Source organism: Anopheles cruzii, chromosome 3, assembly GCF_943734635.1.
Source record: "Anopheles cruzii chromosome 3, idAnoCruzAS_RS32_06, whole genome shotgun sequence".
Lineage (NCBI taxonomy): Eukaryota > Metazoa > Arthropoda > Insecta > Diptera > Culicidae > Anopheles > Anopheles cruzii.
Window position 1 is genome coordinate 26,285,491 of NC_069145.1, and position 66,796 is coordinate 26,352,286.

Sequence of the window (66,796 nt, forward strand, 5' to 3'; positions counted from 1 at the left end):
GTTTTGATTTCTCTCGCTCTCTCGTTCCCGTCACGCTAGTTGTTTCTCGTGCTAGACCCGCGGTCGGTGTGCGCAACCTAAACTAAACTGTTCGGACAAAACATTTGCGACCACACCAACGATCGCCTGTGTTGCAGCAAAGGCTAAGCGTGCCCTAGTTGATCGTGGAAACCCGTGATAACGGCTCAATGCTAGAGAAAAGGATGCCAACACCACCAATGGGGCTGTAATAGTTAAGTCGATAATTTCAAACTAGTTTGGTAGAAATTTGTCCCACTTCTTCTTCTTCTTGTTCATCTTTGGAAACAACCGCTGAGCGGTCTTATCCTGCACCAGAGACAATGTTAATCTCTAGATGCTTTCTGTAACAGTTCGTTTTTACGGGCGGGGTTGTTGGTCCCGCGCCAACCCTCCTGTCACGCCGGTATCGGGAATCGAAACCATGGCCAGCTGCGTGACAACCGATCCAAGGGTTCAAGGGGGGTTTGTCCCACTGTATCCTTTTAAATGGTTTAATTAAAATGAGTTTATTCTAATCCACGTTTCGAAGCGTGCTCTGTAAAACTGGCTGATTGGTGAAAAAAAGATGCTTAATAAGAAGAAAAGGGGTATTTAAAATTCCAATTCTCTAAATAATTTATTCAAATTAATCAATATTCTGTAAAACAGTTTGCCTCAATTGATTATAACACAAACTGGAACTTAATCGCATAACAGAATATTAGACATCGTCGGGTCTTGTATTCCCCGCTATCGTGACAACTTCCGCCGCAGGTTTAGCCGTATTCTCCACTTTATGCATCTTATGGTAGTGTTTCGTCAGTTCCCAGCGTTGGACAAATTTCTTCTCACAGTACTCACACTCGAACGGCCGTTCGCCCGTGTGGTGTTTCCGCACATGGACTTGTAGCTTGTAGTTTCGCTGGTAAACTTTGCTGCAGAACTTGCACGCGAAACTGTCGATGTTCTCGTGCTTCAACTGATGTACCTTCCGGTCGCTGTACGTTTGGAAACCTTTGTCACAATACTTGCACTTGATCGGCCGACTTCCGGAATGCACGAGACAATGGTGCCGCAGATGAGCCTTCGTTTTGAAGCGTTTCGCGCAGGTGTCGCACGAAAACGGTCGCTCGTCGATATGCGTCGCCTGCAAGTGTGCAAGCATATCGATCTTACGGCCAAATTGTTTATCGCAAACCGAGCACTGGAACTGCTTTTCGCGATGCACTAGCTGGTGACAGAGCAGCGTCGATTGGGTGAAGAAGGCTTTCTGGCATACATTGCACTCGTACGAACGCGTTCTTATGTGAGTCGATTTTTCGTGGTTCAGCACGGCGCTTCGACTGTGAAATCGGGCCTCGCATAGTTTGCACGCGTACTTTTTCGCTCGGTACGGGTATTCTTGGTGTTTGAAAAGCGCAGCTTGGCTGAGGAAGCGCTTGTAGCATATGTCACATTCATACGGACGGATGTGTTTAGTGTAGCGTTCTTTTTTATGTACCTTTTCCGAATGCTGCAAAAGATCGTCCTTGCTGGCAAACATCACACCCGGACAAGTGCAACACATCACCTCTGAATGCCCAGAAAGCTTGCTTTCGATTGATGTTTTTGATTGGGCTATCGATTCAAACTCGGCATTTTCGATCGTATTAGTGCCTTCACATGATATGTCTTCATCGATCAAGTATTCTGCTTCTGATAGCACTTCTTCTTTAGTACAACTGCTTCCCAGCTTCTGCTGTTCTTTTACCGTACAACCCATCAGAGGTTCGATTTTAATTTCCTCCGTAAACCGTCGTTGTTCTGTGCCCATTTCGTCAGCAACACTGGTAGTGAAAGACTTCTCCTCGTCTTCTGTTAAGTAGTTTGATCCAATAGGTTCCTCCTCATCCTCTATCTCGTCTTCTTCCGGCGGGTGATCGGAATACTCTAGCACCTCCATTTCTTCACTGGCCTCTGAGGCGAAACTAATGCTGCAATAGACACAAGAAATTATTGCCGTCCCTGCACCAAACGAGTTGGCCAGCTAATTAAGAGCTTACAGTTGTGGGTCTTGCCTGAGCAGCGATCGAAGATGTTTGTCCGACAAAAGAAACTTCGAGCGAAGTTTGTACGATTCTGCTAGCCCATCGGCACACTGCTGGCAAATATAGCGCGGTAAGTCGCCTTCCCGCGAAACCCGGATTCCGGTTAGACATCGGAACATTTTCCCGAGGGGTATCTCCTCAATCGCAGCGTTCAAGGACAGCAAAAAGTCCGGATCCTGCTGCAAGCACCCTCGGCAGACACTCATTGTTCGGGAACAGATAAAAATCTTTAGCAAAATAGCGAAAATACTCAATCAACCATTTCGGTTACAAACTTCGCAGGACGGATTGCTTAGGTAAACATTGCCTTTTGACAGCTCTGATGTTTACCTTAAACAGAGAAATGTCAAAATACGGGTTTGAAAAAGACAACATCATTTTATTTCATTTTGAATTCCGAGTCCGAGGTTTCTTTCTGATATTTTGTTGTTCAAATTTATCCAATGCAAAGTTTAAAAAACGCTAAATTCAATTCAGTCATTATGAAATCGGTTATACGAATAATGAATGCACAGAAAACAGTTTATTATCAACTAAAGTTTTGCAGTTCTAATAGTATAATTCTAAGTTTTTCACTGCTGCCGAACCTTGTTTCGTTTAAAAATTGTTCTCTAAGTGTTGTTGTATCATGACGTCCACCATAATGCAGCAACCAAGTTAACATAACGACATTATTGTCGTATAGAATATTCTTCGATATCAATCGATCGTGGTATCGTTTAAGCACTGCCAAGTTTAGTTGATAGAACTGGTCGTTTTTCAAAGCTTCATTGTAGATCCGTAACTCATCCTTGTTGTGATGTAAGCTTCTTAAAACTTGGATTTGTATGTTTAGAAATGAATCATTTGAAAGGCGTTCCACTTTTTGTCGACACTGTTCTACATACTTTGAGAATTCAGATTTGCCGTGCCATTTTGCCAATGTTACAATATCGATTTCGCTGCCATTGTTTAATGCCACGTTGTTCTGCTGGAGAGGCAAGTTGCATTCAGCAGATGATTCAAATTCATTATATGAGGATCGTGCTGATATCGATAGAGCCGATTTTTGATACTTGTGCATTAGGTCTTTAAAGTCTTCCTTTGTGTAGTGAAGCCGATAAAACTCTTGGATGTTTGGTAAACCCAGTGCACCGTCCTTGGTGTTTAGAATCCTTAGGGCAATATAAGATACCGGATTTCCGTTCGTTAAGCCGACGAAAAAGTTCCACTTTTCGCTCATTGTTTCCTTCGTGTTCCAGATGCCTTTTAGATGCTCCTCCACAGATTCATGTTGTGAGTTTGTGCGACAAATATCGATGAGGGTTTTTAACACTTTGGCCACCATAAGTGTATTTTCTATATCCATCAGGTTAACTGGAGCCATTAGTTTATTCACAATAGCGTAGATGTCGTGGGCTAAAGGTTCCAGCAAAGGTAAAGGTTGAGATTCACAGTCCATTTTCCATCTGCAATTTTTATAAACTATCACTTCGTCCAAATGTTGTTTACCTTTCTATTTTGACAGCTGCTAGGCCGGTTCCGATGTAACGCATGTAACGCAAGTTATTCCGAGCTGAGTTCGCAGCCGACAGGTATCCAGAAACAAAACAAATTTTGTTTACGTGCAGTTTGTATAAAGGTGAGCCAGCTTTTCTGGGGGACCTTAGTATTTTAACTTATTTATAAATCGCATATCAAATTACAATATGGACCAGGAGTTGTGCCGTCTTTGCCTATGCACTGACGGTGTGGAGTACAGTTCAGTTTACGATGAACATGGTGCGGAAACGATCGCTAAAATCATTACTTGTTGCGTAGGAATTAAGGTGAGTAAGTTGTTCAATTCCCGCCTTTCGTCCACAACCACGTTGATCTTCCACGTTGTTCATTGTAGTTTCGCCGCAACGATGGCATTACGCAGGCTATTTGCGATGGCTGTCGAATGGAGATTTTGAATTTCCACAACGTTCGGAAACGATGCATTGCCTCAGATCAGATATTGCGAGACGATCGTCGGAGAAACCGAACAGCCATTGGTTTATCCGTCAAGTTTACTACTAACATAAACGTTAAATTGGACATACAAGATGATGCCGAGCGAGCTTTCGAACTGATTGGAGAACATGAAACCGATACGAACGACGTCGGTATGCCAATTGTAGAAATTATCAATGAACGAGTTGCGGATGGGACGCCTGAAATAAACGTAGAACAAGATGCTGTGCATGAAGCACAAGAAACTAAGACGATCGAGGAACTTGAGTCAATATCAGACTGTGCGAGGTCTCCCACCAGGCGAACCGGAAAAAAATGTAAAGTTCGAAGGACAACGAAGAAATACTTAAGTGTAACCGCAACCGAAAACACCGATGAACCTGGGTTTGTTTGCTGCGGATGTTCGGCAGTTCAGTTCAACAGCCAACAGGAGCTAGATGAACATCGATTCGAAAGCCACAGGAAATATCGCATCTTAGACAACTCCATACGACCTTTCGAGTGCGATATGTGCTTCAAACGGTTTTTGACGGAAAAGCTTCTGGTGCAGCACAAAACACGATCGTACCGAAAACGTCGTTTCGTGTGCAAATCGTGCGGCCTAGCTTACCTTACCAACAACGGATTGAAACGCCACGAGAAGGTGTGCAATGTGGAGGAGAAAAATTTCTCCTGCGAGGTGTGTGGCAAACGTTTTCTGCAAACGGTCACACTGGCGAGTCACCGGAAGCTGCACCAGCAGGAGAAAGCATTCTCGTGCTCCGTATGCGGGAAAACGTTTAGGAAAAAGTTCGAAATAACCATTCATATGGTAACGCACACGGAAGAGCAACCGTATCCGTGTGATCTTTGTCCGGCCAGATTCAAACGCCACCAAGCGTTGAAGAATCATCAGAAGCATCACGTGAACTCTCGGCCGTACAAGTGTGATCTGTGCGAAGAGTCGTTCAATAGTTTTGCTGCCCGAAAGTTCCACCGCCTAACGGTGCACGAAGGATTGGATCCGTTCCGGTGCGATCATTGCGGCGTTAGCTTTGGTCGCAGATTACGGTTAACCCAACATATGAAGCGCGTGCATGGCGTCACTGATTGAAAAGAAATCGTTATGACAAAAATTTAGTATTGATTAATAGTTAATATTAATATGGACCATAAAATGAAGATTAATAAAATGCTGTGAAAAGAGCATCTTGAAAAGGCTGTAAAAAAGAAGAATATTTTGTGGTATTTTGTAAGCATTCAAGCATTGTTTGAAATGTGTTTATAGTTCTGTGGCCATCCGACTCCGGTGACTTAAGAAATAAATTGTCTTCATCTACATTTTAAATGTTCACAATTTGTTCCACGGTAAAAATATTTTAATGACGGGCATAGGTATTTTACCATTCACTCATAATACTGCTTGTTAAAAGATCTAGAGACACAGGTCAGTTCAAATTGCAGATGAAAATCGTGAGTAAAATCTTGACTTAGGGGTTCGAACATGGTTTGCTACGAAGCGTCAACGTTGAAAATAATGAATAATGAATGAAAGGGGAACAAATGCATTATTTCGATTGATACAATCCGTCCGTTTTTCGTATGGGGAGGAATCACGGAGCATCTGGCATCTTGAAGTTGCATCACTTCAGAAGGACGGAACTGCCTGCTCTGGGCGATTTCGCCGATCGGATTCAAGAGGTCACGAGCATAAATATCGTACAGAGGCCGTATGAGGTAATCAATGAAGCAGCTACCGGATTGAGGAGCACCCATTCAGCACCCGGTGGCGAATCTTCCAAGGAAAGCTAGCTCCGGCTCCGACGTGGAGGATAAAACATTGCGAAAATCTGGCTCGTGCTTATATAAATACATAACATCGGGCCCGTCCAAGTCACGTTGTATGCGGTGTGTTTCGGCCGGGGCCATTTACTAGCCGTTAGCCGCCGCCTAGCGGCGACCATAATCCGACACCCACCGCCCGTTCGGCGCAGTCACAGGCATTTCACGCAGTAGCAGCCGGTGCTCTTTCTCGCTAGTTTGCTTAACGGTCACATTGCATCCGTCGTGTTTTCTGCGATGTCCCCCTGTACTTTCTGGCCCATATACCTACGCCACGGTGGAACGGATGGCCACCGAATCGCGTTACACTGTGCTCAGTTCGGTCGGGTACTTCGAATGGTTCGGACGGGAGTTGTTGCAGTCGCCACGTCTGGCGTCTGGTTAGAAGTGTAAGAATTAAGAGCAGTGTAGTGCAAAGGAAGAGTAAGAGATCTACCACATTCAATGACACAGTAACTGTAACTTTTTGTGATTTAATTATTGCACACGACGTTGCAAAAGGTGAGAACCATAACATCTCTAGAAAACCTGAAGCGTAGAATGCTTCAAACGGTTTAAAACATTTTTGGTTCTCTCACTTCAGAACACGTTATGATGTTTAACAGGACGCTCCAGCGTTGCATTTGGTGTAAAATCGCGCGTTTTATGTCATCCGTGAACCATTAGAAGCGTGCCCAAATTCGGTTGTGATATTATGCCACAAAACCTAGTCAAAGTCAATGTTTTAAGTACATAGTGCAGTTTTCACAGTTTCAGGTAATAGAGATGGCAGTAATTATTGTGGTTCTGAAATTATTATCATAAGAAAATCCACCCAGTAATAACGGAAAATCTATAAAACAGTGATTTAAAACGCTCTACACGCGAACACTCCCAGGGACATGTGCGTTGTTGTTGTATTATTATTATAGAGACTTTGAGCGCAGGGCATGTGGCCTGTACAGTTGGCAATTGTTCCTGAATGATTGTGGAAGGTTTCCACCATCGTGAACTGCTCTTCAATCCCTCCATCATCATCGGCCAGTGGCTCATAAATACGGCGAATGGTTGCGCAACACTAGAATCGTGTTGGTTGGGGGAGTGCCTACAACCAAGGTACCATCATCGGGCAGGGCGCCCCGGAACGCCAACAGCGAAGCCACAAAAGTAGTAACGTTTTGTGCGTTGGTGTACGGACGGCAGTTTCAGCTCTTCTCCCATTCAAGTGATTTATTGGAACAAGTCTTTCGTGTAGCGGACTGTTTAAAAACGGTTCACTTTCCTGACAGCCGGTAGCAACTTGAATTTTTACTTGACGAATCGGTGAGCTTCGTCACCGTACGCTTCTCTTTGAACAGCGATAACAGATCGCTCTGCTGCATCGATGAAAGGTGTTTGTGTCTCCGTAGTAGGGTTAAGTAATTGAAGGAAGTTTCTGTGGAGAGTGCAGTGCAACAAGCGGCTCATCGAACCACCACTAACTCAACCACGCCGCGTGGTGTACGCAGCGGGCGAACGTATAGTGACTGACGCGCGATTTAAGCGCTGCTATCCAGTGCAGTTGCAACGACCGCTGCTTCACACATAGAACGATCGTTTTGCAGTATCAGCAGTGAACGCATAGACTCAATCGTGCTTACGGCGTCGCAAATACAAATGCGTATCGTTTGGTGGCGGTGCCACCAACACAACGCCACCCATACTCGACGACTGCAGTTCTAGTCGGTTGCATCAACCTTTATTTGATTTTCCTATGATTCTATCCAGTGCTGAAACGTGTATCGGTATCGTAAAACGCAAGTGTACGAAGATTCGTAGTGTCGTGTCACGAAGAGGAGTGAAGTGGTCTAAACATTTCTAATTTGAAACAGTGTATTGTGCAACAGTGAAAAACAAGGCTATTAATCCGTAATTGAAACCACTGTACGCTCCCGCAATGGGAGCCTCTAGTAATACACACTGGTACGCTGCGATTTTCGCAGGGCTCATAAACTGAACCGTGAGGTTCTACGAATAGTATCGTAAGGTGAGTGTAAATTTGTTCCACATAATGACCTAGACCCGTTTAATAGTCTGGCATAATGAGAATGTTTCATCGTGTTTTACTTCATCCCGGCGTAGTGTGGTCATGGGCATGACGAAGCAAATGTCCGGCGTTGGCCACTATACACACGGGTCGTCCGGCGAACCCACCGAAATGAACACGTTGGCCACTGGCAGTGGAAATGCGGATAAGCAGCATCAGTCATCGTCTAATTCCACGCAGCACCAGCAGCAGCAAAACCGCTTTGTTCAAGGTAACGCAGACGGCAAAGGTCAGCGGTCACAGCATCTTCACCGGTACCGGAGTGTGGGACAGAGAGTTGTTGGTAAGGACAAACACACCGTGCACTGGTTCCGCAAGGGTCTCCGCCTGCACGACAACCCTGCATTGCGTGAAGGGGTCCGCGATGCCAGCAGCTTCCGGTGCGTCTTCGTCATTGATCCCTGGTTTGCCGGAAGCTCAAACGTGGGCATCAACAAGTGGAGGTAAGCCCTTTTTAACAAACATTTTCGATAGAAATTCTGTTGCGAAGATGCCGATAGACTGGCTATCATCGCTGTCACATCAATCAGCTCAGCGCGTAATAGACCTGCTAGTGGTCGCGGCGTTGCCATTTCCAATGCCACCCATTCACTGAGCGTTATGCAATATGCAGTCGGGTTCACGGAATTTTTTTCGCTTAGTCAACATCATCACTATCATAGCCACGTTACAAACACAACGGAACGGTGCCCGGTTTTCGTGCCCATCCGATCACCACATCCCACGCTGTCCGCCTAACGCAGTATTATCCGCCGATGCATCGCTAATTGCTACACCGATGACTTCGACATCAGATTTCCCGATTTCAGCGCCAGCATAATGTAACATTTTGCGACCTTCGGGATAGACGGAACCAGAAAACACAAACACTTTTATTGAAAAAAAAATGGCAACGTAGGCAACATCCCGGTTGGCAGTTGTTGGTATGGAGATACCAGTGGAAATACGAGTGGAGGAAGTTTAATCGCTGCACCTTACTGTAGTTTTTCTCTTTCGATTGGTGTTTGTTTTCCATTCAATAACCATGCCAATGTTATTCACCCGAGAAATCTCCCGAAATCTATATTGATGTTGATCGATTTACATTGAGATTCTGCAGGACTATTAACTAGTCGTTAAAAAAGGGATTTCTTGTCTATATATGTTTTTGCTCATTATTTCGTTACATCCAATATGGCCAGTCAATGCACGCCCTAGCCTTCGTTCTTAAGTTTCATTATAAGATGAAGTAATCGTATAATCAACCCGTTGTGGCCGTTCCTGTTCGACGTTGCATAAATGCGCAACTTGAGTTGTGTAAAACGAGTGGCTGTACAGAGAACTAACGCCCGTTATCAGCTGTTGGTAAAGTCCTCCGTACGCCACACACACACACACATTAAATCGTAGGATTGCACCATTGGGTGTGTTGGTAGCTCGAAATACATATTTTATTGTGCAAAGTGTCACGGTTAAGTGACGCGTTTTGCTAACGTATTGTAGTCGTGTGCGGTCACTTCCTGTGCCGAACTGAACTGTAAGTTAATTTACGTTTTAGTTTCAATTTAGGATTTTTTTTCTTTTGTTTGAGGACTCGTCGAGATATTTTTCACCATTTGGCTACATTATTCAGATCGAAAAATTTTCCCATCTGAATATGCAGTTCGGAAAAACTGACGATATTGTCCGGACAGTCGATTAATAGTGACAACTGTGGCGGTACGGTGCTTCCGTGCCGTTCTGATTGTAATCACGTGGCAGACAATGTGAGCACACAGGCACCCGTAGCACGAGGTTACGTATTCAGCACCCTTCCGCAACGTGCCACCCCGGGCTAGCCGTGAGCTCGGCTAGCATAGCGTTTGCTTCCCACCCACGGCACGGCTAGTCTGCGTGCGTCAGTGCCGCCATCTACCCCTCTATGATGCGGATCAGCCGTACAGCTTCCTCTGATTTGGTGCCGGCTCTGGTACGCAGCGAAACCATACTGAACCGCCATTAAAGTGGGACAAAAGTGCTTGGCCAACTAGTGCATAATGGGCTGCATCAGTTCAGCCGCGATTGGAGTTTTCTTCAAAAACTTCCGGTGCTCATACTGCTTAAAGAATCAGGTTACGTAAAGGTTTTTGACGCAAAACATGTCGGAGGTTCGTGAACTAGCTTTAAACGCTTCATGCTGTGTGAACAATCTGCAGTCTAAATTATGAATTCGATAGTTGTTATCTAAATAAAAATTAGGATGATTCGCTGTAATCCCTGATTGCTAGCACCGTAACACGATGTCTATGAAATAGAAACTGGTTGATCTCCGTATATAATCGTTATTGCAACTTGTTGACAAATTAATCGCATTAAGGTATACGATACGTTCAATTGCCAATGTCGCGTAGGACCACTGAACCCGCTAGGGCAGGACTCGAGGGCAACGTGTTGGAATGTTGTTAATAAACAGCGATGGCCTTCATGCGTATGCACGATAGGTGAATTTCGCTTCGCAGGTTACCTGATACCTAATTTTACCAACCGAAACCTCATTCTCCTCCGTATCACAGGTTCTTGCTGCAGTGTTTGGACGATTTGGATCGCAACCTTCGCAAGCTCAATTCGCGCCTCTTCGTCATACGTGGCCAGCCGGCGGACGCACTGCCGAAGCTGTTCAAGGAATGGGGCACAACGTGCTTGACGTTCGAGGAGGACCCCGAACCGTTTGGTCGGGTCCGCGATCACAATATATCCGCGATGTGCAAGGAGCTCGGAATCGAGGTGATCTCGGCTGCATCACACACACTGTACAATCTGGAAAGGTGGGTCTCAACCGAACCGTGCTCCAGGAGTGCAATTTTGTTGATTGCGTTAACATTGTTTTTCCTTTGCTCCTTAGAATCATCGAAAAGAATGGTGGTAAAGCGCCACTCACGTACCATCAGTTTCAGGCCATTATCGCGTCGATGGACGCACCGCCACAACCGGAAACGATGATCACACTGGACGCCATCGGTTCGGCCGGTACGCCCCTGTACGATGACCATGACGACAAGTACGGGGTGCCGACGCTCGAGGAGCTTGGCTTCGAAACGGAGGCGCTACGGCCACCGGTGTGGATCGGCGGCGAAACGGAAGCCCTGGCACGGCTCGAACGCCACCTCGAGCGGAAAGCGTGGGTCGCCTCGTTTGGGCGGCCAAAGATGACACCCCAATCGCTGCTGGCTAGCCAAACGGGCCTGTCACCGTACCTGCGCTTCGGGTGTCTCAGCACCCGGCTGTTCTACTATCAGCTGACCGATCTGTACAAGAAGATCAAGAAAGCTTGCCCGCCGCTCTCGCTGCACGGTCAGCTGCTGTGGCGCGAGTTTTTCTATTGCGCTGCCACCAAGAACCCCACCTTCGACAAAATGGCCGGAAATCCGATCTGCGTGCAGATACCGTGGGATCGTAACTCGGAAGCGCTGGCCAAGTGGGCCAGCGGGCAGACAGGGTTCCCGTGGATCGATGCGATCATGACGCAGCTACGCGAGGAAGGCTGGATCCACCACCTGGCGCGCCATGCCGTCGCCTGTTTCTTGACGCGGGGCGACCTGTGGATCTCGTGGGAGGAGGGAATGAAGGTGTTTGAGGAGCTGCTGCTCGATGCCGACTGGTCCGTCAATGCCGGGATGTGGATGTGGCTGTCGTGTTCGTCCTTTTTCCAGCAGTTCTTCCACTGCTACTGTCCGGTGAAGTTTGGGCGGAAGGCGGACCCAAATGGAGACTACATTCGTCGGTATCTTCCGGTGCTCAAGGTAGTGGAACGTCTGTGCAGCGCACGGCAAATAGTTACATCTAATCGAATCGCTCTATTCCGCAGAACTTCCCTACTCGCTTCATCCACGAACCGTGGAACGCACCGGAGAATGTGCAGCGGGCGGCCAAGTGTCTCATCGGCAAGGACTACCCGCTGCCAATGGTGAACCACGCGATCGCCAGTCGGGCCAACATGGAGCGCATTAAGCAGGTTTATCAACACCTGGCCAAGTACCGTAGCCCCGGTGCGTGTTACGAGGGCGAGGGCGTAGACAAGGGTGGCTCGGCGATTGCCGGCGTGATGACTGCGGCCAAGATGCAGCACATGAATGCGAGCAGCATGAACGATAGTCCCAGTCCGACCACCATACTGACGAGTGTCAACAGCTCGGGAAACTACATGTGCCGCAGCAATCCGTCCGCACAAAGTGACCCCCATGCGAGGGTGCTGAACTATCATCCGTCGGCAATCGGCGGCGGTCGCCTGCGAACGGATGGTCGCACGTGTTCTGCAGGAGGGGCTAGGGGTGGGTCTGGCCGAGAAGATGTAACGGACACCGGTGAAGCCGATGGCATAGAAAGCAAGGGTCGTTCACTGACGATACAAGAATCCGGCACACAACATCAACATCAGCAGCAGCAACAGCAGCAACAACAAGCGCCGCGTCAGTCACTACACGATGCCAGATCCGCGGATCCGGACCAGGAATCGTACGCTAATCTTGCCGAGTCCAATTACGCCGTGCTCAAATCAGACGCGCTCGGTACGATGATCAGAGAGGCCAACCTGGGTGGTGGTCGCTTCTCTAACCTGCAAGACCAGCTGAGTAATAGCCTAATGTCGCTCGAGTGTGACGTTATGGCCACGAAGCTCGAGCCGAACAATTACGAGTACGAGCGCAATCAGAACATGTACAACAGCCAGTTCAAGGTGGAGTACAGTGACAACTTCAACTCCGGGTACGGCCTGCGTAATGCCGTGTTTTACGGCCGCAAGCGAGAGGACGAACAGGAAAACGAGGCTCACGACGATGAAGGTACCGGCGGTCATGACGAGAACGACGAGGATCGGCCGTCGACGATTGCTCTGTCTGAACCACAGACCTCCGTACGCTCCCAAGCCCAGTTTGGGTCCGAAGAATCCAAAGTCAAGCAAGAAACTTCCTTACAGTCGGCGCTGTTTCGCGAACCAAAGCATCTTAAGGAGGCGCAGCGTCGGCGGGCAGAGCAGCAGAAACAGCCACAGGAACGTAAAACACACCAAGTGTCAGAGTGTACCGAGAAGGGACCATGTCCTGTAAAGCCTTCGCCACATTCCATGCACACCGATTCTAATTACGACACAGACAGCCATCCAATGATGACCGAGTTCCCGCAACAGCATCAGCAAAGAACGTCACTGCTCCAGAACGACCAGCCAATGCAGCAATCGCCAGGTGTGCAGGATAAGGACGAGAAGTTGTACTGTGCCGACTAGAGATGTTCCAGAGGCTATTCCGGAGTGAAGTTCACGCCGGTGTATTTATGGCGAATGAAGATGTCGCACCGAGTGTAGTTGAAGCGGTAAAACTTTCAGAGTTTTTAAATGAATTTCACATAAAATGTATTCTTGTTGTAAAACAATTCACCAAATAAATTTCAGTAGTATTCATTAGTCAGAGCTCGGGGGGTTATGGTTTGATTTATGATGATGATATCAATTATGGCAGATCGAGAGATGAGTCGGAGACAATCAAACTTCGGTACGACTAGGCTAGATTTAAGACGACAACGAAGCCTTTGGATGGACACACAATTCTTGATAGGTGAAGGCAGTTCCTTCTACTGCTCGAGTATCAGCATCCATCAAAATGCTTATTCTGTATGTAAACGGTGTAAATAATGTACGATCAGTTCTTCGTCCTGGAAGAGTGATGAAAGCAGGGTTCTGAATTACACTTTTCCCACCAAAGATACGAGAAAAAGCGCAGAGTAATCAAATAAGATTGGGAAATTGTCCTACAATGTGGAAAACATTACTTAATTGTCGAGTATGTTATATTTATACTGTTGTTCGATTGTACATGGAATAGATATAAATAAAGTCATTGTACATGGAACTTTACTGCAGCTCTATTGCAGTACTCTGATCAGTTTGCTTTGTAGTCAAAAATCCACCACCTTCTGCCGACTCACGACTGACATGTTCCGAGGCTCCACGAGCCGCGTGGGCTACGAGGATTGGGCTTCCTACGGCATGCATCAAGCATGAGTGATCCTCTCGATCACTGAAGAGCATTTGCCTGGGTCCAGCCCGACGATCAAGGTCACACCGTCGAAGGTCAGGCGAATTTCGATGTGTTTTCCCCACTCTACCGTACCTACTGAAGCAGTGGTCGGCTTAGCAAACACTTAACCGGGAAGAAGTTAAGCTTGATGGGTCAATAAATTATTCATTCGAACTCAAGCATTCCACCGAAATATCTAACATGAAGCGGGGTCTTCGTCAGCCGGAGTCGGAGAGGGCGAAACGTCACGAAACTCTATGACCCTTCGGTAAAACTTTTGCGTCAGCGCAGTAGATTGTTAGCCAAGCATGGTTTCTAAGCAAAGCTGGATGCTTTGGAAGTGTTCGAAATCGGTTAATAACCCGGCGCTCCGAATATTTGCTGCCAAAAGTGGTTGATGGTTCCGTGGTGTAACCAGCATGGCACCAGTGAAACAGCTCCAATTTTAGTGACGACCTTGTTGAACGGTCAAATGCAAACCGGAGCCTCCGTGTCCGTATCAATGTCAAGAACGATGGATTTTCTACCGTTCTCGGCAGGATGATAAATCACTTTTGTCGCAGCGTTTGTAACGTCGAGAACAGAGAAACTCGTTCTTAATGAGCTAGTTAGTTCCGCAATCCGCGGTCATCGTTCGGAGTTCAAGCTAACTTCGCCATCGCGCGGCCCCGGGTACGCGAATGCATGTGCATCGCATCTTTACACCTATTTGCTGCCAACATTTGAACCCGTCTCGCCAATCTAAGTGTCCTTGTAACAGGATGTGTTACCGAACGGAAAGGCTTTGCGCTAAACGGAACGTGCTATCCTTTAGGTCATACACGCGACAAGCGATCAAGATTACCTTCAAGTGCATGCGGCGCGGACCAACTGTACTTACATTTCCGCAAATGTTTTCACATCGTTATAGAGCGCTAATTGCCGTTACGGAATGAGGCTACTGTCCGCCCGAACGTGCAGGAAGCAACTGCTAGACGTCGGTTTCCCGCCAAACCTAGGATAGCGGAATGCCTATCAGCGATCGGTTTGCCTCGAGAGCAAACGTTTGGCGAAGCTCGGGGCAGAGAAGTAGACAGTAGTAGTGGTAGTAGTGGCCGTAGTACAGTAAGGTACAAGTTCAATGTCCAGCAGCCAATGGGTCAGTTTGTTCAATGGCTTGTAAATTCCGGTCTATTTGAATCTCGCTGAACGAATACAAGGTGTACCGGATGGGTTCTCCCCTCCACTTCAACCGGTGCCGGTGCTGACCAGTTTGGTAGCCGCGATCGTTACAGACACGCAGGGTGATCCACTCACCTCCGGTAGCACTTTGCCGCCCGAGATGACAACAACCGTGCGGGAGGGAGAAGGCCAAAACCTCTCAGAGCGGCTTACGGACCGGTCTGTTCCGTCCGGCACCGTCGAGCATGGTACCCTTTCGGTTCGTTTGTCGCATCTTGCGTGTGGTGCGCAAGCCACGGAGGCACGAAGTCAAATGTTGCTGTCTGCCAGCATGTAGTGGTAGCCACACGAAATGCGAAACCGTACATACTTTGAACACTGGCGGAGTGGCACAAGTGGCGGAGCAAAAACAACAATGTTGATGCCGTCCAGTCTGCCCAAGGAGCAGCTTCCGCCCGCTTTGGTGGTGGTAGTAGCCGTTTGTTTCGCGATACTTTTTCCCACCCCCGGGGCCACGGCGTTCTGACGAATCGGCTCCTATTTCAGAATCGACCACGTTCTGATATAAGACCGGCGCGCTCGTTGTTTCTGCGTTCCAGTTCGTGTCGTACGTTCGGTGTGCTCCATTGCCCTTCCCGCCGTTGCTCGGTCCGTGATTCCGTGGCTAAAGGATTAGTGTCGCCGCAGCTCTTCTGTGCGTTCCTGTGTTTGCGTGCTAGACGACCGCGGTTCCCCAGAAGCTTTCGTCATGAAAGCCCAAATTGCAGCGCTACTCATCGTGGCTGTCACCGTCGGCCAGGCTGCCAAGTTCCGTAGGTATCGAGTGGACAGGCACAGTAAAATGCAAACGCGTCGAATGCGTCAGCAACCGAGCAGAACGTTTCGTTCTCTAATATTTATGCCCAAAACGAACCGCGGCTCATGTGCAGCAGCAGAGTGTGTCTGTTGATGAAGCTAATTTGGAGCTCAATATTTGATCTCGTGGTGACGTACGCGTGCGCAATGTGTCCTCTCCCGATTTAGCGCCCACGGGGCGACCGGTGTTCGATGAGTAAGCGAATAATTTGCGTTTATTGTTTACATTTATTGCTACTTGAAGTTGAGATATTTGGCACCTGGAATTCGGCGCACCGGTTGTGTGTTTTTCTCATTTTCACGTTATTCGGCGTGCCGATCCGACGAGTATTGCGAGTGTGCCGGTAACCGACGAGTACTTCACAGCCGTCGAACGGGGTGTTCTATAAACTAATTTTCCTTTCGTTTGGATAAACAATGTTCAAACGTTTGTTGCGGCAAATGATGAAGGCACCGCTACTGCATTATTCGTTTATTATCCTTTTCTGAACATCTTTGTGAAGTTATAGTAATTTATTTCAACGGTATAGAGTTGTATTGGCTTATTTTTTTACATTCAACTGAATGCTTCCGCCAGGAGCCAGGAGCTGCCAGGTTTTGAACTTCCGTCGTTTGCATTGAGACATAAACGACTGAACTACACATTATTTTTTTTTTTGAGAAACTACGATTTAATGTAAGTGATCGATGGTAAATTAGATTACGTGGAAAACGTAAAAAAAATAATAATCAACCATGGTTAGCATAAAATTCTAAACGGCCACCATTTAAGTATTCAAACATTTACTCTGCGGTGGTTACATTTAGAGAAATGATGATCAGTAAAAAACATTCGGCTATAGTGAAGAGTAACAGTCTCATAGTGTCCAGCAGATCATTAGCCATTGCGTGTGGGAAACGAGATAATCTCTCTTTCTAAGCAACACCTACAGACCGACAGGATCCGTACACGCGCCACAGCCTTCAGGGCGGTGTTCTCGGGCAATTTGAATAATACAGTGCCCATTAGCGCTAACCGGTCATTGTTTTTCTGTTCCCCAACGATCATAACCTAACGTTCGAACTGGTACGTTCCCAGTACCATCACCTCCTCCGCAGCGGCTCAACATTAGGCTCGTTAGCGACGGTGACCGCTGGGGTATAAGATGCATGATTTAAATGCACCCGCCGATTGGACGGATACAGGAACAGTGTCATTAGTTGGAGTTTTTTTTCTCGCGTTTTTTTATTGCTGCATAAGCTCTACAGGTTTATTTCGTTGTTTGTGCTCAGCACTGAACAACTTTTATTGGGGCACTATCAACTATTAATGGCACCGTGCCGAGTCGCGCCGTCAACATTTAACACTTTAAATAATAATAATTTCAAATGTCCCGCTGCAGCCGATTCCTTTTCGCGCTGCAATCAAGAGGATGGCAAATGTCTGCTCGCTGCCATCACGGCCACGTTCCGGGGCTTTTACAAGGGACTGCCAGAGATCGGGCTTGTCCCGCTCGATCCGCTGCGCATCGACAAAATGGACATCGTTCAGGGCGACGGACCGATCAATATCGAGCTCAACTTCCGGAAAGTGGATCTTGTCGGATTCCGGGAGGCGCAGATCAAAAAAGCAAGGTAAGGGTGAAAACCATCGGCATTAAGGGATAGTATATTTCATTTGCCAAATGGTACCTTGCTTACAGTGGATTTACTGCCAATCCAACAAAGATGGAGCTGAATCTGCTTGTTCCGGTTGCTTCGCTAATCGGCGGCTACAAGATCAATGGCAAAGTGTTGATCCTTCCAATCCAAGGGCAAGGATCCAGCAACATGACGATGGGTAAGTTAAAACCATGGTGTTATGCTAACCAAGAGAAAGCTAGGTAGAGGGATAGAGAACTATAGACCAAGGCACACGCAAAGTTGTAAAAAGACGCATTTTACTAATTCACAAATTCGGTGTTCTCCGCAGTTAACTGTGACATTACCCTGAAATGGGTCGGCAAGCTAGTCGACAAGAATGGAAAACAATTCTTCCAGGTCGAGAAATCCAAGGCCAATTTTGACACGTCGCGGTTCTACATGGACTTCACGAACTTGTTCAACGGCGATAAGGCACTAGGCGACAACATGAACGTGTTCCTGAATGAAAACTGGCAGGACATCCTGAAGGAACTGAAGCCCGCCATCGCTGCCGCCTTCACCAAGATATTCGAAGCCGTCGTCTCGAACGTCTTCAACAAGGTGCCGTACAGCGAACTGTATCTCGCATAAAGCCACAGATGTGCCGTTGCCGAGTATTGTTTATTTTAATAAAACCAAACTGTTACAAATGTCGTTTTACGTCACATGTTTTCTCATCCCTAATGTTGATAAAAGTTACTCACTCTTCGCACCACCGAAATAACAAAATCATCCGGCAAAACCACACATTGTGACAAATTTTGAAGCATTCTTTCAATGGGTAATAACAGCCATCCTAAGAATATCTTTGTTGAAAGTCTGTGTGTGATTATGCCTCACTGCTGCTTTATTTCTCAAATACCCTGAAAGCATTAAACGCAAGATCAACCTTAAGCTTGCGTCTGGCGCACCTTTTATTGTTCGCTGGCTACGAGGTAAACGGTCGGAAATCGTCGATTTTTTATTTCGTCTTGGCACAAATGCAGGAAAAAATGCTAATAAAGGCTAATGACGCAAAGCAATGCCACAACTGTAATAAATTAACAAAGATAAGCCGCCTAATTGCTTCCTTTGGGGCTAGAGAGCAAATCTACCCGGCCATTGGGAAGCCTTGTGCGAAATAGCTTTTTACAAATTGCTGTGCTTTTGCTTACACATTTACAGATGTTGTTGTTTCATTTCAAATTCTGCTGATGGGTACGATTATTTGCGTCAAATGAAAGATGAATATTATTTTTTTGGCGGTTTTTTATCCATTCATTCGTTTTTTCTCTTACAATCAAATATTAATATATTCCACTTTGTATTTACGCTTCCACCAAGGTGTAAAATAACAAACTGTTAAATTAATTGCTTCTCTTTGCTTTGAACGCTATCCACGCGCAAGTTATTTCAAACAGCAGAAAATTCGCTACAAACTGCACACAGTACAACATGTGTGTGTTATTAAATGAAACTGAATGTTGATATATTTCTTTTAATGTTTCTAATGGCCGTGATAGTTTGTAAACATTAGGGACGAAATTAAGCTAGATTATTAAGCTCCTTTTTTCATTCCCTATCGCCGGGATCAATGGGGTTCGTAGAGAGGATATTCAGCAGAACCTGCTTCCAGAGAAGCAAACGATCATCACCAGACTCTTAACTGTAGGTTTTTTCAGAACGTGGCCGACATCCTATGATCGTGCCGCGGGCAAGCCGCATGACGTGTAAGTCACGCGCTCCGGCATGGGCGGTTTATTGCCTACCGCTGGAAGGGTTTTGCTTTTCCCTTACTACCGGCTTCTTCTCCCCGATAATCACTGTTATCCGAACGATGGGGGGAATCGGTTACGGATCAACCATTTAGTATCCATCACCGCCTCGCCTCGAACGTGTGCTTCTGGCCTTTTCCGACTGATCCAGTTCGATCACGTAGGCTATTTCCCATCTTGCCCGGGCAATGGAGAAGGAAAAACACACTACGCGCTCTGACTAAGCAACAGGTTGTGGACATCCAAGCATATTGTTATACAATTGTATAAACGCAAAGGTTGAGAAACATTAAAATTGGTTTGAATTTCGAAGGATGGCTTTTTTGAAGAACTTTGGAACTGTGTCATATTTGTTTTTTTTTGTTATTTTGCAATAATTTCTTCGTACACGGCGGTATTAGATTATTCCACTGACGGCGTAAACGTCCGCTAAAGCGGGTACAGGTCTACAGTATCAAATCCTTAAACCTCTATTCTTGCCAACAACTGCCCAATCATGCCTGCTTCGGGGTTAAATGTGCATCTATCGAGGTATTAGATTACCACCGAGTTCAACACTTATACGGGAGGTTGTAAAGGGGGTTTTGCGAATTTTTTTTTTATCATCTCTACAGAGATCGCCGTGATCCCCACAGAGAATGCTGAGAAAGGAGAGGGCGAAATGGTCGTCTGTGGCGCGTCACAAGCAGTAAAGATCACCGCAACCTGTTCCGCCGGCTATGACGTAGGAAGGTGGCTGCTGTTAATGGCAGTGTAAGAACCATTCCCTGGACTGAATGTGAAACGGTGACCCACCCCTACTGGCAAACCATATATAAGACTCCCGATTAGCAAGTTCTAGGTTCATTCTGCCTTTCGCACAGTTAGCGCTCACTGAAACCTATATTCAGTGCTTCTTCTACAGTTTGTGATATCGGCCAGTAACGTGCTCCTTTCCTATCTTGTTTAGTTCCGGATTTGATCGCAATAGTTCTATTTGCTTCCAAAATGAGTGCTGTGTTTCTAAGCGTTACTTTAATTGCCCTCGTTTCACTGGGAAACGCAGTAAAATTGCGTACGTATTCATCACAGTTGCTTTTAAAGAAATCATTTTGCAGTGCAGTAGTTAGAAAAAGTTTTTTAAACAAAAATTTATAGACTACGGCTGGTCAAGTTATTACACTCGTGTGAATGTTTGATAGTAGAGCATCCGTTCCAAATATCCGAATGAAAGTAAAAACCCTTTTCTTTTCCATCAGACGAACTCGGTCACAAAAATTTGCCAAATTGTAATCATAGAACCGTTAGCTGAAGTGAGCTTCAAAATAGAAACTCAACGTGGTTAGCAATAGTAAACTTAAAAAAAAATCTGCCAGGCCAATGACCGCTCTCGACCAATTATTAGGTTTATCACCTGCCCGTCAATCCACGCCTGAAAACGATAGTGGTTGTAATGCGGATGCTGATCTTGACCTTCTTTACGAAACCGGATTGGGGGATCCTCTTCCGGAACGCGAACTTGTGCTTGAGACGAAAAGTGTGTCAACGATAAAATTAACACCATAACCGAACAGTTCTTTTTCCATCGTCTTCACTTGTGCTTGCTCAGCCACTAAAGGCAGAAACAATGATTCTTTGAGAAAAAACCCAAACTACTCAGTATTAATATTTTAATCATTTACCTTTAAAGCTACTGCATTCACGAGATGCAATCCGGCTGATGAGCAGTGCATAATACAAGCCATAAGCAACACGTTCCAAAAGTATACAGCAGGGCTACCACAGTTGGGACTAGCTTCTCTGGATCCGCTGCGCATCGACGAAATGGACATAGTGCAGGGTGAAGGTCCTGTAAATATTGTGCTTAACTTCAAAAATGTTGATATCGTCGGATTTAAGGATGTTATCGTCAAAAAGGCTAAGTATGAAGCACCAGCTGGATAGAAGAATACTATCGATAGTTTAATGATACATTTTATTGCAGAGGGTTTACAGCAAATCCGAACATAATGGAGATCAGTTTAGAAGTGCCTCTAGCATCACTCGTAGGCGACTATAAAATAAAGGGCAAAGTGCTCATACTACCCATCCAGGGCGAAGGCGTTAGCAACTTGACCATGGGTAAATTTGCAGACCTGTGAATTCGGAAAATGGTTGAAAAACTAGGTTAACCGTTGTCGACTTTCTTTTCGTTGCTAGCAAATTGCAACTTTGTCATGAAGTGGAATGGAGGCCTCCAGAAACGATCCGATGGAAAAGAGTACTATCAAATGAACAAAATCAAGGCCACGCTTGATACTACACGCTTCTACACAGAACTCACGAATTTGTTCAACGGAGATAAGGCACTAGGCGACAATATGAACATGTTCCTGAATGAAAACTGGCAGGACATCCTGAAGGAACTGAAGCCCTCCATCATTGCCTCCTTTGCCAAAGTATTCCGAGCGATTATAACCAATGTTTTTGAAAATGTTCCTTACAATGAACTCTTTTTACCATGAATAAGTGAAACGTACTTACAGAGAACTAATCTTTTATAAACCAAAAAACTGTTAACTGTTTGTTGTTTGGTGGCACTAATCGTTCTAAAGCGTGTACATCCTGGGTAAGGCAGATTGAAACTAAATTTGGGACAAAATATTCCCATCTGCATGAACGACTGAGTGCCATGGTAACGTATTAATTAGATTGCAAATAAACTCTCGAAATAAGTAGGCAACATGTGTGTTTTTTGGGAAATTGTGAAACGAAATGAGAATAAAGGGTAAAAACGGAAAATGTATGAGAGTCACCCTGTAGCTACCCAACTAGCCGCCGATCGCCGCTCTCGTTAGTGAGCCGCCGCAGTGGGTCTGTCAAACGGGCCTGTCAGTTGGCGAGGTCTTTTGACAGCTCCCGATTTGCAGTGAACGGGTTGCTGTTGGTGCCGCTGTTGTTCTGCAATGCAACGTTTTGGGAAGCTATGAAGTGCAAGCAAAATCGTACATTAATGCGAATTTCTTTGGTCATTTTCATAGTTTCGCGCTTTGTATGCGCGTCGTCAACGCAAGAAAGCAACGAGGACGAAACCCTCATTGAAGGTAGGCAGCAGTTGTTGGAGCAATTCGAGCGACTCGCGAATGCGGCACGTCGTAGGTGCCCGAGAAGCAAACCGCAGCGACCGGCCGAAAACGGACCGAAATACCAAGAAATCTGACTGACGATGCCGTTTAACTTCTTGCAGACTTTTTCGTGTGCCGTACCTGTGGAAGTGATATTAGTGTAGCTAACCTGCTTTTCGACAAGTACAGCCCACTAGCCCTTAGCGCCACCAACCACACGCTAACGGAGGGCAGATCCGTTCTGATCCAAGAAGTCCAGAACTCACGCGGCTTTCGCTACACAATCTTTCTCGTCAAGCAAGCTTCCTGCCAAAAAATAACAGCGGTACGTTGCGCTTCGCTTACGTGTACCGTCCGGCACATCCGGTAATCAATCAGAGGTAGTTTTAATAGTATTTGTTAATCTCTCCCCATTCAGCAACGCTGGATTCTTAAATCAAGCTGGTTTCCCGGATATGCGTGGAAGTTTTGCATGTGCCCCAAGTGTCGGATGCTAGTCGGGTTTATGTTCGAACCAATCGACAGTGCCACCATTGAACAAAATTTCCCATCCGACGAAGGCTTTTACGTTCTCATCTATCACAGCATCATCACAGAAGGATGTGAGTTCTAATTGCACGATGCTTGCACAATGTTTGCACTGTAATTGATGTTTATTTATCTTTCTCCATTTGCTTAGACGTCAATTCTTTGCTTATGAAAGAAAAAGTATTACGGGAAAACTAAAAACGCCTACATTACTGCCCGCTAGCCTGAGCAACCATGGTGGATCCGAAACGGCACATCAATAAACTTTCCGCCGAGGAGCAAGCCTTCCTCGATGAGTGTGAGAATGAGTTTACGAACCGATTTACAGACCTAGATGAGACGTTCATGGATTACTGTAAGCGACCAACCGAACCTCCGCCAGTAGTTACTGAATGGAACAATCGTCGAGGCGGAGGCGGCCATTGGCGTCGCGGAGGCGGACGCGACCATAGAGGCGATCGGACGTTCAACGACAGGGGAAGAGGAAGATATGACTCTTATTCGCGCTATACAGATACGAGAGAAGGGTATCAAAGACATAGGTCGAAGCCCTACGATTATCCTTCGAACCATAGTCCTAACAATCGGTACGGTCGAGATTGCACTAAGACATCGTCTTCGAATTACAGATCCCATGACCGGACTGATGATCGCGGTAGCAACCGTTGATATTATCTATCAACTCGTTGCTCGTAATAGCGCCATTGATTTCCAAGGCAGCGGCGCGCGTGATCGGCGGAACGTATTCGTCTCATGTGTTCGTCCTTTTCAGCAGATTCTTTACAAAATGTAAATAAATATTTGTAAATAAACGCTGAACAAACAACAAACTGAGTTTTAAGTTACGATCTGTACCATGTTGATTATGTTTTTTTTATCATAGAGGAACGGACTGGATAAGTAAGCTCTTAACGCTCACTTCTACTGCACTAACCTTGGAGTGTGTATTCTTACTAAATACATTTCGAGCACCTATAATTCCTACCTAAGACTTAACTCGTCATGCTTTATCTCGTAGATTTAAATTACTAACTCGGCGTTGGCCTGATCGAGATCTAAGCGGTGTTAATTGCGAAGACGTTCGGTATTGCTTCTTGTTAAGCCCAGCCAAATCGTTACCAAGTCTTCGCGCGCAGAAATTCACTTGCCCCGGCGGCAATCGTGCGTTCTCACAGCTCACGATCACGCGTGTCCCACACATCGCACGGCGAGTGCCGTGCACAAATGCAAATGTGTGAGGGACACGGTTAAACAGAGGGCAATCACATATGTGACGAGTGAGTGCTGCCAAAGTGCACGGATGAATATTTCGTTAGTGTTGAGTACGATTCGTTCTGGATCGGTTGACTTATCGATACTTTTCGCCCCGCAGTGCCAGCAGTGAACGGTTGGCTTTGGTCCGGGTTTGATGATAATTGTCGGAAAGTCATCGGCAAAGCGCGTCGTTTGAATGTTTGAACGTACCGGAGTGGCGTTAGCTGGCTGGATAATCGCTTTATTGGGTTCGCAGAAATTGTGATGCATATTCGATAAGGTTTGGCATGCACGTGTGTGGGTAAGCAGAGCGCGTTGTGAAGGGTTTTCGGACTATGCGTTACACCAGAACGGTGAGAGTGAACCAGTTCAGAACGATGGAAGTTCTGCGCATGCCCGCAAAGATCTGCACTGCTTCAGTGGCTGCTTGTGGTGAGGATCTTAAGAACAATCGGTGCCGGATTGGGATGGTTCCTCAAAGCCTATAAGGTTGCCCGCCAAGACTGTGGCGATCAAGTGTGTGACGGGACGGGACCTGTAGTGAGTGAGTGTGAAGAAAATAATGGTCATTTCTGGGCTGGCGCTCTCACGGTGTTCACGATTCGTGACGATCGCTACACCATCTCATCGCGCACACACACAGCGTTACTTGATTCTACTCACACATTCCAGGGTGATCGGGGTTCGTTCGTCCCGTAAACGATGGACGGGATTCGAAGCGTTCAGTCTTTCCCGTATCCATTTTCCTGTTGGATTGCATTTAACGATGATGTATTTACTAGCCTAACGGATCGTACCACTACACGCGGTATTGGCAGTTGTATTTGGTAGTGGAGCGTGTGTGTGCGCCATGCGCCTATCGATCACTGGCCGTTTCATGTAACTCGATACACTGCTGGCTGCGGAAGTGTGTGTAAACGCTTTGCTGCTGGTAGTGTCAGGAGTGCGCTTGAAGCGTTCCGCAGTAGTGTAGTTTCTGGCTTCTGGTTCGGTAGTCGTGTTCGCATTGATTGGCACACGTTTCGGCAGTGATCGCTTGTGAGACTCGCTGGCGACCAAAGCGCCGGGCAATCCTTTGCCAGGCGCTTGCCTTCTGGTATTGTTGTAACTGAGTGAGAGCATTTTTTCACACAGTGTCGTTCTAGTGTTGTTGGGTGGACCAAAAACATCACACAATCGCAGACCCACTAAAGGATGCAACATGACGCTTACATCGGGAATCCTTTTGTTCCAGTTTCTGCAGCGAATCATAGCGAAGTGACCGTTACAAAATTCTTTGTTTGCTCTGTACGTCGTTACGTTTCCGGTTGTGGCTTTGGAAGCAGTCCGTTACCATTTGTATACTTTGTTTGCGATTTGCGAAGCGTTGCAAATGTTACAACCACGTTTAGCTTGTTGTGATCAGTACCATGTGCAGTGCCAGTGACGTATTGACTATTGGAGATGTTCCAGCAACGGATTTTATCAATCAGAAAGCGACCAATTGATCCATAACCCAGCTGACAATGTAGCGTGTGGGATAAGGTTTGCTCAGAGTAGCATGACAAAAAAAGATTTTATGAAAACTACGATAAAAATGAAAAAATTGAAACATCAAATGATTGAGTTTGATGATTGAAAGTGAAGATCAGTGTTATCGGAGACGTTCACGTGACAAACGTAAAATGTATCCAAATTCTACGATCTAGCCTTATCAGCTCGCCGAATGGCATTATCTCTGCGGGTGGCGGCCAAATTGTTACATTTTCAGGACTAATCGCCACGGGCCAGGTTGTGCCGGGTCTTCCCGCGCCCGGCGCACAGTTATGAGCAACCTATCTTCAAACGTATGTTTTGATGCATTATCGGTGCTGAATAATGTACATCTCGTGGAAAATGGTAAGCTGGGTTTGTTTATTTATTTTGTTTCTTTTCACCTTTTTGTATGCCTCTTCTGTTTTGGGGAGGTTATTTTGCATGGTCTGCCTTTGACTCGTGTTGGTTATCGCTTACACACATACCAGCCACATAGATAAGAATCTCTATTATTATCGCGTAACCTCGGGTAATCTCATAATCCACGGCAATTAATGCTAATTACTACACCGAGGCACTTACAGTAAATTGATATTCGTAATTTAAACCACTTCATAGGGAGCCGAAATGTTCAACAATTTCTTACGCAAAGAACGTTTAGTTCGTGAATTTACGGAATTATTCCGTAATTTTCTCACCATAACCTTGATTATTTTACCAATGTTTTGCCGTGGCCATTTCTCATTGAGCCTTTTACCTCAAAAATATATTCATTATTTGCCAGAATTTTTGTCCGCTGTTGAACGAACAATACACGATCGGCAATCACCATACGGCACTTCTTTTCATGGTAATTTTCATTAGTAAATGTTACTTCGCTCCTCTTCGACGATCCTACGGAATCCTACAACGGTGTCTACACGTATACGTGTTCACGTTCGGTCGCTTTTCTAATACCCCGTTCGAATGTGTTTGGGAAATTGGTTCCGATTTTTCCTCAGTCGATTGCGCAGCCTAAGCGTGTCACACACATTATGAAAGCGGTTAATGTTTTTCTTTCGTCATTCTTAACCCTTGAGTGAAGGGCATTAACAAATAAAAAATGGAAACACAAGTTTTACTAAATCACCTTACGATCGGGGAATTAGGGTACAACAAAGTTTGTTGTTTAGATTTGTTAAAAAAATGTTTTTAAAAATTTGAATAACATTTTATTCGAAATAAAATAAATCATCTGAACGCGAACACTTTATAACTACACTTTCTATGATCGACGATCAATGATCTAAACAACCAAAATTCTGAGGCACTGCTGCACTCTCTTGAATTGAAATACCACTCTATGATGGAATCGCGAGTCCTAAGGGTTCAATGACGGGGCTCGCGTTTGTATGCGTACACGAAGGAAACATGATTTTCGGGAACCCGGCCATGTCACGACGAATCACTGTAATTACGCCCTCCGCTGCCATCCCCCGCACAGCCCGTAAATCGCCAGTCCTAAATGTGGCATGCGACTGCAAACGGCGTGGTATGGGTTAAGTGTGCGCCGCGATGGGCGCACACTCCTCGTCCGTACACGATCTTTTGCACGAGATTTCACGCTCGCAGCATCAATCCGTGAGCAGTGTTCGTGCGATGCTGAGCTCCTTCGTTTCGGGGCCCGTGATCACCGACGTCGTCGTCGTCGTGGTGCCATCCGCATCATCACATCGCTCTCCTAGTCTAGTCACAGTCGCTGGCTGGCCTAGTAGTGGCTCTGCTGCTTAGCTGGCGATCCTCCCAAAAGCCTGGAACCGTGTTCCGGTGCTCCAAGCTCTGTCCCAAGTAGTGCTTCCAACCGCTGGGCGGTTGTTGTTGATTATAGTGTGGCTAGCGGAATCGTTTTAGTCGTTGTTGTTTCACCACGTTTTTTTACCAATTTGCTGATTGAAATCCCTCTTTGCTGCCCCTTTTTATCTGCCTTCTTGCGCCACTCACTGTTTGCCGGACATCAAATAACATCCCTGTGCACCTGTTTGGCACGTGCTCTCTTATTCGACCGATTTTCCGCTGCTCTTGATCCACGCTCCCGGGTGTCGCGTGCCTGCGGAGGAACTGCTACGGCCAACTAACGACGTGTGTTACTCGTCGTCATCCTGCGGTTCTACGCTGCCGAATACCACCGCTCGGATCGGCCCCACGATGATCCTAGTGTGCAGCATCTGCGGGGCCTCGCATTACACCCAGAACTGCCCGGAGAACGCCAAAGGAGACCATGTAAGTATCCCGGGTGTGTCAGTGAAGTGCCCAATGTTGTAGTTTGTACGCTGCGAGAAAACGAGCCAATACGGGGGCCACCTGACAACCACAGTTCTAGCCCAAAAGACAGGATCTTAATTCGGTACCCGCAAGTAACTCTCGATGTAAATCAGTAGAGAAATGTATCCAGCCGTCCCGAAACGTGGCGGTTCTCATCCTCGAATCTGGGCCGGGACATTAGTAACTCCATTTATGGAAGAAATTCGGATCACCATTGAGAACGGCCCACGTTGTCGTGTTTTGCAGAGGCGGCCACTCATTTTCATTCTGTTACCGTCCGGCGCAGTGACTGAACTTCCTCCACTCGGTTCGCGGCCAATGGGGGGTGACCTCCGCTCGGTCTGGAGTGCGTGAAACGGTGCACTTTCGACGGTAAAATTATATAATTTACGCATTTTATAATGTCCATGACAACATGTGCGCAATCCGGTCGCCAGTTGGGCCCCGTCTGCGCAGTGCGCTCTCGCGCTCGGCGCTCCGTCCACAGACAAACGGGGGGCAGCTGCTGTGCAGTCCTGGGTAGCCTAGGCCAAACGCGTAGATGCGGCTAACTGGGTAGGTGACGGGAGGGGGTTGGTTCGAGCACCACCGTTGTATCCGTCTCCCTTTTATGGCCGATTTTTCGTGCAGTCGTGAGCCTTGTGATGGAACCAACGCACAGGAAGTTGTCGGGTCGGTGGGTCGAGAAGGGTTGGACGCGGGGCTATAGTGGGAAGAAAAAAGTCAATATTTTTATCCTGACTATCACGAACACACTCACCACAGCGGACGCGCTACCGAAAGAGATCGAGCGAGAAAGAGAAAGATCGATCGTGCGCACTCGATCGTCGGGATCGTGAGTTGGTAGTAGTGTGATGGTGGAAAATCTTTCCCATACAAGAAGTTAAGAAAAAGGAGAGAAAGCAAGAGAGAGAGCACGATATGGGGAATAAGAAAGAAAGAGAGAGAGAGAGAGAGAGAGAGAGAGAGACAGAGAGACACAGAGAGGAATTTTTACATCTCGCCGAGGAAAACCCGCACATGGAGGAGGAAAACATATTGTTCTGTTTTCGGGCGCGACCACTTTGCAAAAGGTTGGATCGGCGATGGACGATGGGCGATGGGGGGAAGGTGTTTTGTGTGTTATTTTTCACACTCTTTGCGGCTGCCAACACCCACCCACCGGGCCGCCGGCAGCAGTTCCCTTCGCAATCAAGAGGCAACGCAGACTGCCCTTTTCCGTCAGTGTCTAACACGGTCGCTGCCCGTCCCGTTCTGGCGCATCGGTTTTTAATGGCTTCATTTTCCGGCCCGGGTTGTGGAAAATTTGTGTCAGCCAGCCGATGAATCACCGCACGCGCGCCACCACACATGCGGATGGCAGGCAGCTGCTGTTATTTTGTTTTTCATGCGGGCCTCTTTTAGTGCTTCGATCCAGCGAGAAAAGTTGTGAGGGGTGGGGCACAAACATAGATGGTCAAGGAACAGGGTTATTCTAATGCCAGGGGTCTGCCAGTGATCACGCTAATCGGGTTCGGGTCCACAAATTCCAGGTTAAGGATAAGCCGACGCTTAACCTTTCAAGGTCATCGGTGCCGAACGGGTTGCTGATAATGGACACACCGGAGGGCGGCAGCTGCGTAGTGACGTCACAAAAGTTTGCCAAAGGGACCCGCTTCGGGCCGCTGCTCGCGCAGCGCTCCTACGTGCCGGTGAAGAGTATTCCGTTTCCGCTCGTCCTGTTCGCGCCACCCTACTACCACGAGGGCGAGGACGATGAGTACAGTGCAGAGCTGCAGACGCTGTTCAGCAGCGGTCGGAACGTGTATCTGGACACGCGCAACGAAACCAAGTGCAACTGGATGATCCACGTTAGTCTGGCACGGTTTTCGAACGAACAGAACCTCATTTGCTATCAGGTAACCTTGAGGCCGGACAAACGGTTGGTTAAAACGGCTGCTCAACTCAATTTGTGTGTCCTGTGTCCAATTGGTGTTCCTCATCTTTTCTTTCGTCGGTTGTAGGAAAATGACGAAATCTACTACTCGGCAGTGAAGGACATCGAGCTGGGCGACATACTACGAGTGTGGTACTCGCGAAGCTATGCCGCCAAGATCGGAGTGTCGCTGCTCGAGCCGAGTCCGTACGACATTTGCAACAACATACTACGCTCCGTCAGCATGGACTATGGGTTTGCGCTAGAGAAAGCGTCCAGCAACGGTTGTGCGGCCGATGAGTATAACCGATCACCGCCAATGAACGTAACGACGATCGCTGGCGGGCTCTGTGCGGACAGTTGTAGTGCACTATCCTGTGGCACTGGCCGCGATAGAACTCCCAACGCCATTGCAGAGTCCATTATGATTCCACCTGCGTTCGATGATACCTTCTCGTCGATGCCGCACAGTGTTGGTAGTGGTAGTGAGCTTGCGGACATCGACAACAACAACAATAGTAGCAACTTCTGCTCGGCTACCTCCGATTTACTGGCAACCGGACAGCGGTGCAGCGGAGGATCACCGGCATCGACTTCGGGGTACGATAAGGTATCGCTACCGCCCATTGACAGTCTGATGAAAACGACTTCGCCGAAGTACAGCAACACGCCCCTGCACCACCAACAGAACCACATGTTCGATTTGGAGTTACTGGGAACAGGTGCGGCACTGACCGCAGCATCGTCTTCGAACGTGGCTGATTTGATGGACGTTTACTTCAACCATAGCTCCGCGGTTACCCATTCTAGTCAGCATGTGGGGCAACCGCAGCATCATCCCTTAAATCACCACCACCAGGAGCAGCAACATTTGGCGTCGTTCTCTCAACACAGTCAAAACCATAACGATCACCATCATCTTCAGCAACAACAGCAACAACACCTCGGAATGATCTCTATGGCGCCGGAGGATGATCTCCGCCTGGCAAGACAGCTTAGCTCCCATCTCGAACAGCAATCGCCGATCAGCCACATGCATCACCATCATCACCAGCATCATCCGCAGATGGTGGGTTCATCTGCGAACCTGCTCGATTATGCACCGTGTCTTCCGGACGACACGCTGAGTCCGGCTGATTTGATCAACATTTCGCTCGGTGCCAGTGACATCAACATAGCGTTCGAATCGTTCGACGAAGCTACCATCGGAGGAATGGGTGACAACGCGAATGGTCACATGATGTCCTATGATGCGGCTGGCGACGAGCCGGACGGTGTCGCTTTCTGTGACTCCAGCTTTACCCTCATGGCCGCTACCGGAACTAATTGCAGCGACAGTGGTGGCGATGGTGGTGGATTGGAAAAATTGCACAGTCGTTTCTCGTCCTCTTCCGACTCGTTGATCACACTCAATGATGCCGGTAGCGTTGGGGGAGTGACGGCCGTTACACCGACTCCCTCGCTAGTGCCTTCGACACCGGGTGGAAGCGTAGCAGCGGATACAGATACGGAGAAGAAGCACGTGTGCGAGGTTTGTCTGCGAAAGTATATGACCAAGTCGAATCTCGATAAGCACGTGCGCAAGCACAATCTCTTTCTGTGCGTATTCTGCATGAAGCTGTTCCAGCAGGCGGACGAACTAAAGGAGCATGAGTGCAGCGAACGGCGAACCAAAACCGCATACCTGCACTGTCCGAAGTGCTTAAAAGTGCTGTCGAACTCGTGGTCGCTGCAGCGGCACATGAAAATCCACAAGGAGCTTATTCACGATGAACCGTCTATGGTGACGCTGGCGATCGCTGGCGGCACGATAGAGGAGCGGTCAAACGCTGTAATCGAATCTCCGGCGTACGAAGATATTTCCATCACGTCAACAGCAACGGAAGAGGATGTAAAGCCCACGATCGAGCACCGATTAGAGGACCGAGTCGATGGAGTCAATACCATGAAGTTGATCGCCAGTAGCGAGATCAAGCAAGAGATTTTCGATCCCGAACCAGTGCCACCCCAGCAGCAGCAATCGCTGGTGGGTAAAATGTCCATAAAATCGGAACCAGGCGTCCGTAGGGCTGGCTCATCGCCCGGCTCCCCGTTAACACCAGTCGTTTCAGCTTTGCCTAATGCTACCACAGGAACAGCTGCGACAAATACAAGCTCGAGTCAGGATATGATCACCAACGTGCAGGCGCCGAACGGGAAGCAGCTCTACAAATGTATTGTGTGCTCGAAACTGTTTAAAAATCCGAATGCCCTCGAAAAGCATCTGCGCAAAGTGCACACCGTCTACACGGTATCGAACGACTACAAATCGGAGAAGAAGGTGATGAGCCAGCTGAATCAAAAGAAAACATCTCCGATAAAGCCGGCCATTGCGAAGGCGCTGGCTACGAAGTTGTCGCAAAAAAGCAAAAAACAGGAGGAACTAAATGCTGCCGCTGCGGCTGCCGCGGCCGCTGCTACCGCCGCAGCAGCAGCGGCAGGGGGCGCTTCCGGTGCTCCGTCGTCTGTTACTGAACCACAGTCACAACTCGGTAACGATAGTAACTCAAGAACGGTGGCCCAAGATTCGCTGCAACAAAACAAAACGGTCCAGCAAACGTTAAAAGAATCAACACATGCATCACGGTCGCAGAATCCTAAGAAAAAGCACGCCACAGCCAACGGTAGCGAGCTTGGCAGCAATAACTGTCCCGGTAGTGCCACAACTCTTGCAACCACCGAAGGTAACCAGAGGCAACATCCAAATTTGGGAAGCCGAGACAGGAGAGAGCTTCAGATCGCGTCCAATGCCAAAGATCTCACCACGGGTTGCATCACGCCGGCGTCGTCTGTGGCGGCTACTTCAGCCGCTGCCAAATCGCACAGCATCATTATCATCTCAAATCTGGAGCTGACGAACAACAATCTCATCGACACCAGTCACCTGTTCCACGGAGCCACCGGCACTGGAAGCGGGCCTAGCAATAGTGCGCTAGGAAACAAGCTCGATGTGAAAGTATTAAATTCGTCGGACAAATTGCCGAAACTGGTGCCTATTTCAAACCACCACCATCATCCACCAACCGTGGTCAGCATGGGTGGCCCAGCGGGTACGCTGCAGCTGCCTGCTGGAGCCATAATGGTTCCAACCACGGGGACGGTTACCATGGGAAATATGATGAACTCTAATGTACAGGCTGGAAGCGGACAAGGAAGTGGTGCGGCAAGTGCCGTTCCTACAGAGAGTGTGTTTGTATCGTCCGGTGGCAATGCTACTGTGGACGTCGAGGGATGTAGCCTCGTGGTTGAGGATATATCCAGTGCAGGAGCCGGAAGTGTGGGCTCAGTCCCAACGTTGCATGAATCGCAGCTTCTTACGCTATCCTCCATAAAACTGTCCGATTCCAACGATCCGGCGGCCGACGGTGCGGTGGCACTGGAAGATTTGAACTTCGGCTCGGGTCAGCAATCAATCGAAAAGTCGCGTTCGTTGCTTTCTCCGGACGATTTATCTGTAAGTAGCGACGACGATTTCCTATTTTGTATTTCACTAACCGCGGGCCGCTCAAGGACGAGGCTAATCTTACGCAAGAAACGCATCGTTTATGTCTCCCTTCGGCATCAACCGCTTTTCAGTTTGTCTCACACGCTTTTGCCACGCTAATCGCAGATTTATCTTTCTTACGGTTTTACTTTTTGCTCGCCTGTGGCCAACCGCAACAAACCGTGCGTCGGTTTTCCCATTTGCGCGCTCAACAACTGTGCCGCTTTGAAGAACGATCACGATTGCGCTTCGATGATCGCTGAATCTGACCACGCGCAGCTATCACAAACATTTCCATGTGACGAATGTGATCGAGTATTTGCAAAGGTAACGCTCATTAACGCTGTTTCATACTAACAACTATACATACTGTTCAGCTTTCAAACACTAATTATAGCAGAGAAAGGAATACCAATGTGGCTTGGAAATGCATGTCGGTAAATTATGTCGTTTTGTTTGTCAAGACGTTAAGACCCGCTGAAGTTTCTTTCTTTTAGTTCGTTTAGTTTAGCTTATCTTTTAGTTCGTTAACAGTTGCCCTTTTTGCTATGGCACAGTCGTTGCCGCCGTCGTTCGTTTGCTGACAAATTCTTGTATTATTTAATTGGAGTTATTTATTTTTTGGGACTGAAATGTTAATTGTTTCAACGTGTTCTAGAACTATCAACTGAAAAGGCATTTGGAAATTCACGACAGTGTTTACTACACGTGCCCGTATTGCGATCGCGGACCGTTGAAGGCGAAAGCATCACTGCGCAAGCATCTCTACAACGTGCACCCGGAGCGAGCTCCGCCCAAGGAGCAGATCAATAAATTCATCTCCACTCTGGTGGTGACGGATGAGAATGTTCTTCGGGAGCTGGCGATAAAAAATGAGCGAAAAATACGCAACAAAAGCGCCAAACAACAGGCAAAACAGTTACAGCAGCAGCTGCTGCAACAACGACAAAAGCAGGACCAGCAACAGCAAGATCATCACCAAAAGTTGGATACGCTTTGCAACAGTTCGACTTCTGCAAACTTTCTGGCAACCGCGAATGTTGCGGCAACTGGTAACGTTATTATGTACGAAAATGGTTTCCCAAGGTCAGCGTTGATCGGTGAGGAGGGTGAGGACATGCTTTCCTTTAAAACGATATTTCCCAGCGAAGGCAGTATTGGTGAGTCGTCGATCGATCCGATGGACCACACCTCGTTGGAAAACTGCGACCAGAGCAGCACGTGCAGTAGCAGCACCAACTACGTTTCTCTCGCTGGTGGCAGCACGGTCGTGCAGGAAGAGGATAAAAAACGGAAAGCCTCTAATAACCAGGCTCGTTTGGCTCAGTCGCATTATTTATCGTCGGCCCGGAGCGCCCACGCCTGTAGTGGACGAAGCAACAGCATTGATGGCGGGATCATCGTGAGCGAGGGTAAGCGTATGAGGATCGTAAATCCGTCAGTGCCCAGTAGCGCAATGATTCGATCCAACGACACTGGAACTATGGATGTGAGCGGTTCGCGGGAAAACGCCCAGCAACGTTATGGTAGCTGTAGCAGCAGCAGTAGCAGCAATGTAGCAGGAACTCCAGTTACAAACGGCACGGGTGCGCTTCGATATTTGCGCAAAATTCACTCAGTACCAGCACCACCCCCCACATCGGAATTGACTGGCGCTAGTTCGTCTTCTGTTTCGCTAATGCCTTTTAACGGCGGGAACCATAGTCATAATCAGTCATCGCATGGTGTTGGCGTTCCGCTGGTGGACGGAGGAGTTGGTAGTAGTAGCAGTGCACCACAACTTAATCTGGACAGCCTGTTTGGTAACATATCGATCGATAATTACGAGTTCGACGACAACGCTACGATTCAGTCGTTCAGCTTGATTGAGGAGAAATTTAAAACATCGTTCGATCAGATACAGGAGAAGCTCGATGCCGAGCTGCCCTTCGACGAGGAGCAAATCAAGTGGCAGAACAACCTCATGGCGAACGATTCGTCGAGTGAGATCGGTGACAAGATGCTGACCGGCGAAGAAAACATAATGCTTATTTAATGTTGATTACTTACCAGTCTCCCGACGCAGCGGATTTTCCTTACTTTACTTGTTAGATTTAGGAGTTAAATGGAACACTATTGCGTTAGGCGGTGCTCAGATTTTCATCTCTGTTATTAGTTTTACCACATCGATCGTCTGGACTCATTTATGAATAGTAGTAACATTCACCTATTTCACCTATTCCTTTACATTGAAACCCTACCATCGACAGAGTTGAACACAAAGAAATGTTCTCTCCATTTATTTAACTATAGTTTTTATTTATTAATATCAGCATATTTAATCCGACTACGTTTGTGCGGCGTTTGTCAAGGTGAACTGTTAGCTACGACTGCTACTGAACTGTATTTCAATTGCTACCCTTGCCAATCTGAAACGAAACAAATATGGAGCCATTTGAGCAGTTGTAGCCTTGTACGCACATTCATTATTAAACTAATTTATACACGTCGTTATTTATTGATTGCTTTAAAGAGCCATCAAGCTGCGCGAATAGGAATGAGTAGCAGCTATCAGATTGTGTCACTTGAAATGATTCATAATCAACACTCGACAACCCAGAAAGTACGCTAATTTATTTTTAAAACGCAGTGTTTGACCCCTATCGAATGATTCGACGGAAGCATACGAGGGAATTCTATTTGTCACATTTTAGTAAAGCAGTTGTTATCGCCAACGATCTTGTGATTTTCCTGTCTTTTTGTGCAATCGAAAATGGTTTGAACTTAGCGTACACACGCGTTTACGTTTATTTATTAATGGATATTATAGCCCAGTCTGGGATCTTTGAGCAAAAATTACTTCATTGTTTCCTTAAAGAAACCGGGCGCAGTTCAAGGTAAGGGAAGTTCACAGTTGCACTAACGGGCTTATCGGAATCGAAGAGAACTGATGTGTGGATTTGTAGAATCGTAGTCATTTCGATGTGGCGCCTGGGGAAAGTAAAGATGATCGTGGGATCGAGGCACGTCGAACGCTCGGGAGATGGGGCAGGAAATAACGTTAGGTACTCTTACTTTACTTGAATCGATTAAGGCTATGTGCGCTGAGGAAGAGGAACAATATCATGACTGAAACAAAACTTACATGAATAGAATGGACCACTGTGAGCATTCTTTTGAATAAGTTCTTAGCGAAAAGAAGGTAGCTGGCATTCAACGCGAAGTGGCGGTGGTAGTGCTAATGTGTTATAACTTATTATAATTACGTTCTCCCGTTTAACTGTTGTCAGCAGCGATCGGCCACGCTGTGGCGTTGGGTTTTGCTTTAGCAATTTATTTAAAGTTCACTACTAATACCATGGTGCCATTATTATATCGGACGAACTTTTTGCGCTCAAAAATGCCATGAAATATGTTGCCCGCGGAAACACAACTTGAATCTCAGTTTAAAACAAAAGGAATAAGCGAAGCTTTTACTATACACAAGAGTTTGTATGTCATAAGCAAAGTTCAAACCGCCATGGCATCAAGTAACTTGAAACCAAAGGCTCGAAGGAAAGGAAAGGAAAAAAAACCATTGCGCTTAATTTAATTATGTTTTGTGAGCTAAATAAACATGTAAAATATGTTTTTTTCTTTGAATCATCAATCTTTAATGGCATGCGCGTTTTTGGTGTCCTTGCCAAGGACGTTGGTTGGCTCAGACAGCAGCAGCAGTCGTTAATAAATTAATTCAAGATATTAAGTTTTGCATAAATGAAAAAATGGTCCGTTCGCGGTTTTCCGTTACAAATAAGGTAAGATTCTTTCTGAACCTCGGCAATGTGTGCCATAAAATTGCATCGCATTGTCTGACAGCTTGCCGTAGGGCTGCGTGCAACCCTGCCGTTTTCTTGTTATCGCAGAGTTCTTGTACCTGCGAGAGTGAGAAGGAAAGCCTGGTCGGTGTGTTGCCGCAGTAAAACGTCAAACGGGAAAAGATTTTCCAGCCACCATCACAGAATCGCATCGGAAAATCTGGAGTATTTTTAGATTCTCCAGCGATTGCAGCGACTGGCTGTTTGTCTTACAGTTACGGTACAAAGTTTACCTGTGCTTCGGTGGCCTCAAGTGCGGGTTCCAGCTACCTGTGCAAACACAACTCGAGCCGATTACCACTGGCCAGACAGTCAGTCGCGAGCATTGGAGTGATTGGTTGATCGTCCACCTTTCTCTCACTTCTCCGAAACGGCAGCAAAATGGATACACTGGGTACAGAGATTGGCCAGAAGATGAGGGTACGATAAGGAATGCCCCAAAGGCGCGTGTGTCCGTTTGTGACTAACGTTTTCATGTGCCTTTTTTTCAGAGCGCCGTGAAGGCAAAATTGATCGAGCTGGGTACCGGTTCCGGCAGCGGGTTCATCGACGACGAGCTGCCAGACTATGTCATGATAATGGTGGCCAACAAACGCTCACGCCAGCAGATGGTGGACGACTTGTCGCTTTTTCTCGGTGCGCAGACAGAGGTGTTCGTCAACTGGTTGCATCAAGTGCTGCAGAAGCTGCAAGAAGTGACACTGCCCGCCTCGGTGACGGCCAAGTCGGTTAAGGATGTGGCGAAAAAGAAATCCGGTGAACCCGACGACAAACGCAGGGAACGGAAGCGTAAGGATAAGAAGAACAAACGGCACGATGTTGGCGGCGAAGAAAGTGAACCCAAGAGTGCTGGGCCAGTGTTGAGTGGTGACGATGGTGACAAAACGCCTCCGCACCCAGCCACCGGCGGCCCACCGTTGGGCTCGATCACGGAAGTGTTCGCCCATCAGTACATCGAAAAGGCAAAAAAATCCATCGACGAAGACGCCGGAACTTCGGGTGACAAGAAGCCGTCTTCCACGGGATCCGCGGCACGGGAACAACAGAGCGGCAAAGCACCACAAGCTGGCCCGGCGAATATTTCTTCGATCGCGGACATAGCCAGTGCCACCGTCGTGCGGAAGCACCACAAAGAGCTGTGCGAGTTGGCGGAGATACAGCAGCGGATCTCCGAAGCGAAGCGGCACCTGAAATCGCTGGGGACCGATGTTTCGGATGATGATGATGAGGATTTGCTGAGCCTCAAACTGCCCGACGATAGTTTGCTGTTGTCGGACCGGCGATCAAAACCAACGACGGCACTCACCAACCAACCGTCCGCCACGGGAACGCCCAATCAGGTCACGACAGGCAAACAGCGACAGCGCATAACGATGGCAGCGCAGGAGCCCCCGAAGCCTGCACCGTCTTCGTCTCGCAGTACCACACCGCCGGCGCCTCTAGCCGTAAAAGAGAAAGCTCAGACCAGTGCCAGTAAACGCTCGGTTCTCGATCGTCTCGGAACGAGAGCCGTCACCGCTTCAGCCGAGTCTGTCGAAGTGGAAAGCTCTGGCGGAGGAGCTGCCAAGCAACCGGCGCGTGACACATCGGCCGTCGGTCACAGTGCAAACCCCTCGACCAGTAGTGAGGGTGCTATGAAAAGCACCATCATCAGCCTTTCGGCGCACCGGCGCGAAGAACGTGAAATCTACGTTCCACTGTTCCGTCGAAAGGAACATTCGAACGAGGGACCGAAAGGCCATCGGCCTGTGCGACATGAACGGGCACGGAGCCGCGAGCGGAACAATCGACCGAAGGCATCGTCACCGCCTGCGTTGCCACCCGGCCGTCGGTTGAGCCGCGATCGACGCGGGAATTTGGATCCTGGGCGACCGCGTGATCGGCGGTCTCGAAGTCGCGATCACGAATCCCGTTCCATCGACCGTGATCGCTCAAAAAACGGGACCGATTCGGCGCGCAATCGCATCGGTTCGCGCGTCATCGTCTTGCCCCCGAAACCGGAGTACAACGAGGACATCGTTGAGGTACCGGTAGCGAGCGTCATTAAGGTACAGCCGCGACCGATAATACCGAAGGCGAAGCAACCGAGCAAAAACCTGCTCCTGAAGGCGATGGCCGAAGCGCAGCGTTCCACCGTGGCCAATCTGCGCAAAACCATCGACAACACGGTGGCGATCGGGGAAAGTAAGGAGCCCTTTCTGCGGGTGGACGGCAAACGGAAGCTGCTGATCGAAATATCGGGCAACAGCCACTCGGAGGTGGAGGTGCAGTACGAGGACGACGAGGACGCTGTCGAAGAGGTACCGGACGTGATGGCCACGTACCACCGCAGCGTCGCAACCGACGAGGAGGTGCACGAAGTGGACATTGCCAACCAGGTGCTGATGGACGATTCCGATGAGGACGACGAGTTTAAAGAGATGCTCGAAGCTGGGGCGGACTACGGTCGAAGGGTGGACACGGGAGTGGGCATGAAGATACTAGCGGGTGGGAACGCAGACTACGACGCCGAACCCAGTCTGGTTCCCGGTGTGGTTCCGGAGCCGATGGACGATGATGATACGAAGTTTGTCGTAACGCTGGACGGTGGACGGTTCAACGAGAGTGATTCTCCCACTACACCCAGCCATACTCCTCCTCCCACGCCGGTCGCCCAGCCCGGTGCGGTCAAACTTCGACTCTCGGTCAAGGAGCGGATCGGCGTCAAGCAGCAGAAGGAACGGCGTGCGTCGCCAACGTCGAAGGACTCCAAAGAGTTTGAAGAGACGCTCAAGAAGCGGAAGGAGCGGTTCAGTGTGAAACCGGCAAAGACCCCTCCACCTCTACCACCACCACCTACGCTAACGCCTGAAGCGTTGAAACCACACAAATCCGGTTCCACTTCTCGCTCTCCATCTCGGGGCCAGCGGTCACCGAAACCCTTCCGGTCGCACTCGTCGTCGCAGGGTGGCACTCGCCACGCTCGGCGCACACCATCGCTCAGCCCCGAGAGGCCAGTGCGACGAAATGCGCTAGCCTCCCCGGAAAGGTCCCGATCCTCGCGGCAACGTTCGTCCCGGATGGTGCCAACCGGCAGCAGCAACTCGCCCAGCCACCTGAACGAGCTGTTGCTGCAGCGCACCAAGGAGCTGATGGATGACAGCGTGTCCTCGTCGCCGATCTACATGTCCAAGACGGATTACGACAAGATGGAGCCGGCTTCGCGCAAACGGAAGCGCGTTTCGCCGATCCAGTTCAACTTGACCGACGAGGACGACGTGCTGCAGGACAGTGACGACGAGTATCGCGATCGACGTCGTGAAGAGCGCAATCCGCGGCGCAGCCGACAGCGAGAGAGTGAAGAACGCGCGGAACGGAGCGGGCGAGAATCGCGCCGCGAGTGGGAACGGGACGGTGAACGGCGCGAAAGTGTCCGATCGTCGCCGGGTCGGAAGATTAAGAAGCTCGAATCTAGTCGCAAATTTGACGATATTCCTCCGTGTAAGTAGAATGGAGTGGCTGGTCCCGGGGATCACCTTTGTCACCTTAGTTTTTTTTTCTTCTTTTTCCAGTGCTGAGTGCCATCTCCGTCTCGGGAGCGGATGGAAAAGCTGGCAAACCCCTAGCTGGCGGTAGTGGCGCCATCAAGGAGCGTTGTAAGTACTTTCCGAGCTGTCGGCAGGGCGAAACGTGTGAGTTCCTGCATCCGACCACTCCCTGCAAGGCATTCCCGGGATGCAAGTTCGGCGACAAGTGCCTCTATCTGCACCCGATGTGCAAATACGATCTCACTTGCCACCGGCTGGATTGTAACTTTATGCACTCGAAGAGCACCGTCACCGGTGCCGGTGCCTCGGCGCCCCCGTTGGGTAAGTTCCTCGGGTGTTCCTCCTGTCTGACCGTGTAACAGCATGTTCGTTTTGTCCTTCGGCAGCTTCGTCGGTGGTTCCGGTGCAAAACTACAAAACGATCAGCGCGAAACCGTTGCCACCGCTGTGCAAGTACTATCCGAACTGTAGCAACACGCAGTGCACGTTCTACCACCCGAAGATGTGCCGCTTCGGGCGCCACTGCGTCAACAAGGTCGAGTGTAACTTCTACCACTACGAACTGCCACCGCAGGAGCTGCACGACTCAACGTCGAAGGACAAGTTCAAGTGGATCTCGCCGTTCTCGGCCTGAAACGGAGAGCGTGTGGCAGCGGGCGCTTAGAGTGTAGGTTCTTAGTTCTTATTCGTCTGCCCTCTTCATTGTAATTCAGTCTTATCACAAGCGCCACCGAACCGACCGGATTGGCCAGCTCCCGTTACTTGAAACTAATGATGGTTACTCATGCTTTTCACCCTTAGCTGAGGCGTGTATAGTTTAGGATTGCGTAGTTTAGTTGCAGATTTGCAAGTGTATCAGCTATTTATTCTGTGCCAACACCGCAACGGGCGTACGAGACCGGTACACGAGACCCTCAGGTGGTGGCAGAAACACGTTTTATTTTACGTTAAATATACGTATACGTAGCGTAGGAAGGCGTTTGTTTCGGGAATTTCGATATCCGGCTTTGGACGGGACGCAAGCGCTAGTGCAAAAATGCTAATACTCGGGTGGATCCAGTCCGGAAGGAGCAGTACCGGACACCAGGACGATAACTTACGGAACACGAATGCCGCGCAAATGCTGGTGTAGTTGTAGTTCTAGTTTGCGACAAACTGTGTACGGAAATTTCGATAAATCATGCCCAAAAGTTCACCCATCCCGCGATCGCCGATAGCAATTTAAATTAAGTGCGTTTTCGGCTTCCTTCATTTCGAAAGAACTAAATCTCATTCCAGGTATCTCTAACAGATTATATTACAAACAACACAACTCTATTCCGGCGGCACATTCTCACGAGCTGTCCCAAATGGTGAGCACGTTCGCCAGAACGGTCTCCTGATCGGACAATTTGTGCACCATAAAGTAGCCCTGAATCTGCGCCGGGCTAACTTTCCGACCGTCGGCGGACACTAGTTCCGCAAAGTGGCGTGCATTTACTTCCGCATCCGCCCCAGTATAGAAGCGGCGGAACATTTGCTCGAGCTGATGGGGTGTGCAGTGCCCAACGTACTCCTTGACATCGACCCGCCCGGGTCGGATGAGGGCCGGATCCAGTCGCTCGAGGTAGTTGGTGGTCATGAAGACGATCCGCGCCTCGGTTGACGCCACTCCGTCCAGGCAGTTCAGTAGCCCACTGAACGTGACCCGATTCAGCCCCTCGAAAGCCGACTTCTGCTGGGGCGTGTCCTGCCGTGACACAAACGCCGCATCGATGTCCTCCAGCAGTATGATCGATTGCTGCGGGGCCACGTTCATAAGATGGTTTAACCGATCGTCGGTTAGCCCTCGCTCGGACAGGTTAAGCAGGCAGATACCGAACTCGATTTCGCCCGCAAGGGCCGTGATGAAGCTAGATTTCCCGCAACCGGGCGGACCGTGGAGCAGGTAACCGCGTCGGTAGGGAATACCACGGTCGGCGTACCACGTCGGGTTTTTGATGAACTCACGGCAGTCGCGTAAAATGCGCTCGGAAACCCCATCGTCCAGCACGACGGAACTTATTGGTCGCCGTTTGCGCGGATGCCCGAACGGACGCCACTCGGAGCCCATTGCTGTGTACATGATGGTTTTGCCCTCGGTGTTTTTAAGCGCCAGCTGACGCGCCTCCTCCAGGATGCGAAAGTACAGCTGCTTATCCCGCCCGAACGCGGTCAATTGAACCGTCTCCCACGGTACGCCCATGTGCAGATCGAGCGTGTGCTGCTCGCGGGCTCGATCCACTTTGATCCACGTGCCGCCGTAGCGCATGATGTGCGTCCCGACCGACGGGATGAAATCGTAGCGTGTTTTCACGTGGCCCGTATCGCGCTGCTCGAACGACGTCTCCACGCTAAGATGCTGCGTTTTGCGAGCGCCTTTCTGCGTAATCCACTGCAGTAGCCACTGGTAGGACTTGTCCCGGCATGGCACCTCCAGTGTGATCATGTAGTGGCGCCGGAAGAGGACCATCGATCCCTGTATCCCTTTACGTAACATTGCGGCCCCGGCGCCGACCCCGAACAGACCGAATCCGGCGCCAAAGTACGGGTTTTCCGCCAGCGCGCCAATGTATTCCGTCAGCGTCATCCTCGGCAACTTCTGAGGTCCTCGGACCTCGGTTACAATCGGCCTTCAACGTTCGATGATAACAGCTAGTTCACTTAAAACAATTCGTGTCCATTCCGGGAAGCGCTGTAACATGTTTATTTTGTCTTTTCCACCCCCAAGTCAGCTGTCAGTGTCAGTATGCTGGTGCGATGGTGTGAGTGCACTGGCAATGGTAACCGTTAACGTCATCGTGAGAGTGTGGTGAGGAAGATTCAGGCGTGAGTAGTTTCGATCTCACAGTGCCAGGTGTTTTCAAATTTGAAATTTCGAAACTCCAGTTTCACGTTGCCGCAAACGCAAAAAAGCGAGAAGTAAAAGTGCTACTTTTGTTCTTATAGCCCGATTCACATTACAAGTGAAATCAAACGGCAACTTTAAGCTAAAGCTACCTAATTTTTGGACGAATGTGCGAAGACATTCTCAAATTTCTCTGCACCGATGCGGTTCAATGCTTCGTTTTGCGTTTAGAGCGCAAGTGGGTAATAAGCGCAAGATACTTCAACCATGTGATGCAGAAAAGAAAAACAAGCATCCGGTTGGACCGTGAAAACGGTGGGCAGTACCTGCGGAACGGTGGAATGCACTCTCAAACGGTAAGAACTCTGACGAGAGTAGGGTGCAAGAAAAATATTTGCATACCAGCCACCTTAGCCACGTACGTTAACAAACCTAAGAGTTAGTTAAAGCTCCCAGACATGTAAGTTACGCCAGTTTTTCATGGATTGTTTCCAAAGAATGATCAATCTGCTCCATTGTGGTTCGCTAACTTTTCTTTTCGCTTGAAAGCCAATACCTCCGGGCGGTGTTCAACTTGGCTGTGATGCGATTAAAATGGTTTGGCTCCGTATGACCAACCAAAAAATCCTTTTCAGGCACTGTGAAGTTCCCAATGAGCATGGTAACGCAGTGTCTGATGGGGCATAATTGGGGCACAGCATAATCGTATCAATCCTATTATTATCATCATTCAATTTCGTTTAGGCAAGTCTTTATAGCAAATATCAACTTCATCGTTCCACTAGCCCGTTTCCATCGTAAAAGGTGTAGACTGGATGCTTCCGCACGGCAGGATAACTTTTTGTAGTGCAGCAGATTCAGTAACATTCACCTTCGATTTTTCGCGTGAGTCTAATTCAGTTAACGAACCTCTTCACCTGCCTATCGATCACTTGGAACCGTCTTCAACAGAGGGCTCATTCCATTGTCCATTCAATTTTTTCCATCCCCGCCTTTCGGGGCAATTCAGGGGAAAAGTTTCCCACCTAACTTACCGTAAGAGGATCGCTTTTCGTCGGGTGGTGCTTCACCTTCACTGAAGCGTTGGTTTTCCTACTTTTTTCATACGCATTTTCTTTGTAAGACTTCGCAGACCGAAGCGAAGCCTTTAGTACGATCCGTCAGCGGCATTGAGATCAGATCGTGGGGGGAAAACAATTTATCAAAACCGAAAATCTGCACGGATCACGAAATTACGATATTAATTTCTTTCGCATTTTCCGAACACGAACCAGACATCGTCCGACAATCGCACGCTCTCGACTACGGTGGTTACGTTTTTTTGCAAATATGAGATGAACCAGGAAAAGGATGATGCTCTGTGGTGGCCTAAAATTATGTTGTTTTCGCAACTCCATAATTCAAGTGTTGAGATTTATTATATTCGAAAAAAATTATAATGATATGTTCACATCGATTTCAAATTACTTCGAGCTAAAGTTTGGTTAAGTTTTTTGCCTCAATAAAGCATAAGTTTTCCTTGGCGCTAGTGCGGTGTAGAAAAATGCGCTGGTTTCGAATGGATTGACCTTTTTGTGCAGCTCTCTTCTTTTATGAGCTTTTGGTTTCGCAGAAGTGTTTTTCTTTTGCTGCATTCATTAGGCTACCCGAAGCCTTTTTTCATATCTTCGACGGGGCAAAGCATTTTCTTAAGCGAAAGTCGCCGTTAGACCACCACCGGCAATCATCATCGTCAAGATTGGGTCATAATCGGGTCACGGTTGCCATCGTTTGCGCCGGCCGCAGGGCCGTGGTTTCTCGGTTCAAGAAGACATCGGAACAGCAGCAGCATCGGTAACCGGGCCGGAGGGTGGAATAATGGGACTAACCAGAAGGCTTAACCACAAACTTGGGTTTTCGGCGTTAGCGGCGTTTGGTGGCTTTGGTCAGAATTTGAAACTAATCCGTGGGGCGTGCACAGAACGGCATCCTTCTGAGCCGAGGATGGGCTACCCGGGTCGTGTTTTTGGAGCATTTCGATTCGATCAAATCACTCGTGAAGGTTTTTGTTGGTCTCCGAGCTGTTGGATAGTCAGTTTCGGATCACCATCTGTTACGCAAGACGTGCTTTGTAACGAGAAAGGTACGTCATTTATTGTTGTACGTTTTAAATTTAAATTTTTTTTTCCAAAAGTCAAAAATTTCATCAACATTTCATGCACAGTATCAGCATCATCACTGTCTTGCAATAATCATCACTGTATGGGTCCGTTTGGTGGGTATTTGTCAGTCAGACAACTCCGTTTCAATGTCATGCTTTGAGTAATTGAATTACCTTGTTCACGAGCGATGCTCAGTGGAACCGCTAGCCCATGTTAGCGACATGGGCTCAGTTTGAGTTTGATTTCAGTAAACAAGCGGCCAAGTAATTAACCCATGGTTAGGATACTCTGATTGATGCTAACATTGAACTCAAAGCATTCTCAAGTATTTTTCGAAACATCGGACTTATCTCCGAATTTTTTTAGTTTTTCCTCTTTGGATTTTGGACCTGAGAGCTCGGGACATCACGTTGGCTAAAGGCTGAAATCAACAGTGACCCACTTAGACCACCACTGGGATCACTCAACTCGGTTGGAACCACTTCAGATTTTATGCCTACGCCACTGGAAAACATGTCATCCTTCACACATTCTTAGCACATCGTTTACATCGTCTGGCGGTAACAAATACCCGAGAAGTTAAAGAAAACGACTGAATCATGTGAAAAGCGGTCGGACGACGGTGTTTGAAAGAGGACGACACCGTTTGGCGCTGGCCACACAAGGTCATATTGATCCTCTCCGTTACAATGTTGCGAGGATGTCACTGGAAACGATGAAAAATGTTGCAATATGCCGTCAGCGTAAGCTTTATTGGTCGCCATTTTCGGCCAACTCACCTCTACACACTCGACACTCGATGGGGGCACATGGTAGCCCGCTTCGGCTTCGAAGGCTACGAAGCTTCCGGGACGCCAATAAGCTCGTAATAACGGGGATATGGCTGCAGTTAATATGATACCACTCAACTCCCATTCGGCCGGATAGCTCCCATGAGAAAATATGATCTGCTCCGGTGGAAATTGTCGGCCATAGCAGAAAATGCTGAGGCCCGGAAAATACCTTCTCCGATGAACGTGCCGTATACCTTTTTGGGTAGCCAGACAAAAGCTTGCAGAGAAAATTGAAAAGTGGGACATCAAAACTCAATGTTGGTGAATAAATTCTAATAAATAAATAAGTAATTGGACATCAATTGTGTGAAGTTTCTTTGATGTTGCATCATGCGCTGGCCGATTTTTAGCTTTTTAAAAATTGAGCTTACAACACGTTAACTTGTCTGTTAAATTGTTTCAACCATAGCGATTTGTGTCGACACATTTTGTCTTTTCTCACAATTTATGGAAAAAGCTAATAACCTTTAAAGGGTTTGGAAGGGTCGGTCTTCGCGGTCATCTGTGTAAAATTCCAATGGGTGTTTTATCGCTCTCAGTACGGTCGAGCCAGAATGGTAAGCTTGCAACTGTCACTCGAGCATGCACTTAACCTTTCATCAATTAATATTTCCTCCGTGGGGGACCATTTGAAGTTTAAAACTCTTTAAACGTTTAATGGTAGCTATCAAGAGAGTAATGGTCCCACGAGTACATTTCGGAACAGATCGAAAGCCATCGAAAAAAGTATTAAAACGTTTCAACCTGTTGCGAAGGTGATACCAGCTACGGCCACCGCACAAAACCAACAGTATAAGCGATTCATTACGTTCTCATAACGATGGTATCGACGTTGCTTGGCTGGAATATCCGATTATCGACGGCTTAACCACTTACTGGAAAATCTTATCATTTAAAGATCAATTAAATTGATTGGTCTTCGGGCGACTAGCATTATAAAGAGCACTTCAGTTCATCAGTTTTTGCATAAGCTAGATAACTTAGAAAAGTTTTTCAATAAAATACTTCAATAAAGTATTATCTGCTCATAACCGGGCACATATCGCCGCCACCATTATGGGCAGACGATTTTGATACGAGCGGCTCGAGGAGCAATATTATTATTTTTATGGTGTTTTGCGTCTTTTTTAATGACTTCTTTTTAGTGCTGTTTACGGAATATTCAAGTTTGAATAATACATTTATATATTCAAACTTTTATCTTTCCTTCTTTATCCAGTCTACCGCTCAAACACAAGGGTTAACGTTGAAAAATTGTGACGGTTAAGTTATGTGAAACCATTTTTAATTCATATTCAATGTAAAATTATCAACTGCACCCAAACGACTGTACTATTTCGAAATACATTTTTAACACTCCCCGAAGTATGAGCTGGTGATTCCAGAAAGTTTATGGTGCGTTGAAAAAATCATTCGGATACCCCGGGACAGGCGCTGCAGTATTCTGCATCATCTGTCGTCGGGCACAAGTTTGCCCGCCTCCGATGACAGGCTGACTGGTTCCTTGAATCTGGAAGCAGCGAAAAGATTTCTTCCAAATCTCTTCAGATCATCTCCCGGGGGGTGGGCTTCCGTGTTTCCGTCCATGGCGCAAGCCGGACCGGAGGATGCGCCAATGCTGGTTGCGGACCGAAATCATATACGGCTGTCACCTGTTGGCAAAAGTTGTACTAACCCGTTTAGACCCTCGGTCGGAGTTTTGTGTATTAGGCAATGCTGACGGTGGATAAGTTCTGTGCGCGAATAACGCTGAGGCCATCCGTACTTCCATATAGCTCTTGTCAGTTTGTCAGGTCTAACTTTTAGGACCCGCACGGCTCGCTGGCATGATGACGGTGGTAAAATTTATTTATAAACTTTCCACTCGCACGCACTCTACTCGGTCGTCGCTGCCACCGGAACGTCTCCCGAATGTGTGTCTGGCGTGAAATGTTCCACTAAAGAAAGTTTGGATCTTTATACCGGCCTCAGCACGGAACGGCCCAGTTTTCTCGGCATGAGGCCGCAAGAGACAGAATTTCATTACACATTCGCTGCACTTCCAGTGTCAGTGTCGAACAGTTTTACAAGATTTATTCGATTCCTTGCGGAAAGTGAATTGAATTATGCCGGGTTCGGAAAATACGGACCTCGTTCGGTTCGGAAACAGGGACGCCGACTGGCAGGCTGACATTTTTTCGTGTTTTGGAGAATACGTCGATTTTTTCCTTTGCTTCACAGCGTATACAGAACGATGCGAGCCAAACACTGAATACAATTTTAAATCAGTGTATGAATAAATTTAGCTTTTGATCCACACGATTCTTTTGCCCGAAAAACTTTTAAGACTTTTTCTAAAAACGATGTGGAAATCCGTTCAGGATAGCGGCTATTGTTGTTCCATGTTTCAATTATAGCCGTGCAAAGAGCTGTGTTTGAGTAATTGATATGTTGAAAATGTATGAGATATCACAGTTAAGTATGAGATCTTATGTTACTTTTCCGTCAATGGTGTTTTAGAGTCGACGAGAAGGCTTTTCGTCATAAGGAGACAAAAACCCCAATCAATTGTACGACCCATAGTTCAACTCTCATACTCTCATAACATTGAAACTTCCCAATGACGAGAAGCCCTCGGTGCACGAATAAACAATAAAAATTGAATAGATTTTCCATTGAGACGAAGGAAAGCTTAGTTTGAGGTGTGTGGGCTGTTATTCACTAAACGTCTTCATTTGAGGCAATTATACCAATGGAGACGCCTGGTGATTGGTATAATTATTTAGGATTCTTAATCAGTTCAAATGGAACTAAGAACAACAAGGAACCAAACCGATCGTAAACAATCTCTAGCAATTGCAAGGTGACCAAGTAAATACGACACGCTTGGCCAGCCCCTTCGCGTTTCGTAACCCGTCAAAATTTCCAATCATTATTCCCACTGAATTTTGATTATTATTATCCGTGTATGTCACCCGCCTCCGTGTTGGTTAGACTTGAGTGCTTTACACACTATCGACTTTGTCTTTCGATCGTATCGTGAATGTTACACATACCATTTGTGGGTGTCTCCGAGCCTGCCCGGACGTCATAATTAACGTCATGTTTGCACATAAATTAGAACTATCGATGCCACTGCTGCTATTGTAAACATCGTACTCCGTTAGCCTCACAGCGCACGGGTTATTGCAGCCACTGAGGCATGGTACCGTCAACCGGCACCCCGTCTCAAAATAAATTAGCATCGGAATCGAACTGCTCGATACTGCCAATAAATCTCGGACACGAAAGCGCACGGAGCTCGTTGCGGCCTCGCTCCGGCACAGTCTGCCGGTCACAACTGTCTCACGAAACCGAAACCGGCTCGTGGTTAAAAGATTCCCTTCGAAGATATTGCACAATTAGCAATTAGGTAGTCAATCCTAGCATGCTCCAATGGTCGAGCTCCAGGGCCGTTATGTCCAAAGTTACGGAGCCAACGTATACATACGCCAGAGACATACACCTTGACCTTCGAGGAGGGCAATATTCCATGCTACAGTAACGACATGGGAAGCTAAATTACGCCCGTCTACTATTTCCAAGGGTTTGTAGCGACGTGCTGGCGCTACCAAGCCAGTCTCAGCCAGCACATCTTGAACCGGTCTTTCCAGGTTGTCTAAATTATCGCCTCTGTCAAGCTTTGAATAACTATGCCGAGGAAAGTGGCTAATCGGACAGGAAGTCATTCATTAATGCACTGTTGTAGCTCGTGCAAACGCAATCGTTTCACGATTGTTTCACGCATGCATCTAACGTGTTTGAGAAAAGAAATCATGATATTAGCTTTTAGTGTTGAAAATTTAATTAACACAAATTTCATTGCTAAATGATTTTTTCCTCAAACTTTAATTGATGTCCTTGTGAAACATTACCGTTTATGAAATTGACTACAACTATGCATATAACGGGCTGTCGGCCCTGAATTAATGGCCTGTTAACCTTACATCTTTTTATGCTAGAACAAACATGATTATGATCATGATAAAGCCGGTGAATACCTACACGCAGTGCCTGAAGCAACTGCTTTTGCTGTAACAAGTTAACACACGGATGTTACTGATGCCATCGCTGCACAGGTATCAAGTTAATTTAGCTGTAAGCCATCGGGGCATCGCTGCAAAATGTGTCGCTCTGTCCCGAGCATCATCGACAAAAAATCGCACCGTACCGAAGATCGCACGGAACCGACCCTTTGGGGGTCTCACGATGGGACGCTACAACGCGTCTCCTCAGCCGACAACCAGGTTTATCAGCGTGCATGTTTTATATCATTGTTACGAGAGCACGAAACAAGAAACCCGAAGCCACCCGAATCCACCACACTATGACCCAACCTTTGCTGATGCAGCCTTTGCAGCCCATGTTTTACTGCACCATTCTTTCGCCAACGGGCGGGAAAATCACATCCTGCCGTCGTGTGGCTTACGTTACGTTCCAGCTGCCACTGCCGCAGGCTAAAGTGCATCATCCTGACGATCGTCTACTCCTGCTGCTTCTAGCTCTAGCACAGGGGTCGGTTGCTCCATGGCCGGGTTGGATATTTCAATTTGGTTTCGCCTGCCTGACGTCATTAGTTTCTGTTTGTAACATCAGCCAGGGTCGTGACGTAGTGCGAACCCTTAGGGCCGTGAACCATACCTGGGTGAGTTTAAGTGATGAATAATGAACCATAATCAGGCCAATATTTTTCGGTAGGCCCCATGCTCGTATGGTGTATCGCTTTTATTATAATTCCAAAATGCCGACCCTTCAAAGTTGCTGTCTTTCACATAATTATACTAACACATTTTAAACGTAGCACGTGCTAGAACCTTAGTGAAACCAACATTTGAATTTAATATAAAAATATTTTAAAACTGGCGAAAAGTTCACAAACATGAAAAGAGCGATGATAGTTAAGCCGAAATAATAAAAAAAAACACAAACAAAATTTCCAAAATATTTTGGCAATGCTTACAAATAATATCCTTTTTTCGTAATATGTATGATTTCTTGAATTTGTTGTTTTTCTTTAATCTCAATGTGATCGATGATTTAACGTTCAGTGATGAGATGATGTACGACGTACGATGGTTCCTTCAAAGAATTCTAACAATCGAATGTCCCTCTGTTGATCCGCATTCAGTATCAGCATCGTGTGGAATTTGTGAAACAAAGTAAAGAAAGATAATACATATGAACAATAAACAGACAGAAACAGTACATTACAAGCTCTAAAGACGAACAGAATTAGCCGAAAACGGCAAAATCAATGCATCGATCTGGACCATCGATAAAGAGAAGTTTCACTCCTTCCGAGAAGGAAAATTCTCCATCAAGCTGGTCCAACTTTGAAGCGATCGAATCAAAAAGCCAAACTGTCATTTTGGTTCGAAAGAAAGACAAACTGGCCGAAGGCACCTGAATCATTCACATGTTTACAAGAAAGAATGATTCTCTTTGTTATCCTCGTTTTCCGAAAGCATGTAACGAAGGTTTCAGACAAATATGCTTAAAACAAAGAAAAAGTGTATAGTAACACCAAATTGCCAGCAACTTCGGGCTCCACACCGTGGTCTGGTGGACCATACAGTGCAATATATCGCCGCCTCACTATCGCTCCGGGGAAATTTCTCTAATTCAATTTGAAAAATATTTCCCATAAATTAATTACTAAAGCCTCGTGGCTTTCGCTCGCGGCATCGAGGTTTGGTTCGGTTCCGAGCCAATCCCTGGTGGTTCTGGTCGGTCGGGTTCTGCCACGCTGCCATGTTGCGCCGAGGAACATGCTGGGCCTCGTTTCACACTTTCCACCCTGCATAAGATGACCAACTGCGCTTGATTTGCATTTTATATCGTTCACGTGCTCTCTCTCTCTCTCATTCGCTCTCTTTGGCAGGGCTATACTTTCATTACGGAGACAGCTTCCAAATGCCAACCGCTTTCTTCGATGGCCATCCCCGGAGGTGGCCACCCCGGGGCTGATTGCGACATCGGACGGCGACCGGGAACCCGGTTCCTGGTAACACCTGACGAAGACCGGTCCCAGCTCGAACTTCGGCCCCTAACCGGCCCTGCCGGTCGCTGCATCTCGATCCGGACCGGTTCTCTCATTTTCCACTAACGATTTCCCGTTGGGATGCGGCACAGAAGAAATAAAATTCCGACACGTTTGGCTCTTAATGTAAAATATAACCACCAACGACACGACGCTGGGAGGAAAAATGTGGGCCTCGCCGCGCTCGAACTTTCCTTCCCGTTTTTGCACTGGCACCGTTGTGGCCCGGCCGTGGTTGGGACCGTGGAAATGCAGTAAAGTTTTATTAGTTCCCCACGAAAGACCCATTGGGAAACTCATTTACCACCTGCCGGGACGATGGAAGCCATGGTGGGAGCAGCGCATCGTTCTTTAAAGTGTCATGTTTTCTACTAGGGAAGTAATTGTTTGTGTTTGCGTGTAACAACACACGTTGGGTTTTGGTTCCATTCTACTGCATTGTTAAAAAAATGAAATTAAAGCGAACATCTGTTGCTCCAACACATCCGCATGGTGAACGAATCCGCTTTAAATGGTATTACCAAAACATTGTAGTATTTTATAAATCAAATTAAGCTTTATGCACCAAAATCCCAATAGCGGAACTTGGAAATTGCCGAGCAAAGATGAACAAAACCGGATTAGTCTGTGGTTCTTTTCACATTGCCATCTTTTTTTTCAGCTGTCCTGTCATGGCGTTGAACATGATACCTTTTCAGGAATGTTTCCTTTTGACATCTCTGGTTACTTGTCATTCCGTCCGACTTGACAGTGTCTGGTGAGAATTTCCCTGGGAAGTGCCGTGTCACAAATGGCCCCATCAGTTCAAAGGCTGTGTGTCCTGTAGCATGCTCATCTACGACATTCTGTGGATAAATTAACTGCTGAAACTGAAACGTTCCGAGAAAGCAAGCACTGTTCTACTTAGCATCATTGACTCTAATTGCGAATGTTCGTCCCTTTGAGCTCGCCTTCCCGAGCACACGGAAGACACAGAACGATGGCACCACTGGAGACACAGAAACGCCCGGGGGAAACTTCCGTTTGTTTTGTATTGAATACTGCTCACCATTCTGAGTTACGGATATTCGAAGACATTTATTGACAGTTGAAGGCATTTGAAACCACAGCCACGTGCGGGCAGCGAGGCGGCCCGTAAACTGGAATGGTGCCCATCAACTTATTTTATGAGTGTTGAAAACAGTTGTTTGAGTTTTTCTAGCACCAGCAACTTCCTCGGGTCCATCACGGGACGTAATTCTAGGTCAGTGACTGTGAAAACCTGATAATAGCTCGGGCAAACTGTTAACTACTTGTCGACGTTACCTTGGCACAACTGTTACAAGGGCTTTGCTTTGCTAACTGTGTGGTAATCTCACGGTCATTACTTAGCCTTTTTGAAACTTTGGCGAAACTTTAGTCCGAAACTTTAGTTCTGCGGCCGTTCTTAGATCTTCTCTTGCAGAAAAAATCACACTATGTTCGGAGAAATATCAAACACTTAATTACATTTCTTAATGTTAAATCAAAATTATTTACCAATCGCTTATTTATGCTGTCAAGAATGATATATTCGCTGGCAAAATTTAATTAATTTAGTCACACAACGTCAGTTGCGATCGCTATAGAAAATTAGTTACCTCCTCGACCAGTTTTCAATAGTCATTCTCGGAGCCAAGTTCCATGGAGTAGCTTGCCGTTCCCAAGTGGTCAGCCCAACATTCCGAACGTGTCCCATGCTGCCACATATGGTATGTTGTGTTAGCTACGCCTCACAATATCACACTTTACATCCCAGGCGTGATGGAGGGACGTTTTCCTATTCATGTCAGCAGATGGGCCTTTCTGACAAATGTTTCTGTGGCTGCGGATGAAATCTCGCTCCGTTGGAAAGGCTTGGGTCACGCTACCACGATGAAACTATACGACTGAACGAATCAGCATAAACCTCACGGAGCTCTATGTTTCCTTAAACGGTACGATAAATTTAAGTTTGGTTTGAATTGCGATAGAGAACAGCAGAAAGTTAATTATGGAAAATGATCACTATTGAACAATCTTGGAATACCTCTTGGAAGGGAGAATTAGAAACAACAGCAAACACAATGCTAGATTTATGATTTATTCATTATGATTTATGTGATTGATATATTTATTCAAATTGATAGATCTGAAACAAACAATGTTTGTTCACCGTTCCTCAGCATACCGACAGTAGTATTTGTCAGGATTTTCTAGCTAATTTATCACAGAATGTTTTGAAGGTCTCCATTTCTAATTGTAAATTGGAACAAAGGCTGTAGCTCCTGTTCAGGATGACTCTCATATTTTTCCAATAGTAAATGATGGCGACTCAAAATCTCTCCACCAACGTGGCGAAAGAAGTCTTCTCCTCCAGAAAGCCGAATTCGGATTCGCTGGCAAATCTGGCCGCGCACAGAGAGTTGTCCGGCCGAAACTGTACGATAAATCACCGTGCTCCGTCGAGTAGGCACGAGCAAACGCTATAATTGGTGAAACAATCGGCGAAGTGAAAGGAAAGTTTCTTTCTAATCCTTCATGGCCCAAGGTCCGGAACAGGGAGTCCGTTTTATTTACGGCGGGACACTCAAATGCATCATCACCCTGTCACCGTCAGCATTGGATCGTGTGTCTGCTGGCGGTGTATTGAACCGGCCGAGAAAGAATGGATTTTCTTTCACTGGGACCGTTCTGTCCCGGTTTGCTTGTTTTGTCCCTCGAGGGGCCAAGATTGCGATCGCACCGACCTCCGCTCGGAGGATGTGTACTCTTGGGTGTACTTCAGCAAGTGTGGCCACTTCTTGCAAGTTTGCAGGATTCCCGGAAGCGAGGCGACATCAAGCGTTGATTTATGGTTTCCACTCGAAACCGGGACAAAGGTGCAGAACCCTCGAGCAGTGCCATGTGACGCGGGGCAGACTCACTGTGAGGTATGAACGATGCGTTGAAGTTGTATGTTTCGCTAACCAATTGTAATCAATGAAGTTGACGTTTACATATGCAGTTTGTGACATTCGAATGTCTTTTCGGTGCGCTTGGGAATTTTTCGCGGAACAACTTAAAAGGAGAGTAACGTTCGACATTTTTAATGCCATCGAAATTGTGGTTATAAGGCACACATCAATAGGTTTGATAATAGCATTAAAAATAGAAAAAGATTCTAAACGATTTCAACATTAAAATACATGTTTAAATTAATACATCATTTTGATTTTTGTTCTTTCAATACCATTAGCGTTTAACAAACAAGTAAATGCAAAACTTTAGCTGAAGCTTTCAAAGTCCAAAAATCTCCCGATAGCGTAAAATGCATTGAGGCCGTTAAACCTGGCAAGTTTTCAAGTACCAACAAGCACAAAGTACTACTCGAATGCAGGGTCCTTCAGTGACGAGATGATGAAATGAAGTCGGCAAATTTTATACAATTTCAATAGCCTCTCATTGCTTCGTTTCCTTTTACAGCACCGGCTAATTGGATTATTATTGCTGCACCGATTGGATGGGTATATTTTGTAAATACTTTTTCCACGAAGATTATAAACGTTGTATCGCAAAAAATGTAACCGATTAATTGTAACCGAGTAATTGGCGATAATTTAAACTACTTTATTGCGTAATTGCCTTTACGGCAGTCTTCACCATTGCTATAGTTGGGCTTTGATTTTTATTTTGCAATATTTTAAGTTAAACAAGTTCAACTGATCATTGACGTAACGATGACTTTACGTTAGCCTTCGTTTTGTTTCTAGACGTGCTTTCAACAAAACAACTTTAAACGCAGATACAGCTAAACGACGTGGAATCCTTTTGCTTCCATTCAATTTCCAGAATAACGATGCTTGGTGTTGTTGTTGCTTATGTTGCTTGCCAAAACATGTTGCTTATATCCTTCGCGTCCTGCTTCGAAACTGCTTACTGCCACGCACGTATCCGGGAGCCATCTAACACGACCGGCAAGCGGTGATGCTTTAACAATTCCGACATGCATCAATGTCAGATTCCGTGTAAGGATGGCTCGTACGGAGCGCTCGTGATTGCGAATGATAGTTATTATCTTAAATATTTATCGTTCGTAGAAAAGGAAGTTCTGCCTGTGCCCCGCCGTCGAAACACCGTGGCTCGAGACACAGTGGTGTCAATAGCGCGCGTGTTTACATTCTGGTAAACCTGGTACGCCGGGCAACGTCGCACATCCCTTTTCGTGGCGAAGATAACCGGGATGAAATGAGAAATTTTGCCCGCAAATTGTTTACTTGTCGTCCTAGAATTGACTAATCTGAGGCCGCAAGCGCCCAAACATCAACCTTAGAGAGGCGAAGCGGGAGCCGAGTGAATGGAGATTTCCACGTATCCGGTATGTTAAAATTAGCGACTGGTAAATAAACCATCGGACGAAAGCAGCAGCTAGAAGGGAAGGCGTTTGCAGGCGTTTGACCTAAAGGTAAACCATTTCGAGCTTAAGGTATTTACTCAAACTTGAAATGGCCATGCTTAAGTGGTACATTATCGCGTTCACCGGCTCTTTGCCTTTTCGCCAGTTGGGCTTCTTCAGTTATCAGCCGATCCAACCATTTGATGTCTTGTGCATAATGCAGCCCTTTACGCTGCTATGTTATGCATGTTGAAAGTGTGTCTCATATTACTTGTGTGCTCTTACTTACTGCACGACAACTGTCTGACTTGGGATTGGCAACCGGCCAAGGATTTGTTATACAAAGGAAGAAAAACATTCGAAACAAATTGCAGTTGGTTCATAAGAACGAAATAAGGAAATCGTTTTCCGTCACAAAGCACAAAGAAACAAAAATAATTCAGTTTAATATTGCACCATCGTTCTTGAGCTGTTTTTCATTAATTATCGTTCAAACCAGCAGCTGCTCAAATTACTTTTGAAAGAGACTGGGGCCAGTCAAAACCACCGTTCATTGTACCGTTAACATTTTCTGATTCGTAGTTTTTCTTACTACAGCGTGTCCAACGAGAAGTGGTTTTCGAAACCGGAACAGGATAATTGCAGCAGCGCGAGCTTCCACCCGGAATGGACTCAGGGCAGGGCAGGGTATGAACACAGAAACATGAAAACATTACCCGCGTTTTCGCGTGTTTCGCCTCGAGGCGGTTACAGATTGTTCTACGCTCGTTAGCAAGTGGGTGAACGTGTTTAAGGTATCGTGTTTCTGGTGACAACTGAACCTTTTAATTTAACGAAAAAGCAAGACAGAAACACACACATTAGAAAACCAACAGCTGAGCAATGGAATCTCGTAGAGCAGTCTACAGAACGAGGTACTTAGATAGCAGAGTATTTATGTTGTCTCTCTTTGGAATGACTTTTGCAACAGATGCATTGCAGCTTGTAACATGTAGAAGCAGCGCCTAGTTTTGCCCAATAAAGCTTATGATTATTTTTTTTAAATACTTTCCTACTTGTCTGAGCTTGTTTTAGTAATTCATTTGGATTATCTCAGAGGATATTAGTAAAATGTTGTCTTTTGGCAGATAGATAGATACTCAAATTACATCGGAAACGTACATTTACAACGGAAAACGATTAAATCACAAATGCTTCCGATGTTTTACAATTAAAATATATCCTTTATTTCATGACAAGAAAACAAACTCTATATGCCTTTGTTTGAGTTGGGACAGAATTTTAAATAGCGTAAGCATTCCCATCCAGACACTACGCGAATGAAAAAGAACAAAGGAAAGCTGTGCGTTTGACCAGCCTCGTAGCATATTTACGCACGTTGGACCGATGCCACCTTTCAACGTATAATTTCCGAATTTGCATAATGCCACCAAGGGTACGTAGCGTCCGGCGGCTAATTACGTTTTCCAACCGGCCACTAAACGCAGCCTGCAACGCACAGGTGTTTCGGTGGAAAATTGGGCGTCCCAAATGTCGAAAGTCGAAACAACATTACGGCCGGGCTAAAAACTACGGTCAGTGAAATGGTCAAATTTAATTTGAAAGAGTTTTTGTACTTCACAAGTGCCATTTTTTTGTTGTCAGAATCTGAATTCCATTGTGTGTTGTGTGTGGTTCGGTTTTTGGTGAAAAACTCGCAGCCCTGCACGCCAGAAGAACACCATTTTCGTGGAAGATTCTGTTTGAATGGGGCAAAACGAAAACATCAACCCAAAAATGGTCTCCTGGCAGAAGTCTAAATGACAAAAGTTTTGATTGTTTTACGCTCTGCTTTGTGGGTCTTGGTTTTGTCATTTTTTTTCTGCCCCGTTTTCTCACGCCATGAACAGCCAAAAATGGCAAAAATGGCCCACAATTTATTTTGATAAATTACTCGAGGCGCGCTTAGCGTTTTCTTTAAACACTCCATACTAAAGAACGAAACTTGCACAAAAAATTGTCTCTCCGAGCGAGGCGTTATTTTGTACTCATATCTTTTTATGCAAAACGGTCGGGCATTCGTGCGTATCGTAAAGTCGGAACACATAAACCCACGCAGGAAGGCACAATTTGCAATTTGTACGTGTTTGCAGAAATCTAGATAATTTTATTTCAATTATACATTCCGAGCCAGCACTTCCGGCCAGCTTCGGACTCGAATAGCCGTCGGTTTTGAATGCGTTGTAAATTGCGGAGTGTGCAATAGTGATGGTGTACATGCCGATCCCAGCGACCAGTGTTCTACGCTGTTCTGTGGGAGTATTAACTAATTCAAAAATGAACATTTCCTGGAAATCGTGTCTGATTGCCCACTGGGTGATGGCGTTGCTGCCCGGCCTCCAGTTTCGAGTGTCTCGTTTTTGCTGCCGTGCGTTTTCCGAGCGGCTGACGATGGGCAGGATGTGCACACAGTTACAGTTACAGTCCGCGCCACTAAGCCACTTGCCAGGATGAGAGTAGTATTTTACTTGTACTTCGCGTCGAGTATCCGGTGCATCCTTTTAAGCTCCGGAAGCTTTCTTGTTCCTTTTTTTACATACTTCACCGACAGTGCCAACTCCTGATGAGGGCCGAGCACACCGAGCTCTATGGCGTTGTCTAAATTTAATAATAGTGGCCCTGGACTGGATTTTGTCGCTGAGTGCTCGGCAGTACTCAACGCTCGCTGAGTGGTACGGTACAAGAGTTTCAAATTGCCCGTGGGCTTCATTTTCGACATGCCGTTTGGCGTCTGCCACAATCGTGCAGAGATTCTGCATTCATTTTCCATTCTATGCCAACTGACTTCGTACGGGAGCAGCGATTGCCTGCATGGTTGGCTTGTTGATGGTAACAAAACATTACTTTTCAACTACAATGTTGTTTCTACTCCTTACAAAACACCCACATTTAATGTTTTGAAAGCACAATTTAATGATTTAACTAACAAGACCTGTGAACGGTGCACCTAATGGACACATACAGGGCTCTTCCGTTGCTTTTTTCATTTATTTAATCTCCGGCGATCGGTTCGGTGGTCGCTTGGGGTCAGGTATGCGTGACGGCACGCAGGTGTCTAGTAAAGTGAAGAATTCATTACTTCATCGGTCTCGATTAATCATTCGTGTCCAGCGTTGGCGTATATGTCCATGTCACTGCAGCATACCAACTTTTGGCGGTGACATAATTGGAAGCCACACGGAACTGGACGCTAGTGCTAAATGTCACGTCATGTCGGCGTATCCGAAACCATTGGCCCAGCACCCGGAAGCCGTCAGTATACGACGATTAATCTTACGCTGTGGGACAGTGTCTAAAATTGACTGCCACCAAATCGCCATCTGGTTGTTGGATTACTAAAACAACAACTAGAAGCTATGAGTGAAGCTTAAAATATCTTTAATGTGTTTCTCAACATGTAGTTTTGTTGAATGGTAAAATTACTACCCCGAAATAAGCAGAATAAATGTATTATTAAGGTCAATTTATTAAGTTACTAAATATTTGTTACGTACCAAGTTGTTGGATTAGCATCGCTGGCTTCATTCAGCTCAAATCGCCCGATTCATTGAAGTATGCGGAAAGTAATTTTATTCAGCTATAATTTGGCCTGTAAATGATACTGAGCATCGCTCGACAAACTTTGCACAATTCTGGGAACCCATCCCGGGCGGGTTGCATTAAATGCCCACTTTTAGGAACGCTCCAGTGGTTGGTACGTTAAGATTACTTCGCTTATGCTATGTTTTATTAGCCCAAAACCCGTTCCAGGAAACTAATTGATTTGATTGAGCACTTCGAACAAAGTTTTGCTGCGTAACAACGAGGGTTGTAAGTGTAATCTGATCGCCTGATATCGAATAGTCGATCCACGACAATCGGATTACACTTCTAGTTTGATAGCAACTCATCTCGGTGCGGTGTTCGATAATAGTTCCAACTCGAGAAGCCCTTCAAGATATTCTGTGTAGACACTAAACGGACTTACATCAGAATAATTTTGGCTCACATAAAGCTTTAAGGTACGTCGAATTTAAACAATATTCTACTTCCTGTTCCGGGGGTCTTGTACCGAGCCGTAACGAGCGTATTGATTGACACCTGCAGAAGGTTGTCGCAAGATGCCGTAGTGTTTGCTTGCTGACGAAGCCAGTCATCGAAGTGATGATGGAAGAAAAGAAATGCTTCCAATTGCCTGCCGCGACACTGTCCATCACAAGCCGGATAGGATATCCGTCGGCACACTGTCGAAGTGCTGCCGCTGAAAGTTAACCAGCACCACACTCAATTGAGATCGCTTCAGGGGGTCTGTTTTCATCACGGGCGTGGATATTATTTGCCGATCATCGACAGCCATTGCTTGGTTGACAACGCTCGAGCACACCGGAAATGGAAGTACTAATTTCGAGGTCTTTGAATTGAAACATTGAACGGCTCAATGACTTTTACGATTAGCAACGTGTTGGTGGTCAAAGTGTTGAATATTAGGAAGCGATATTTTTTTTTAAAGTATGTCAAGTGTTACGGTACCGATGCATCGAAGACATGTTCATCGAATTGATTCAGGTTCATTCAATTGGTTGATCAGGCCAATCAGTAGTAGCCATCTTTAATCAGTGGGTTCATCCACAGGGTTGGTCGGATCATGCTACTAACTGAGCAAAGTTCCGTTCAACACGTTTCGATGGCCATCTGTTTGGTTCAATCTTAAAACAAAATCTCCCATAAGTTAAGCAAACGGAGGGTTTAAAGGGACCGAAATTTCCTGTTCTAGTGGCGTTCATTTTGCAAGAAAACTCGGTCCGTTGGTCCCTGCGCTGGGGAGGTAGTGACGGCCGACACCACACACACCGTACGTTCCCGGGCAGCTCCACAGGCCTGGCTGGCGGAATGGCGTTGCAGGACTTTGTGGCACTTTGTGTCCGTGTCAAGCCACGAAATAAATCGATGCAACAGCTGGATGTACATGGGCGACGTCAGTTTCCTTTGAAATAAACTCCCGTCCAGCGACAGGACGCAAGACATCGTAGAACCTCGGCCGATCTCGCAGCACCACTAACACGAATTCTTTTGCAGCCGGATGACGCCAACTGCACGTGCTCGGGCGCAATCTCCGCTGGCTGATGGTTTTTGGATGACATTAAGTAGTTTCTGATTAAAACTGGCCCATTGTCCGGCAGTTTGGCAAAGTGTGCTCGCTTGCATTGGCGCAAATTATGCGAACAAGTCTCGATGGTGTCGTTCATCTAGTGGTACACTTACATTAACGGCTGAATTTTCTCAAACTCATTCGTATTCCGCTCAACTTTCTTCTGAGAAAATTGATTCAATGTTGATAAACTATGTTAACTTATGTTAATTATGTTATCATTACATTAACTTATTCGAACACGGATGAAAACGATTGGTTTGTTATCGGTTTGCATGGTTACCGACCAACACCGCTGTGTTACCGCTGTGTTTGTTAACCACCAGAAATCCGACGTTACAACGGTTTCCTTCCTTCCTAGCGGTGGGTCCAATTTCGTGCCTGCAGCTGACATTATTTGTCCATTATCGCACTCAGTGTGACGTGATACATCTAATAATCTCAGGTCCGTCATATGGCGGCACCGATTGTGGCACCGTAATTACTGCCCGGCTGCCTGATTGGGCGTCGGTGTAGGTTGGTCCGTTACAGACACAAACAGTGAAATGGGCTCGTACGGTCAAGGACAATCATTGGTTCGCAGCACGGCACCCTACCCGCACCTAAACAACACCATGTAGTGCTTTATTGTGTGCTATAGAAACTCATTAAAGCTTGTCGTGGGTAACCAGTATTTAAACAAACTTTCTTTGGTGTAATTCTTTTGGTTGCTGTGCAAACTCTTTCGTAAATATATACAAATGTATATGAAAAAGTTTGCAAATTGGAAATGGAAAAGAGTAGAATCTTTTGTTGATGATTTGTAAGCTGTGTAATCCGTTGACTGTGCGTTCATCTTGCTTCATAGATAGGCGACTGTTCCTACGGATGGAGGAAACCTTAGCTTAGTCACTTCTCCATCCGTCTACGGTGCAAGTTATTGCCTTTCTTTCGCTTCGCTTCTCCGTTTGCTGGAACATTTGATTCCGCGATGGCTGAAGTACCCCTATCCTAGAAGTATCCATCTTTCCAGTGCTTCGATTTTATGTCACATCCTTATACTTACACGCGCTTCAGCTTCACCGTCTACGATTGCCGACAAATGTGTGAAAACATCAGACGAAGGACGAATTTGCTGCGGCTGCGGTGGTACGTCGAAGACAGCAAACCACGGGTCCTCACGGTCGGGTACGACGGCATCGACCCGCCACCCGATCGTCCACAAAACTGTCAGGTCACTTGGTGCTCGTGTCAGGCCACGAAATGAATCGTTGCAACAGCTGGAAGAACATAAGTGGCTACGGCTTGAAATGAACGTCTCTTAACCCACATCATGAGACGTCGAAGCGCAACCACGAGCCAGACTTCTTTTACGGCACACTCCGGCTACAGACTGCACTTGCCAGCGACATCCCTGGGCCCTGATGGGCCTGACGTTAAGTGTTTTCTGATTAAAACGAGGAAATCGATCGGATCAAGTTCCCGTAGCAAATTGAACGTCAAAAGCGCCACAGACAGCGGCACGAGCTAGCCTATAAGTTGATGCGCATGAGGTTCCAAAGAGTTGTAGTTAATTTTTGTGCGTAATATGCGCAGTTTTATTCTATCTACCGACCGTCGATTTTTATGCTGCAGGTAAGCGTGGTGTATTGAGTCATTATATGATGATCATTCCACTGATTGCCTTACGGGCCGGAATTGTTCGTTTGAAGTCCGGTTTGCAGCGAAATTGATTTCCATTCAATTGTCTCGTAATCTTCATTTGATTGAATCAAGCTGCATGCAGTGTAAAATAAAAACCCGGGCTTGCTTGCGCCAAAAAGGAACGGAAATAAAACACAATTCTTCCGGCTGCTTGCAAAATGCTTGAATCGATTGGATCCGAACACCCGAGTCCCTGTGTGGGTGGGTTGCAACTGGAAGAAAAAAGAATAATAATTGATTTGGCAGACACTTCCGGCAGACGTGATCCGGACGTGGCCGGCACCGACGCAGGAGATGAGAACGAACATTCCACGGGCGAGCTTAGTGTAATGGCACTATTCTTGGTCCGCGTCGGACTGCGCGAACGATTGGCCACGACGTGGCGCTGTGAGATGGAAATCCGTTCAACCAAACGGAACGCGGCCCCCGAGCCAAGCGCCCCTGACCGTGGTGCAGTTCTTGACCCAGAGCACTCCGGAAGAGCACATTCCGAGTGCAAAAAATCACTCGGAACGATCCATAAAAAGCAATGGGCGTGAATGCACACTTAAGACAACGATTTCTCAGGACGCCCACACCGTGGGCGCGTGCATCCACGTCCGCACCGCGAAAGGGTCACTTGTTCCGGCGTCTGCTAATCCTGCGTGTACTGTCGGTTGTTGAGCAGCCACGGCACCGCGGGAGTCGGATACCGTTACGATCGGCGACTCAGCGAGAGCGACCCAACGAGCTTGCAACTGTAGCCCTGGACAACCGGGGTGTGGGGGAGGGGCAGTCGAAAGCAGAGCACAATCCGCGGTTTATGGGCCCGGAGGTTTAATTAAATAAATTCTTCCCGTAATTAGTTGCATTTCGATTCGATCCCGACCACACCTCCTCGTACCAGGCTTAGCTTTCGCTAGTCCTTTATGGCCGAGTTACACAAATTGAATCCAGGCCGGTGGATGGCGACCGTTCGTTTGAATAAGGAAGGTCCCTTGTTGGTCTCGGCTTGCCCGCAGTCCGCTCGGTTTCCGTGGCAAAGACTTCACCGGCCATATTGGATTTTATTACCGGAATTTGCGGTACGTGTTGAAAGCGGTTCCGAAGCGACCGCTCTGTGCACTTAAAGTGGCCGTTGGAGGGATCGTGGCCCTGGTTTTCGGTGTTTGCTAAATTGTTTTTAAAGTGTCATGAGAAGTAATTGATTCGTTCGATAGCAGCCAACGTTGACTGTGGTTTACCAAATTAACTTCAGTTGCTTTCTTAGCAGAATTAGATTCACTGGTGCTGCCCTATCGGGCGTTAAGATTGCTTTCCGGAGTGCTGGAACACGAAATTAGTCTCGAGCTTTTGTTTCTTGTAAACACTCTATTCCATAATCCGCATCGAAGTGTTTTCCTGTGGAGCATTCGGAGTACGAAGTAGGCGTTCATCAAGCGCTTCGAAACATGGCCATTCTTTTCGATTCTTTGAACTTTGGCAGGCTACTTCGTTTGACAGTTCGTAGATAGGCGTTTCCAGTTCCAAAAAGTAATTCAATTTGGACCATATGAACTTGCTGAATTCTTATGGGATGCCCAATTAATTGGTATTCAACCCTTTTCAACGAATTTTCTATTTGATAAAGGAAATATTTTGAAAGCTCCCCTAAGCAAATTTCAGCAAAGTAATCTGATCTCCTTTTTAGCTGTTTAGCCAAGGGGATTGAAGTGTTTAGATCGTTGCTGAAGCCGGTGCTTGTTTTCCTTCTGGTTGCAGACATTCCCCACAGATAATCAATGTTGCTGCTAATTAATGGTCAGCATGTGCCAGAAGCCGACTTGTTTCAGCGACCAAAAACACGACTCAACAAAACCTAACAAATTTTATGAGATTACCCTAACATTTACACATCTCGTTTGCTACCGTAACCTGCACCGTATGCCAGCGAATGATGACAGGCCGAAGTTTTGTATTGCCACTCCGAATTCCAAACTGAAAGTCCTTTTAGCAGCCACCTTTTAAGTTACCGTTCTAACCAAAGCCACATTGTAGCGGCCTGGCACCGTTACTTGAAGTGTAAAAAGTTCACTACTCCCGGAGATGCCGATACAGGTTTTTTTTTCACAGGAGGAGTTCTCGATTTTACCGAACTTTTGCCCATTTCGCTCGGTTTCTCAATAAGAGAGTTGTTCTTCATTGAAAATCACTCAGCGACGAATGACTTTAACTTACCGACCAACCGAAAACCGGGCGGTTCGGGAATTGACGGTGAAAAGTTTTTACACCTCACGACCACCACGCCGTGCACACGGCCACCAGTTACAGAGCATTAATGGCTTTCAACAGCTCTCAACACAGCCACACGGCGCACCGGAGAGCCCCGCCGGAATGTGCTATTTTATGAATGTTTTATGTTTTATCAAAAGCCCATTAAATCCGGCCACTGATTACGTGCACTGATCCCTAATGGTGAAGGTGGTCGGGTGCGATCGATACCGTGCGCAAGGCGTGAACGGTGAAAAATGACGCGACCGGTGCGGCGCATAAAAACATAAACGCCATTCCGTTGTCGGATGGACGGGCGGCCAATCCGTCAACCGGGCACCGGGCCGATCGACCGACTCAACATTGTTTTGACTAATTTTAATGAAAACGTCCAATGGCGCGGCGTGGGTGAAAAATTAACCTACCCCTCCCGGGCCGACATTTTCACGAGTGGCTTGTTTACATTTTTCGTGCCGCGGCGTCCAAAAGTGAAACACATTTTGCGCAGCGCCTCGGGACCATTCTGGCGACGGCGACGAGCCGTGCACGGGGCACGA

At 46.9% G+C, this 66,796-nt stretch overlaps 9 protein-coding genes across 9 annotated transcripts; 7 read left to right on the top strand and 2 right to left on the bottom strand.

Moving 5' to 3' along the window:
- Window positions 1-714: 714 nt before the first annotated feature.
- LOC128273267 (zinc finger and SCAN domain-containing protein 31-like) lies at window positions 715-2,293 on the bottom strand. Its single transcript, XM_053011203.1, has 2 exons — window positions 2,043-2,293; window positions 715-1,973 (listed from the first exon to the last, which is right to left on the bottom strand). Exons 1-2 carry the CDS (start codon window positions 2,291-2,293, stop codon window positions 722-724), a joined length of 1,503 nt encoding a protein of 500 aa, XP_052867163.1. The 3' UTR covers window positions 715-721.
- Window positions 2,294-4,218: 1,925 nt separating this feature from the next.
- LOC128270121 (gastrula zinc finger protein XlCGF7.1-like) lies at window positions 4,219-5,157 on the top strand. The gene has a single exon (XM_053007525.1). The coding sequence runs from the start codon at window positions 4,219-4,221 to the stop codon at window positions 5,155-5,157; it is 939 nt and encodes a 312-aa protein (XP_052863485.1).
- A 2,835-nt stretch (window positions 5,158-7,992) lies between these two features.
- On the top strand, window positions 7,993-13,647 carry LOC128272928 (cryptochrome-1-like). The gene is made up of 4 exons (XM_053010816.1): window positions 7,993-8,393; window positions 10,482-10,733; window positions 10,811-11,708; window positions 11,774-13,647. Exons 1-4 carry the CDS (start codon window positions 7,993-7,995, stop codon window positions 13,184-13,186), a joined length of 2,964 nt encoding a protein of 987 aa, XP_052866776.1. The 3' UTR covers window positions 13,187-13,647.
- A 2,094-nt stretch (window positions 13,648-15,741) lies between these two features.
- On the top strand, window positions 15,742-18,302 carry LOC128273081 (protein takeout-like). The gene is made up of 4 exons (XM_053010996.1): window positions 15,742-15,949; window positions 17,375-17,606; window positions 17,675-17,811; window positions 17,944-18,302. Exons 1-4 carry the CDS (start codon window positions 15,886-15,888, stop codon window positions 18,243-18,245), a joined length of 735 nt encoding a protein of 244 aa, XP_052866956.1. The 5' UTR covers window positions 15,742-15,885; the 3' UTR covers window positions 18,246-18,302.
- A 1,971-nt stretch (window positions 18,303-20,273) lies between these two features.
- On the top strand, window positions 20,274-22,102 carry LOC128273080 (protein takeout-like). Its single transcript, XM_053010994.1, has 4 exons — window positions 20,274-20,462; window positions 21,078-21,309; window positions 21,372-21,508; window positions 21,587-22,102. The coding sequence occupies exons 1-4, from the start codon at window positions 20,396-20,398 to the stop codon at window positions 21,889-21,891; spliced, it is 741 nt and encodes a 246-aa protein (XP_052866954.1). The 5' UTR covers window positions 20,274-20,395; the 3' UTR covers window positions 21,892-22,102.
- Window positions 22,103-22,301: 199 nt separating this feature from the next.
- LOC128272945 (uncharacterized) lies at window positions 22,302-23,352 on the top strand. The gene is made up of 4 exons (XM_053010833.1): window positions 22,302-22,470; window positions 22,614-22,816; window positions 22,910-23,093; window positions 23,171-23,352. Exons 1-4 carry the CDS (start codon window positions 22,353-22,355, stop codon window positions 23,215-23,217), a joined length of 552 nt encoding a protein of 183 aa, XP_052866793.1. The 5' UTR covers window positions 22,302-22,352; the 3' UTR covers window positions 23,218-23,352.
- A 2,726-nt stretch (window positions 23,353-26,078) lies between these two features.
- Window positions 26,079-35,562, top strand: LOC128273159 (uncharacterized). The gene is made up of 6 exons (XM_053011083.1): window positions 26,079-26,151; window positions 27,983-28,047; window positions 29,622-29,987; window positions 30,093-33,401; window positions 33,759-33,854; window positions 34,186-35,562. The coding sequence occupies exons 1-6, from the start codon at window positions 26,079-26,081 to the stop codon at window positions 35,560-35,562; spliced, it is 5,286 nt and encodes a 1,761-aa protein (XP_052867043.1).
- A 2,083-nt stretch (window positions 35,563-37,645) lies between these two features.
- LOC128270122 (serine/arginine repetitive matrix protein 1) lies at window positions 37,646-41,643 on the top strand. The gene is made up of 4 exons (XM_053007526.1): window positions 37,646-37,783; window positions 37,855-40,843; window positions 40,915-41,211; window positions 41,277-41,643. The coding sequence occupies exons 1-4, from the start codon at window positions 37,745-37,747 to the stop codon at window positions 41,522-41,524; spliced, it is 3,573 nt and encodes a 1,190-aa protein (XP_052863486.1). The 5' UTR covers window positions 37,646-37,744; the 3' UTR covers window positions 41,525-41,643.
- A 525-nt stretch (window positions 41,644-42,168) lies between these two features.
- On the bottom strand, window positions 42,169-43,590 carry LOC128271259 (mitochondrial chaperone BCS1). The gene has a single exon (XM_053008709.1). It carries the CDS (start codon window positions 43,496-43,498, stop codon window positions 42,224-42,226), a length of 1,275 nt encoding a protein of 424 aa, XP_052864669.1. The 5' UTR covers window positions 43,499-43,590; the 3' UTR covers window positions 42,169-42,223.
- Between the last annotated feature and the right edge of the window lie 23,206 nt (window positions 43,591-66,796).

Bases quoted from the DNA above. Each gene is read 5' to 3' on its own strand.
- LOC128273267 (XM_053011203.1), bottom strand. From the start codon at position 2,293: ATGAGTGTCTGCCGAGGGTGCTTGCAGCAGGATCCGGACTTTTTGCTG. The intron at 1,974-2,042 runs GTAAGCTCTTAA...TGTCTATTGCAG, and splicing joins CTCAGGCAAGACCCACAACT to CATTAGTTTCGCCTCAGAGG.
- LOC128270121 (XM_053007525.1), top strand. From the start codon at position 4,219: ATGCCAATTGTAGAAATTATCAATGAACGAGTTGCGGATGGGACGCCT.
- LOC128272928 (XM_053010816.1), top strand. From the start codon at position 7,993: ATGGGCATGACGAAGCAAATGTCCGGCGTTGGCCACTATACACACGGG. The intron at 8,394-10,481 runs GTAAGCCCTTTT...TCCGTATCACAG, and splicing joins GTGGGCATCAACAAGTGGAG to GTTCTTGCTGCAGTGTTTGG. The intron at 10,734-10,810 runs GTGGGTCTCAAC...TTTGCTCCTTAG, and splicing joins ACACTGTACAATCTGGAAAG to AATCATCGAAAAGAATGGTG.
- LOC128273081 (XM_053010996.1), top strand. From the start codon at position 15,886: ATGAAAGCCCAAATTGCAGCGCTACTCATCGTGGCTGTCACCGTCGGC. The intron at 15,950-17,374 runs GTAGGTATCGAG...GTCCCGCTGCAG, and splicing joins CGGCCAGGCTGCCAAGTTCC to CCGATTCCTTTTCGCGCTGC. The intron at 17,812-17,943 runs GTAAGTTAAAAC...TGTTCTCCGCAG, and splicing joins ATCCAGCAACATGACGATGG to TTAACTGTGACATTACCCTG.
- LOC128273080 (XM_053010994.1), top strand. From the start codon at position 20,396: ATGAGTGCTGTGTTTCTAAGCGTTACTTTAATTGCCCTCGTTTCACTG. The intron at 21,310-21,371 runs GTATGAAGCACC...ATTTTATTGCAG, and splicing joins GTTATCGTCAAAAAGGCTAA to AGGGTTTACAGCAAATCCGA. The intron at 21,509-21,586 runs GTAAATTTGCAG...TTTCGTTGCTAG, and splicing joins CGTTAGCAACTTGACCATGG to CAAATTGCAACTTTGTCATG.
- LOC128272945 (XM_053010833.1), top strand. From the start codon at position 22,353: ATGAAGTGCAAGCAAAATCGTACATTAATGCGAATTTCTTTGGTCATT. The intron at 22,817-22,909 runs GTACGTTGCGCT...CTCCCCATTCAG, and splicing joins CCTGCCAAAAAATAACAGCG to CAACGCTGGATTCTTAAATC. The intron at 23,094-23,170 runs GTGAGTTCTAAT...CCATTTGCTTAG, and splicing joins CAGCATCATCACAGAAGGAT to ACGTCAATTCTTTGCTTATG.
- LOC128273159 (XM_053011083.1), top strand. From the start codon at position 26,079: ATGAGCAACCTATCTTCAAACGTATGTTTTGATGCATTATCGGTGCTG. The intron at 28,048-29,621 runs GTAAGTATCCCG...CACAAATTCCAG, and splicing joins AGAACGCCAAAGGAGACCAT to GTTAAGGATAAGCCGACGCT. The intron at 29,988-30,092 runs GTAACCTTGAGG...CGTCGGTTGTAG, and splicing joins AGAACCTCATTTGCTATCAG to GAAAATGACGAAATCTACTA.
- LOC128270122 (XM_053007526.1), top strand. From the start codon at position 37,745: ATGGATACACTGGGTACAGAGATTGGCCAGAAGATGAGG. The intron at 40,844-40,914 runs GTAAGTAGAATG...TTCTTTTTCCAG, and splicing joins ATTTGACGATATTCCTCCGT to TGCTGAGTGCCATCTCCGTC. The intron at 41,212-41,276 runs GTAAGTTCCTCG...GTCCTTCGGCAG, and splicing joins TGCCTCGGCGCCCCCGTTGG to CTTCGTCGGTGGTTCCGGTG.
- LOC128271259 (XM_053008709.1), bottom strand. From the start codon at position 43,498: ATGACGCTGACGGAATACATTGGCGCGCTGGCGGAAAACCCGTACTTT.